General features: G+C 40.8%; 3 protein-coding genes and 1 long non-coding RNA gene across 4 annotated transcripts; 3 read left to right on the top strand and 1 right to left on the bottom strand.

The window, feature by feature from the left end:
• Window positions 1-9,394: 9,394 nt before the first annotated feature.
• LOC122001469 lies at window positions 9,395-10,265 on the bottom strand. Its single transcript, XR_006117381.1, has 3 exons — window positions 10,215-10,265; window positions 9,597-9,683; window positions 9,395-9,483 (listed from the first exon to the last, which is right to left on the bottom strand). It is a non-coding gene; the product is annotated as an uncharacterized LOC122001469 (long non-coding RNA).
• A 16,947-nt stretch (window positions 10,266-27,212) lies between these two features.
• Window positions 27,213-28,000, top strand: LOC122021500 (ethylene-responsive transcription factor ERF011-like). The gene has a single exon (XM_042579625.1). The coding sequence runs from the start codon at window positions 27,407-27,409 to the stop codon at window positions 27,836-27,838; it is 432 nt and encodes a 143-aa protein (XP_042435559.1). The 5' UTR covers window positions 27,213-27,406; the 3' UTR covers window positions 27,839-28,000.
• Window positions 28,001-28,908: 908 nt separating this feature from the next.
• Window positions 28,909-44,846, top strand: LOC122021491 (polyadenylate-binding protein 2-like). Its single transcript, XM_042579615.1, has 9 exons — window positions 28,909-29,384; window positions 30,409-30,527; window positions 30,627-31,283; window positions 31,364-31,441; window positions 31,517-31,606; window positions 33,812-33,946; window positions 43,701-43,883; window positions 44,010-44,210; window positions 44,305-44,846. The coding sequence occupies exons 1-9, from the start codon at window positions 29,132-29,134 to the stop codon at window positions 44,548-44,550; spliced, it is 1,962 nt and encodes a 653-aa protein (XP_042435549.1). The 5' UTR covers window positions 28,909-29,131; the 3' UTR covers window positions 44,551-44,846.
• Window positions 44,847-60,087: 15,241 nt separating this feature from the next.
• On the top strand, window positions 60,088-63,101 carry LOC121997057. The gene is made up of 2 exons (XM_042551279.1): window positions 60,088-60,261; window positions 62,427-63,101. Exons 1-2 carry the CDS (start codon window positions 60,088-60,090, stop codon window positions 63,099-63,101), a joined length of 849 nt encoding a protein of 282 aa, XP_042407213.1.
• Window positions 63,102-72,089: the final 8,988 nt, after the last annotated feature.

Raw genomic sequence — 72,089 nt, 5'->3', positions numbered from 1 at the left:
CTTGCCTTTCTTGTCAAAGATATCACAGCTTCTCCCATCGGCCGACGAAGGAGATGAAGGTCTCTACAGTAGCCTGTCCGTTCGACCAGTGGGGCATGGATATTATAGGACCCTTCCCCATGGCGACCGGACAGCGGAAGTTTTTACTAGTAGTGGTAGACTATTTCTCAAAGTGGGTGGAAGCCGAGCCGCTCGCGAAAATAACTGAGCAGATGGTCAAGAAGTTCATCTGGCAGCACATAATATGCCGGTTCGACATTCCACGATGGCTCGTGTCCGACAATGGGCGGCAATTCGTTGGACAACAGCTCCGAGAATGGTGTGAGGGGTATGTCATTCAGCAACACTTCACCTCTGTGGCTTATTCGCAGAGCAACGGGTAGACTGAGGTCGCCAATCGAGAGATCCTGCGGATTCTTCGAGTTCGGCTCGACCATATTGGTGGCAGCTGGGTGGATGAGCTCCCGGGCGTGTTATGGGCGATTCGCACTACCCCTAAGGAGGGAACGGGGGGTCACGCATTTTCACTTGGTGTACGGAAGGGGAGGCTGTCGTTCCCATGGAGGTTGGAGTAGAATCCGATCGGGTACAACAGTACGACGTGAGTAACGCCAAGCGGAGGCAGCTGGAGCTGGACATGGTAGACGAGGCGCGAGCCAAAGCAGTCGTTCGGCTAATGGCGTACCGACAAAGAATGAAGCAGAATTACAACAGGCGAGTGATTCCTAAGGTATTCCAAGTCGGCGACTTTGTATGGAAAAAGGTGAAGCCGGTTGGAGATGTGAGCAAGCTGGAGGCACCCTGGGCTGGGCCCTTCAAGGTCATCGAGAAGCTCCGATCGAGCGCCTATTACCTCGAAGATGAAGATGGACGGCAGCTAGAACGACCATGGAACGCTAAACATCTCCAGCCGTACCGAGTCGGATGAAAGGTGTGCCCCTATAATTCGTTATATGTACTTTTCATTCCTCGGCTCCCTTTGAATGCAGGAATGATATCAAAAAGAAAAGAGTACGCCGAACGGCTAGGCTCCATGAAGACCATCGAGCGGCGACGTTAAACTCTAGAGTCGAACCGGCGACTATAAACCCCCCGAGTGGGGGCAGCTGGAGCTGGACATGGTAGACGAGGCGCGAGCCAAAGCAGCCGTTCGGCTAATGGCGTACCGGCAAAGAATGAAGCAGAACTACAACAGGCGAGTGATTCCCAAGGCATTCCAAGTCGGCGACTTTGTATGGAAAAAGGTGAAGCCGGTTGGAGATGTGAGCAAGCTAGAGGCACCTTGGGCTGGGCCCTTCAAGGTCATCGAGAAGCTCCGATCGGGCGCCTATTACCTCGAAGATGAAGATGGACGGCAGCTAGAACAACCATGGAATGCTAAACATCTCCAGCCGTACCGAGTCGGATGAAAGGTGTGCCCCTATAATTCGTTATATGTACTTTTCATTCCTCGGCTCCCTTTGAATGCAGGAATGATATCAAAAAGAAAAGAGTACGCCGAACAGCTAGGCTCCATGAAAACCATCGAGTGGCGACATTAAACTCTAGAGTCGAACCGGCGACTATAAACCCCCCGGCCTGAAGACCGTCGAGCGGCGACGTTAAACACTAGAGTCAAACCGACGACTATAAACCCCCCGGCCTGAAGACAACCGTCGAGCGGCAACGTTAAACTCTAGAGTCGAACCGGCAACTATAAACCCCCCGGTCCGAAGACCGTCGAGCAGCGACGTTAAACTCTAGAGTCGAACCGGCGACTATAAACCCCCCGGCTTGAAGACCGTCGAGCGGCGACGTTAAACTCTAGAGTCGAACCGGTGACTATAAACCCCCCGGCCTGAAGACCGTCGAGTGGCGACATTAAACTCTAGAGTCGAACCGGCGACTATAAACCCCCCGGCCTAAAGACCGTCGAACGACGACGTTAAACTCTAGAGTCGAACCGGCGACTATACACCCCCCGCCCTGAAGACAGTCGAGCGGCGACGTTAAACTCTAGAGTCGAACCAGCGACTATAAACCCCCCGGCCTGAAGACCGTCGAGCGGCGACGTTAAACCGGCAACTATAAACCCCCCGGCCCGAAGACCATCCACCGGTCATAAAGTTCAGCCTTGTCACCGCGTAAACCTAATGAGAACTACGAAAGAGTGATGGTCTGGTATTCGATTGTCGAGTGGTAGCTCAAAGGGTAGGGGGTAAAGGCCTGCACGAATCAGATAACTCGCTCGAACATACACAACACGTAAAGCAAACAGTGAAAGGCCAATGATTCATTAAGCAAAATAAGCCGAACGACGGATACATAAAATGAAAAAGACCGAACGACCAGTACACAGCCACGACTTCACTCTAGATAATTGAAAAGCTCGTCCAGAATCGTCGTTAGAAGATCAGCATGATCACGGATAGGAATAGTGAAATCCTTTGGAAGATGACCCTTTGTCTTCAGATAATCAGCCGTGGCGGTGATGGCAAGCTCGAACGCATGGACGAGCCGAGCGCAGGCTTTCTCAACAAATTTCTCCGAGCGGATGTAGTTCTGCTGCATGACAGCAAACCGGCTCGGCTTGGCTTCTTGATATTGTTGGAGGGCGGCTCGGGAGGCCTCCAGTGCGTCTTGAAAGGTCTTCAGATCACTCTGAAGAGCGGCCACCTCCGCCGAACGTCCATTCTTCTCGGCAGTGAGCAGGTCGGTCAACTTGTTGACTTTCAGCTCGAGCGCCCGGGCCTCAGCATTCTTCGTTTCCAGGTCGGTGATGGCCTGGTTCTTCCTGTTGATGGCCAAAGTGATCTTCTTGTCGTATGTCTTGACCTGGGTCTCGAGCCGGTCCATCATAGTTTGCAAGCTCGAAGATTTGTGTCGCTCGCCCTCTAGCAGTTTACTAGTCTTATCCAGGTTGACCTTCAGCTCGGCGTAAGAAGGGCCTTGAAGGGGAGCCCCACCGGAAACCTTGAGCTTTTTGAACTCCTCTTCAAGGAAAGCTAAGCGGTGGCATACCGCTATACTTTCCACCCAATGCTGCAACCCGAACAAAAGAAAAACAGTCAGTACCGAACGGAGGAGAAGAAATGAAGGCTTGCAATAAAAGTTACTCCGGTGGTTTGTTGCAAATAGTTGTTGCCGAGCAGCCCAGGGGGCATCACACCCACGCGCGCTCGGCCATCCTCCCAGACTTTCGCAAGGGGTCCCCGGACGGTTATTAAGTGTTCGGGGCTCATCGGCTGTTCGGCCGCCTGCATATATTCCTCTGTCGGTAGGTGGAGCAAGGATTTCAGTAGATTGAGCGGACGCGGAAGGGGCAGAAGATTGTCCGACCGACTCAGAGCGAATAAGAGATCGCTTGATTACCCTTGGAGCCGGAGGGAGCGAGCTGAGAGGCCGAGCAACGACGGGGTCGTAAGGTCAATCTCCTTGAGATAGGGTCCGGTCAGAAGATAGCGCTTCCACAGTCGCTGGAGCCAATGGAGGAGGATCGTCCATCTGCTCAGACACATGAACAGCTGAGGTGGCCGAGCGGGTTGGTGTGACCGTTCAGTGGCGTTTGCGCCCAACCAATGGGAGTTTGTCATCAGTAGACTCGGCTTCCTCGAGCCGAGTGGTCGGTTGCGTAGTCGATGGAGCGGTCTCCTCGGCTGCATCAGTAGCGACCGTACGAGCGGCAGACGCATCGCCCGCCGTCTGCGCCTCTTCACTCTCGCCTTCATGCAAGCCGATCAGGGTGATGCCAAGTCTCTCCGCCTCCTGCGCTACAGTCGCCTCTATCTCGGTGGCCTTGCGTTTCAGCATGCCGAACACCACCGATTTCATTATGGTCTCGACTGCAAGAAAGAGAAAAGAAATCAGTTAGACCCAAAAAAAAAGGAGAGAAAGTTATTTCTTACTAGGACCGTTCGGAAGCCACGTTCGGATCGGGCTTAAACCGAATAGATACATCATCCCTTCAAGTAGCAGCTTATGGATGTCCAGCTTCAGCCCAGCCAATAGGTTAGCCGCGTGTAGAAAAGCGGGCTCGGTCCTGTACCTTTTCAGGTTGGGGGGAGTCGGCAGCGAAGTTTGCCATTGGGTTCGGAAGGGTGGTGGCTCGGGAAAACTCAAAGAGAAGAAATGATCCTTCCAATGCTGGTTGGAGGTAGACATTTTATCAAAGAAAACTAAGCTGATCCGAGCTTGAAACAAGAAGGTGCCCAGCTCGGACTGCTTGGGATAGTAAAAATAATGAAAAATTTGAGGCTTAAGGGGAATGTTGTGCACTCGAAAGAGCACAACTACGCCGCATAGCAGCCTAAAGGAGTTGGGCACGAGCTGGCCGAGCGGAATACGAAAGTAGTTGCAAACTTCTATGATGAATGGGTGGATTGAAAACCTAAGGTCACCTACGAATTGGTCGCGGAAGAAGGTAACAGTGTCGGTCGACGGGTCATGAGGCCGGTCGGATGACTCGGCCAGAGTGAGTTTGTGGTCAGCAGGGATGTCATATGCATTGATCAGTTTAAAGGCATCCCCTGAATCAAACCGACTCTCCATGGTTTGATATCAAAGGTCGGGAGAAGGGGCAGATGAACTGGCTATAATCGGAGAATGAAAACACAAAAGGTTCGTCGAGAAGGTTGGCAGAAAGAGCAATGATAGAGGAGACGCCGAGGAAAACAAAGGGAAGTAAACACGAACACAAGAGAGGGTCAGAAAACTTACAAAAGAACCTAGAGGGAGGTAAAAGATCGCCGGAGCACTGAGGCCAAGGAAGTCGAAGAAGCACGTGAAGGCAGGGACGATGGAATAGGAGTCGGCGCCGGTGCTTTATAAACCTAGGGCTTGGTCAACTTTAGCCGTCCGATCCAAGTCATCAAAAGCGAAGTTGGCATCTGACCGTCGAATTTAAACCATCGCCTGTCCCATCGGAGATGACGCCCTCGCCGTACGATGATGGCGGCGGCACCACGTGGCGGCAAGTTAGGGGGCGACATTTAATGAACGTCATTACTCGGCCGTGGGCGCGTGCTCAACATTAATGGCAAGGATTGACACGAATTCCGAAGAGATCCGGTAGACGTCAGCATTAATCGTCCTCGGATCGGTAAGGCAATCAGTGACAAGCAAAACTGCCGAAGGCCTAGCAGGTAGGCCGCCGGATGGCTGCATAGTAGCCGAACGGCCAGTACACCACTAAACTAGCAGTCCAGTCAGTCGGACTTTCAACCTCCTTCGACTAGACTTGAGGGGAAGGCACGTGATCCGGTAGTAAGAGTGGAGTCCCGTGCGGGATAGAGGTCAATGACACGTGGAGGTCAAAGCCAAGATAGTTAACCTAAAGGTGTGGCCGATCGGAAGACCACCTGGCTGATCGGCCATGACCGTGCTCGATGCGGTGCAGAAACAGCTCGGTCGCGAGCCGGGTTTCCGACGCTCATGAGTCCGCCTAGGAAAGTTGAGGCGCCGGGCGGCCTGTTCGCTCGGACGAGTTACGAATCAACGAACACTCCCGTCCGAGTATGTGGCTGAGCGGCCTTCCCGCTCGGACCAATACACGTCCCCTCCTGGACGGCAATGAGTCCCGACATCTCTCCCGTTCAGGCTAGTAATAGACAAAGGAAGCAGAAGAGGACAAAGGGGACAACCGGTGATATCCTTCTCGAGACATGTGTCGCCGACAAATAGCATGGTTGGCGACTGGACCGGACAGAGAATCGTACGGTGGAAGTTTCCACTGTCATGTCAGAAATATGTTCGGACGGTTGAGGTATGGCGTCAGACGCACTTTTCTGACACGACCATTTCTAAGTATGCTTTGAGGAGCATGCACGCTTCGAAGAGCGTGCACGCGCCTCCGAGGAGCCCTATATAAGGGCCCCCAACGTTCGACGGAGGTATGCATTTTGATCTACTGTAGCTCTTGGCCTCGTTACGCTGTTTCGATTTCTTCTCACCGGAGCTGACTTGAGCGTCGGAGGGTCGTCGTTGGGAACCTCTTCCCGGCTCGGTTTTGTGTTTGCAAGTTCTCACCGGAGGCTCACACCAGTCGGAGGTTCATACGTCGTCAACAAGAGCGCCACATCCCCAGCGTCTGTCGACTCAGCGCCCGGACAGGATCATCTAGCCTTCATATTTATCGGACCATAAATATCTAAATGAATTAATTGCAATGGTGATTTAGCTCTAATAGTCTTACCAAATGATTTTCTAATTATTTTTCTAGTAAGACAATGCTCACACATAGACAAGTTAATCTTAGTATGAGTGTCTAATAGACCCTCTTTAACTAATCTATTCATGCGTTATCATCTAATATGTCCTAGTTTAGCATGTCAAATTTTATCATTAATATCAATATCACTAGTAAGAGTAATATTTGAAAAATAATCATTAATATTATAATTAATATTTGGTTCTATATCAAAATTCATAAAATCATTCGTTACATAACCACATCCAATTAGCACTGAACATTAATAGTTTAGTACTTTATCAGGAGATTATATAAATGGGCTGAAGAAATGGCTGCTCCCGTTTTGGTTCCGGCCGGCTTGTTGAGATTTAATTACTAGTTCGGCCCATCCAATTGAGTTTGACACTGATGAGTTTAGTGGGTTGAGGATGGTTTGACACACAGTAGCACAGTAGAGAAGCAGACGAATTACTCGCAGTCCAATCTAAGAAACATAAACCATCATTAGAGGGCCAATATTGCAAGACTCACTGTATCCATAACACGACCAATTAACTGCCGTCACTGACTTGTGTTTCAACTTGGTTAGCCATCTGGACAAAATCCCCCCTGTCAAGGATTTGATCTCCACGTAGATAAAAGAAAAGACAAAAATGACAATCTTCTCTCAGTGGATGACTGCGACAAAAGGTTACTGTAGGGGCTGCAGTGGTGACAACTGTTGTAGAGAGAAAGACCATCGTATGGCGTCTGTTCTCACGTTGCTGCAGATACACATTCGCAACTATTCCTAGATCATCTACAGCTCCAGCACTTGCGCAGATCGTTCTTATTTTTATTAAATCCAGGTGTCTGATTCGTCAGATTAATTATTCCAATTTTGATCCTTTGCTTTGCCACGGCACTTCGTAAATTGGGAAGCACGATGAATCTGACTGATGGTGCCCTGGGTGAATGAGATTTGAATCCTAGCTAGAAGTCGGAGGAGAGATAGAATACAGCAATAGTGTGATTTTATGCGAAAGCTGAGCAGTCTTCCTGTAAGAGTCTTGGTCTTCTAACTCGAGTAACTTCTCTTTTGAACTCCTTTGAGCGAATCAACCACGCCGATGTCAATCCAGTATGGTTAGTACATGAGATATTATCAATTTAAAATCTAAGGTTTAAATTTTAACATAGTTGAGATAAATACCTTATACGTCAATCACTATTCCAAACACTATAAAAAAATTTATTTTGGGATGAATTTCTAAAAAATTTTCGTTGCAAAAATTTTCGGAACGAATTCTGCGACGAAAAAATTTTCGTCCCAAAATTCTCGTTGCTAACTTGGCGACGAATTTGGGAGTTTTGTTGTTTATCGGCAAATTCATTACAAATTCTACAACAAAAACAAATTTTCATTCCAAATTTACAACAAATTTGGTGATGAAAATAATAAAAAAAATTTATGATCTACGATAAAAAAAATTCGTCCCAGATTTTGTTCCAGAATCTGGGAGGAATCTGTGAATTTGTTGCAAATTCTGCAACAAAAACGATATTTGTTGCAAAATTGTCTGCAACGAAAACCATTGATTTGAGACGAATAATATTTTTTGTTGCAGAATTTGCATCGAATTTAACAACAAAAATAATAATATAAAAAATTATGATATACGACAAATTAATTTTCATCCCAAATTTACGACAAATTTGGCGACGGAAATAAACAAAAAAATTGTGTTATGCGAACCTGGGACAAATTCATAGATTTGTCCCAGATTCTGAGACGAATCTATGAATTCATCCCAGATTCTGGGATGAATCTATGGATTTGTCCCAGAATCTGTGACGAATTTTGGGATGAAAAATAATTTATCGCAAAATATCGATACAATTATGATAATTTGGCGACAAAAAAAATTCGTCGCCAAATTCATCCCTAAATCCAAAAAAATTCCAGCAGAACTAATTTATTTCTACAATTTCCATTCAAATATATATCACAACAAAATTAAATGTCACATCATAAACATTCAACACATTCTAATTAACATTATCACATTCTATTTAACATATATACACATCTATTAATATTTGAAATCAATTTTACAGTAATACAAATCCAAACCTTCTCAAAAGTTATAAAAAACTTTTTTCTTCAAGACTCCAAAATTTGATACAAGTCAAATAGTAAAAAAGTAATACAAATCTAACACCTCCTAAAAGTTATATAAGTTTTTTCAAAATAAACAATACATACATGAACTCATCCCCATATAATCTTCTTTTCCTGCATAAAAACATACAAACAAACCAGATCATTTCTAACAAGAAAGATAATTACTTAAATTATCATTCTACTTTGCCTTGCCAAGAACCACAATGCTTGCAAGTCCTACAATTCAACACCTTCCTCTCCACCTTCCTTTCCACTATCTATAAATATCCTAAATATGTTACAACATATTTCACCAAGTTCAATTGTAACTACAAGTATCCTCAATATGATACAACATATTTCACCTCATCAAATTGTAACTACAAGTATCCTAAATATGATACAACCTATTTTACTACATCAAATTGTAACTACAAGTATCCTAAATATAATATAACCTATTTCACTACATCAAACTATAGTTATAAAAATCCTATTAGCTTTCAGTCTGACTTGGAGAGAATGGGGTGTCTTCTTAAAATTTTTATCATATGAAAATGTCTCAAATGATGAAAACACAAAATCGTCAAGATGAATTAGTTGATACTAGACTTGCATTTAATGCTCATGGTTACTTTGTTGTTAGTAAAACTCTAATCATAATTCATAATTCTAGCTCATAATGTAGTAATTGCAAATTTCAACAAGTTTGTAAAAGGAATGATGTTCTTATTTAACTCTTCTATAAACTCATCAAAAGAAAATGATAAAAAAAATTACAAATACAACATGTTAAGTGTGTTACTAAATACTTACTTGTTTGCTGACATAGATTTTTGGTTCACCAACCCTGCTAAAAACAAAATAATAATAATTAAAATAAAAAAAATTGAAAGGTTCACAATCCATGAATTAATAGTTAAAAAACTAAATATAAGATGCAAAATTTAAAAATTACCTTAAGTCAGTGATAAACTCATCAGTTAAACCCCGACGACCAGGCAAAAAAACTTATGTGATCAACACATTAAGCAAAAAAGAATTTACCTATATTTTTATTAGAAATAAGAAGCTTCATGTAGTCTTGCTCATAAGGTGTTCCTCAAGCTCCAAGTCCAGAGATTCTCCTAGCAAAGCAATTGAGTGCATGATCCAGTAACAAAGCCAAGGTCGACTGCACTTATCAATCATAAAATGATCCAAAACAATGAGACAAATAATTAAAACAGAGAGAGAGAGAGAGCATTTTGAAAAACATTACCAACAAATTGAAATTTCTAATCTTACTTGGCATCTAGAACATTGTAGCTTGGCCCAAGTTTCCCGAGTCCTTTTGTTAAAAACTCAATGTGCTTATCACGCCAAAGCTCTAACCTGCACATCCTCCAATTTAGTTTAAATGGTTTAATTTACCCAAATGGCTTACAGACCAAGAAGACAGCTTGGACATCAAAATGAAAGAGATGAACTTTAAAGCATCAAAACAGTTAATTGTTTCAATCCACCTCCTTTCTCTCTGTTGCATCTCTGAGTTAGTCCACTTTGATCATTATTATTTTCAGTTACAGTTGCAAGTTAAAATATCACTAAACTAGAGAAATTTTAAACATTTTCTATATGCTCACTAAGCCTACCTAACTTTTTTTTCTGAACATGAAGATCAACTTTTTGGTCGAACATGAAAACCAACTTGTGGCGATCTCTTACCGTCAAAAAGAGTGCAAAGTTAGATCCCGAATTAATTCAGGCATGTCATCAATGAGAAATTCAGCATAGCTAAGTAACTAAGGGTTCATTATTTATACGAGTATAAAGAGTAAAGTGGTATCCGGAAACAGCATAGTTAACTATTATTTCACTGAAACAAGGAGTTAGAGAAACTTTATATACTTCAAAAGTAGGTACATCAAAGACATGGGGGGCAGGTCGACTCCATTGAGGACGCGGTAGATCTCGAATACTTTGGCCTCCACTCTGAGTTGCTCGATCTGCGCGGCCAGGCCGGCCATGCGTGGCGACGCGAGGCCATGCGCCGCGACGTGAGGCCACACATCCCAGTTTAAAAAAAAAAAAAAAAAAAAAATCAATCGGAAGTCCTAAATATCGATCTAGAAATGTTGAAATTTCACGAAACAAGTTTCTATGGGTTTTTAATTTTCTCGTGATCTTAAAAATATCTTCATTCATAATTTTAACATAATATATTAAGTGTGATGATTTTTTACCACAAATTAGGTCACCTTCGTGTTAAAAAAATCACCACACTCAATATACTATGTTAAAATTCTGGATTAGGATATTTTTATGATCAGAAGAAAAATATAAATGCATAGAAATTTGTTTCATAAAATTCTGAGATCTCTAGGTCCATATTTAGAGCTTCTGGATAATTTTTCTTATTTTTTTTTTAAATCTGGGACGAATCTTGGATTCATCTCAGATTTAGGGACGAATCCAAGATTCATCCTAGATTTAGGGATGAATCCAAGATTCATCCCAGATTTAAAAAATAAAAAAAAAAAATTAATCGGAGGTCCTAAAAATTGACCTAGAGATGTCGTAATTTCATGAAATAAGTTTCTATGGATTTCTAATTTTGTACCGATCATAAATATATCTTCATCCAAAATTTTAACCTAATATATTGAGTGTGATGATTTTTTAACCCAAATTTAACCTAATTCAAGTTTAAAAAAAATATGGCACTCAATATATTAGTTTAAAATTAAGGATGAGGATATATTTATGATCAAGAGAAAATTAGAAACTCATAGATTCTTATTTCATGAAATTCTAACATCTGTAGGTCTATATTTTAAGTTTTATACACATATCCAAACATGCATTGAACGTTAACATAATTAATAGTAAACTATCTATGTTTCACTAAATATGGAAATAGAGATATCGGAATTTCATAAACAAATTTCTATGGGTTTCTAATTTTCTCTTGATCATTAAAATATCTTCATCCATAATTTTGACCTAATATGTTGAGTGTGGTGATTTTTTAAAATGCATTACGTTAAATTCGGGTTAAAAAATCACCACACTCAATATATTATGTTAAAATTCTGGATTATAATATTTTTATGATCAAGAGAAAAATACGAACGCATAGTAACTTGTTTCATGAAATTCTAAGATCTCTAGGTCTATATTTAGAGCCTCCGATTCATTTTTTTTCTTATTTATTTTTTTGATTTTGGGACGAATATGGATTCGTCCCAGACTTTGGGACGAATTCCTGGATTCATCCCAGATTTTGGAACGAATTCCTGTATTCGTCCCAAATTTCAAAAAAAAATAAAAATAATCAATCGGAAGCCCTAAATATAAACCTAGAGATGTTGGAATTTCATGAAACAAGTTACTATGGATTTCTAATTTTCTCATGATCTTAAAAATATCTTCATCCATAATTTTAACATAATATATTGAGTGTGGTGATTTTCTATCATGAATTAGGTCATGTTCATGTTAAAAAAATCACCACACTCAATATATTAGGTTAAAATTCTAGATTAGGATATTTTTATGATTAGGAGAAAAATATGAATGCATAGAAACATGTTTCATAAAATTCTGAGATCTCTATGTCCATATTTAAGGCTTCTGAATGATTTTTTTTTAAATCTGGGATGAATTATGGATTCGTCCCAAATTTTGGGACGAATCTTGGATTCGTCCCAGATTTAGGGAGGAATCCAAGATTCACCCCAAATTTAAAAAAATAAAAACATAATAAAAGAAAAATTAATCGGAGCCCCTAAAAATTGACTTAGAGATGTCAAAATTTCATGAAATAAGTTTCTATGGGTTCCTAATTTTGTATTTATTGTAAATATATCCTCATCCAGAATTTTAATCTAATATATTGAGTGTGGTAATTTTTTAACCCAAATTAAACCTAATTCAGGTTAAAAAAATCATGACACTCAATATATTAGTTTAAAATTAAGGATGAGGATATATTTATGATTAGGAGAAAATTAGAAACTCATAGACTCTTGTTTCATAAAATCCTGACATCTGTAGGTCTATATTTTAAGTTTTATACACATATCCAAATATGTGTTGAACGTTAATATACTTAATTAATAGTAAACTATCTATATTTCACTAAATATGGAAATAGAGATATCAGAATTTTATGAAACAAGTTTCTATGGATTTTTAATTTTATCTTGATCATTAAAATATCCTCATCCATAATTTTGACTTAATATGTTGAGTGTGGTGATTTTTTAAAATGCATTAGGTCAAATTTGGGTTTAAAAATCACCACACTCAATTTATTAAGTTAAAATTATGGATTATGATATTTTTATGATTAGGAGAAAAATATGAACGCATAGCAACTTGTTTCATGAAATTCCAAGATCTCTAGGTCCATATTTAGAGCCTCCGATTTATTTTTATTTTCTTATTTATTTATTTTATTCTGAGATGAATCCTGAATTCATCCCAGATTTTGGGACGAATTCTTGGATTCGTCCCAGATTTTGGGATGAATTCCTGTATTCGTCCCAGATTAAAAAAAAATAAAAAAGAATAATTAATCGAAAGCCCTAAATATCTACCTAGAGATGTTGGAATTTCATGAAATAAGTTTCTATGGATTTCTAATTTTCTCGTGATCTTAAAAATATCTTCACCCATAATTTTAACATAATATATTGAGTGTCGTAATTTTTTACCATGAATTAGGTCATATTCATGTTAAAAAAATCACCACACTCAATATATTAGGTTAAAATTCTGGATTAGGATATTTTTTTTTATCAGGAGAAAATTAAGAATGCATAGAAAATTGTTTCATAACATTTTGAAATATCTAGGTCCATATTTAGGGTTTCCAAATGTTTTTTTTTAATCTGGGATGAATCTTGGATTCATCCTAGATTTTGGGATGAATCTTGGATTCGTCCCAGATTTAGAAAAAAATAAAAGAAAATAAAAGAAAAAAGTAATCGGAGACCTTAAAAATTGACCTAGAGATGTCAGAATTTCATAAAATAAGTTTCTATGTGTTTCAAATTTTGTACCGATCATAAATATGTCCTTATCCAGAATTTTAACCTAATATATTGTGTGTGATAATTTTTTAACCTGAATTTAACCTAATTTAGGTTAAAAAATCACGACACTCAATATATTAGTTTAAAATTAAGGATGAGGATATATTTATGATCAGAAGAAAAATAGAAACTCATAGACTCTTGTTTCATAAAATTCTAACATATGTAGGTCTATATTTTAAGTTTTAGACATATATCCAAACATGCGTTGAACGTTAACATACTTAATTAATAGTAAACTATCTATGTTTCGTTAAATATGGAAATAGAGATATCAAAATTTCATGAAACAAGTTTCTATAGATTTGTAATTTTCTCTTGATCATTAAAATATCTCCATCCAAAATTTTGACCTAATATGTTGAGTGTGGTGATTTTTTTAAAATGCATTAGGTCAAATTTGGGTTAAAAAATCACCACACTTATATATCAGGTTAAAATTATGGATTATGATATTTTTATGATCAACAGAAAAATACGAACGCATAGCAAGTTGTTTCATGAAATTCTGAGATCTCTAGGTTTATATTTAGAGCCTCCGATTTATTTTTATTTTTTTATTTATTTTTTTGATTCTAGGACAAATTCTGGATTCGTCCCAGATTTTGGGACAAATTCTTTGATTTGTCCCAGATTTTAGGGCAAATTCCTATATTCATCCCAGATTTGGGGATGAAAACAAGATTCATCTCAAAACCTGGGACGAATCTAAGATTCATCCCAGATTTAAAAAAAATAAAAAATAAAAAGAAAAATCATTTGGAAGCCCTAAATATAGACCTAGAGATCTTAGAATTTTATGAAACAAATTTTTATGCATTCGTATTTTTCTCTTGATCATAAAAATATCTTAATCCAGAATTTTAACCTAATATATTGAGTGTGGTAATTTTTTTATCATGAATTAGGTCACCACACTCAATATATTAAGTTAAAATTATAAATGAGGGCATTTTTATGATAAGGAGAATGATACGAACACATAGAAAGTTGTTTCATAAAATCTTAATGTCTCTAGGTCTATATTTGAGACTTTCGATTGTTATTTTTCTTTTTTTTTAACTTTTTATTTTTGGGACGAATCTATAGATTCGTCCCCAAATCTGGGACGAATCCTGGATTCGTCCTAGAATATAAAAAATTTAAAAAAAAACTAAAATTGGAAAGCTCAAATATGGATCTAGAGACATCGAAATTCTTTGAAACAAGTTTTTATGTATTTTTATCGTTCTTCTGATCGTAAAAATGTCCTCATTTATAATTTTGACCTAATTTATTGAGTGTGGCGATTTTTTTTACCTGAATTACATCAAATTCGAGTTAAAAATCATCACACTCAAAATAGAAGGTCAAAATTATGGATGAGGATATTTTTACGATAAGGAAAATGATACAAACACATAGCAACTTGTTTCATAAAATTTCGATATCTCGAGGTCCATATTTAAGACTTTCGATTATTTTTTTAAAAAAAAAAATCAATTCTGGGACGAATTCAGGATTCATCCCAGAATTGGGGACGAATCCATGGATTTGTCCTAAAAATCTGGGATGAATCTTAGATTCGTCCCAGAATATAAAAAATTAAAAAAAAAAAGATAAATATAATTGAAAGGCTTAAATATGGATCTAGAGATATCGGAATTCTATGAAATAAGTTTCTATGTGTTCATATCATTCTCCTAATCGTAAAAATATCCTTATTTATAATTTTGACCTAATTTATTGAATGTGGCAATTTTTTAACTTGAATTACATCAAATTCGGGTTAAAAAATCATCACGCTCAAAATATTAGGTCAAAATTATGGATGAGGATATTTTTATGATAAGGAGAATGATACGAACACATAGAAACTTGTTTCATGAAATTCTGATATCTTTAAGTCCATATTTAAGGCTTTCGATTATTTTTCCTTTTAAAAAAAAAAATAGAATTGGGGACGAATCCAGGATTTGTCTTAGAATTGGGGACGAATCCATGGATTCGTCCATTATAAAATTTTTAAAAAAATTTCAATCTGGGATGAATTTTGCGACGAAAATAGTTTTCGTTGGAAATTTGTGATGAAAATGTTTTGTTGCAGATTTCGTTACTAATTTGGGTCGAATTTTATTTTTGTCACCAAACTTGTTGCGATTTTGGGATGAAAAATATTCGTTCCAAATTTTCATCCTTAAATCATTGTTTTTTTGTAGTGAAAGACTACTAGCCACTTGTGATTTATCTTCCCATGTTAATCCTGGGATGAATTGAGAGGGATACTGCACAAGTATATTTTTTCCAATAGCAAATATACTATAAAGACAACTTCAAACTATTGATTGAAATTACATTTGAATTAAAGCTTTTATACAATTAAATTAACTAAAAGGTGATAACGCTCATCCCAAATGTTCCTCCACTTCATCTCAAAATCTAAAAAAGATAAATTATGATACTGAACGATCTCCTAAATAAAGGAACTTATTCCCTAACTGATTCAAACCTTACTCTTGTGATATAAAATTATCATCCGAATACCAACTATTAGCAACTCAGCTAATAGGGGCATTAATAAATGTTAATGGTTAAAATACAATATATTAAGCTGATCGTACAAAATATTGACGTTACTGACAATTCACTTTAGTTAATTTTTTAGTCCAAGAGTAGTACCACTCAACCTTATCGTCATGTCGGATTAAGTTCACCTGTAGGGTTTAACATGACAATCCTTATGAGTTCCTCTTGGGGACATTATCAACCTAGATTACTAGGACGCAGTTTCCTTCTATAATCAACAACACATGCACATTATAAGTAATATCATTTCCCAACTTATCGGGCTTATTAATTTATCGAGCTAAATCTCACCCTTTGATAAGTCAAAGAAATAAATACTAAATATATGTGCTTGTTATTATATTAGGATTAAGAGCACACACTTCCATAATAACTAAAGTCTTGTTCTTTTATTAAGTCAGTATAAAAAGAACTTACCTTAAATGGTCCTGCTGTATCTCCCCTGTACCGGTGACAATATGAGCATCACTACAAACAAAATATACATCAGCCACATGCGATCGGAATATTTATATACACAACCATGCGGTTATAATACAGCCCACTTGTTGGAATGAAACAATCACAACCATGCAGAACCAACACAGCGGAAAAACGAAAGCGGAAAGCCCAATACAACGCAATCAACACACTAGTTAGGCTTTATACAACAACCACACAACACAAATAAATACAATGCAGCACAGCTTAAACACAAATACAACACGAAACATAAGATAGCCACATGACCATACATAAATACAATGCCAAAATAAGAAAAGAATATACCAAACGAAAACGACCTTCGGATGTGACGTAGGACCCAGACAGGATACTCCGAGCGACACGAACCATCTAGCATAAATGTATACATGCGGTGGTGAGTATAGGTAACTCAGTAATAGAAAAGATAGTGCATGGTCCATAAACAACATGGAGATCACAAGTATACAGTGTAGGGAATAAGAACAGGATCATACTATCATAATCAATGCATCCGAACATACCATAAACTGTACAAACCACAACTAGCATAATGACACCAATCTGGAATCGACACATGGTACAATGATCAATAAACTCACCGGATCTGCAATAGATATACCTGTGCAATATAAGTATGACTGATATACATGTAAAATAAATGACATGTATGCATGACAACCAAATGCAACAATCATATCTCAAACAAATGCAACATACCACAAACACATGCAACTAGTATCTAGTAGGCATGTATGCAAATATAACCCCCAGATGCACCGTGCATGCATGCTCCATGGTCACCCCGCCACCTCTCCGAAGACAGTCCGCTAATAGCTATCTAGCTAAATAGCATCGGGGTCCCTGACTGCTCACAACGCCAGATCTCACTAAACCTCGTGGCACGACAGGACTAGCAGCAACTGCTCCAACTACCACTACCCATGAGTGGCCGAGTGTGCGGTGCTAAACCAAACCAACTGATGACTCTCTCAACCACAAGGGAGACAACGGTCATCAGATGCAATGAATGATGAACATGATATATATATATAATCATCATCCATGCAATAACCCCAAACCTCAAAAAATACCTCCAACAAGAGTATAATCGTCATGATACCTCCACGTATCCCACCAAACATATGTACACACTACACATGTATAATCAACCAAAAATCTCCAATAATCCCACTAGACACATGTACACAAAATATAAATACAATCAACATGTATCCTCCAGTAAAAACACAACAGACATGTGTATACATCTCAAACATACAATCAACACAACTCCTCCAAAAGTACATGACAAATACGTATGTACACACCTCATGTAAATGCACGGTCAACAAGATGACTCCTATAACACATACCCACCTATGTATAGTCCACATCATATACCCAATCAGCATGGTAATACCAACAACCCGACAAACCCTACAAGACATACTCTACACGTGTAATTACAACAGAGTAGATATCAAGAGGGGAGACTGTATATGAATTAAATAGATCATCACAAGGGTCAAGCATAAGTATCATGCAGGAAAAACAGCAACCGATCATGATATAAGATAAAGCAACCTAATTCATCCAATAATAACCATGCACTAAGTATAAGAAAATCTACATAGAGGTCAAGGAAGAAATACCCGTCTTTATCTGTCGACCGTATCAAATAAACCAATCCACGTCGAGACGCTCGCCTCGAATCAAAGTCCTGCGATCACATAATATTTTTAGCTAACTACATACGAAGTAAATAACTAAGCAACTTCCCCCACCTAATTAGAATAACCCTAATCAAACATGATTAAGGATTAATCCTCCAACTAACCTTAATCATAATACAACCTAATTAAATTAGGTTATACATGATACATCTCCAAAACTCCCCCAAAACAACACATTTAATCCAATAATAAATCTATTCTCTTAATTACCAACCCACCACATAATGATATCAACCATAAAACCTATCATAAGCTCAAATCTTCATCATAAATCCACATCAACCAAACAACCAAATCATCAACCTACCTCATCTAATAATCCAATCAACAACCAATCCAATGATCCTAAAAATGATCACATAATAATCTATATCAACCAAAACAATACTTACCACTAGAGGCAAAACCCTAATCCTTAATCCACAATAATTCATCCAATCCGCATCCCACCACTCATAAATCTAAGCAATACAAAACCCCACACAATCCATAGAAAACCTAATTATGTAACACACTACTAATACCAATACTGAAACACCATACTGGAAGAACATCTCTTACCTTAATATATGGCAGCCAATCCAAACTCACAGCTCCGCAAGAGCCCCTGCCAACAGCCACCAAGAGCCCCCCTACACCCATTCTTTCCAAGATTAACCCAGAACCTAAATGTAGAGTATCTATTTTGCTACAACTCCAACAAATATAGACCTTACTCACCTCCATTGATCCCTAATCCTCCCACCGAGACCTCAACAGCTACCAAAAGTGAAGGGGCAGTGATATGCTCATGAAGAATCCACCAAGAAGCTGATCTAATGCCTCCTACAAGTCCAGCATCATGAAGAACATCACAAACAAACCCAATTACATAAGAATCCTTGAATTCACAGCACTTCCCGGCACTTCCTTACCTTAACCAATCGCCTCTAGTTGGCGTCGTGTGATCCACTTCCACTGATGACGATCCAGTTCACCCCCAGCAAGTAGATCGAAGAGGAGAGGCAAAAGAAGCTCGATCGGCTGGAAAAGACACGAATCAACCTCTCCCCGCCATGCCCTAGCTCCGCCGAGTCATTGCCTCGTGTGCCAGCACAGCCAAAGAGGAGATCGTTGCGTCGGAGATGATCGGAGCCATCAAGATCGGGTGACGCTTTCCCCCTGGTGACGCGACGAAGCCGAGATCGCAGGGGAAGCCGTCGGCGTCGAGTCGTCCGCGGGCGAGAGAGGAAGAGGAGAAACACTCCACGCATCGAGAGGGAGAAGGAGGGAGACTCTGCCGAGGCACGCTGGAGGAGAAGGAAGATCGTTTCCGGCGGTGAACTCACAGTGGTCGGCGATCGAGCGAGGAGGAATCGCCGGAGAAGGCAGTGCGTGAGGGAGAAGGGAGAAGAATCGGGAATAGGGGAGAGGAAATCGGGAATTTAGGGGTTAGGTTTTTAATTAAATACTTAGGTTAGATTTAATTAAGCCCTAAGTTAGTTTCTCAATCAACTCCCTACTTTATTGGGTACCCAAAATAGGCTTCCTCTGTACTCTGAATCCATCCCCTCAAAACGGGTCATACGGACTCCGTTTAAATCCCGAAAAATTTCTAAAAAATCCGGAAAAATCCAATAAGATTTTTCTTCCAATAATATATTTTTTTTTTGCGGTATCTTACACCTACTCAATACACTTAGAGTGTACTAGTGTAATTTATTAGTCAAAATAAACTAATACCTAATTACACTACGACTATTTCAACGGTTTGTTCCTTTCCATCTTAGTCGTAAGTTACTGTTTATAATTCATAAAGAACCGATAACATAATCTTCTGTGTGTGACTCCACACACCATGTTATCTACAATATAAATTAATTGAACAACTACATTTAGCATATAAATGTAGATATTGATCAATATGATTCTTATTTCTAAGTAAATGTTTATACAAAAGCTAAACTTTTAGTATACATTCCAACATAATCAAGTTGGACTTGGTTAATGTTGAATTCCCAAGGATCAAATCCACTACCTTGATAGACCTTATCAAGGTTATGATCCAAGGGAAGCCAATATAAAGACCATTTTTATCATTAGATAGACTTGTTTGATGCTTGATTTATTGCTATTATTATACATGCTTAGACTAGGGTAGATAAGGATCAAATCAACTCAAGTCCAACAACTTGAGGAAGAAAATCTCAACCTGAAAAGTTAAGTCAAGGAATTGAAGGACACATTGGAACGGTTCACCTTGGGTTACAAGAATCTTAATCTAATTCTTGGAAAACGAAGAACCATACACAATTGATTCGGGCTTGAATATAATGCTAACATAAATTTAAATTGTATTTATCTCTTGTTAATCGAACAAATAGAAGAATAGTTCAAGCATGGGTCTCCAAGTCTAACTTGATTAATCAAGTTACACTTGATCAATATTAGATTCCCAAGGATCAAATCCACTTCTTTGATAAACCTTATCAAGGTTAAGATCCAGGGGGAGCCAATAGAAAGGACATTTTTATCATTAGATAGACTTGTTTGATGCTTACTTTATTGCTATTATTATACATGCTTAGATTAGGGTAGATAAGGACTTAGGCTTAATTCATACTTGACTAGTTAGACCTAGGATTCTCAGAAAGAAAATTAAATATTCAATTTCTTTAAAGACTTTGTCTAAAAATGGTTGATAATCCAATATTCAAGAAGGTCTAGTGTCTCACCACAGCCTAGAAGCCAATTATTGAAATGAATATTTAATTGACTAACTGTTAAACCTTAATCTAACTCAAATGTAAATCAATGCTTAGATTTTGAATTTAAATTTAAGATAAAATTAATAATCTCACAAAACTCATAAGGTTTTCCTGATTGAAAATCTAAAAAGGGTGAGATGGATTTAGATTTAAATTGAGAATTAGTCTAATCTAATTCAAACCAATCAAATTCAAAATTAATTAATTTCAAAATGTTAATTAATTTCAAAACCTTAATTAATTTGAAAACTTTAATTAATTTTAAAAATTCAATTAATCTTCAAACTCATTTTTTTAAAAAAAGTTAATTATTCAAACTTAATTATTTTTATTAATTTTTAAATCAAAAATTAATTTCAAATTAATTTCAAATTAATTTCACATTAATCTTATTGACTTTCAAATGTTAATTAACCTTAATTATTTTCAAATATTAATTTAAATATTTTAAAATTTAAAATTAAATATTTTTGAAATTCAAACTTAAAATTCAAAATCTAAAACTTAAATATCTTTCAAACAAAATCTAAAACTTAATATTTTTCAAAATTCAATCTTAAATTCAAATCAAAATTCAAAAGTTAAACTTAAATATTTTTAATTTTTAAACTTAAAATCAACATCAAAATTAAGAGTAACTCCATCTCACACAAACTCATAAGCTTAACATATTTGATAATTTAGAAAGGGTGAGATGGAAAATCAGAAAAATAAATAATTATCTTCTTTCTAATACTTGGACTCTAAGACTCTCAAACTTAGATAATTTACTTAATTTTTTTTAAGACATTAATTAAGGAGGAGTGAAAAGAGTTAAGTTAAACATTTTTTAAAAAAAAATCTCAAAGTTAAAGTATTTTTTCTATTTTTTAAAATATCAAAATTAAATATTTTTTAAGTTAAAATATTTTTTCAAAATTTTAAAGTTAATTTTTTTAAAGTAATTTTGAAAAATGAAAAAGGAAGTTAAGTTTTTTTAAGGTTTAATCATTTTAAAAAAAAACAAGTTTAAATATATATATATTTTTGGCTAAGGCTGTTTTGAATATTTTCATATAAGCACTTAACTAAGTGTTCTAAATCATTTTCAAAGCTAAGTAAATTTTTTAAGCTAAAATTGTTTAAGGTAATGAATTCAGGGGAGCTTAAATTTAAAATTTTGAAAGAGATTAAAAGTTAGATTTTTTTTTTCTATTTTTACAAATTAATTCTCTCTCTAACTTAGTATTTTGATGTATGTCAAACGGTTAAAGTTACACATATAACTTCTTATTAAGGGGGAACATAAGGGAGAATTTTTTTTAAATATGTCAAATTGTTTTACTTATGCTTATGCTTTAGTTCCTTATATTGTATTAATTTTTGTTATGCTTTACTTAACTTTAAATTAGGTTGCCATAATAAAAAAGGGGGAGATTGTTGGTGCAGAGAACACCAGACGATTGAACCTGTGTTTTGATTATGACAAAGAGTTCAAAGTTAAGGTGACTTGTTGTCTAATAAGTGTGGTTTAGCTTGCAAGAAGACCTAAGTGTTCTTAGAAAAAAAGTCCTAATGGATTCTAGGCAGGTGAAAAACCCTAGGGGGAGGTAATCCTAGGTCCTAGGGGTTGGTAACCCTATGTTATGGGAAGTCCTAACTGTGGTTAGACAATGAAGTCCTGGTCCGGGGGACTGGGTGAAGTCTTGGTGGGTCAAGCACTTTGGATGAAATCCTAGAGTCGGGGACTCTAAGTGAAAATCTTAGTAGTCGCGGACCAGGTGAAAGTCTGGGCGGGTCGTGGAGTGGACGTTCAGCATAAAGTCCTGAAGTCTCGGATGTTAAGCAAAAGTCCAGTCGGTCTGGATGACCGGTCTGCAAAAGGTAATTTCTCCTGAGAGGAGTAGGTGAGGACGCGTTCCCCGTTGAGGGAACAGTAGGTGTCGGTTCGACCTAAGATTTTTGAGAAATCCAAAAGTCGGAACCGGATAGTCTGGAGGTTGTCGAATAATTTATTATTCATATTTTATTGTGCTAACTTTGTCTTGTAGGATATACTTTGTATTTGGACTAATATACCTTGCAAAAAGGGAGATGCACAAGGAAATGCTCGGATAAACAGTGGCTGAGGTGCCTCGGGCGCCTTAGCCAAAGCTTCTCACGGGAGGGAGCTGGAGGAGCCTTCCACGTGCCTGAAGGTGCCTTGGATTAGGGATGGAAGGTGCCTTCCAAGAGTTTGAAGGCGCCTTTGAAGGGATAAAGTTTGCAGGATGCGGGACTTTATCGACTCCGCGGATTTGGGGATAAGAATCTGAGCTGGAGGCACCTTCAATGGGGTTGAAGACGCCTTCAACAGCCCATAAAAGGACTTCACGAGCAGAGCATGATATACAACATTCTGAATGACTTCTGCTCTTGCGCGCTGCTCCGATAAAGCCTCTACGACGTCCAAAAGCTTCGACGATGACTCTGCTGAAGATTTCATCCTATAAAGTCATTGGTATTATTTACTTTTCTAATTACTTGTAATCATTTCAAATTGTACTTGTTTTTTTTATGATTGATTAGTGATTGCCCATTGAAAGCACTTTCACGTGTGGGCCTTGGAGTAGGAGTCGTCATAGGCTCCGAACCAAGTAAAAGAAACATGTTAGCGATTGCTTTGCTTTGCTTTCTTTCTTTCCTATCTCTATTCTGCTGCATTTTACTCGAACATTTTTAAACGAATGTGAAAGCCATGAGTGCTATTCCCCCCCCCCCCCCCCCCCCCCCCCTCTAGTATGTATCGATCCTACATAAACATGCTGCATATTGTTACTATATAACAAACTGATATGAACTAAATAGACTAATACTGTTCATACATAATGACAGTAACAATAACATAACTTTAACAAACTAAATAAGTTAATACCACTCCCACTAGAATAGACACTAGTACAATGCCCAACATAATCCTCTTCAACTTGGACTCATTTGAGACAATCTCAGATAGACCAATTCAAGATTTTCAATTTGATCTATTTTCAAAATTTCTTCAGAATCCTCCTTAGATTCTTCAGGTTTCTCCTTTGGATCATTCTCAAATTCTTCAGGATCTTCCTCTAGGAATTCATGGTGAAGTAGTTCTACACACAACTATACATATAAGATTCTCCCTTCGAAGAGCCTTTATATCTGGTGTGCTACCACCTTTGGATTCTCTGGCAGTGAACGAATCAACGCTGAGATCCTGTAATTATCCAAGATTGGAAACTTTTCTTGTTCGAGTTTCCAAGACCGATAATCATCCGTGCCATCTATAAATTAAAATTAAAAAAGTCAGTACAAAACAACTAACCAGTATAAAATTAGCTTAATTCAATTTATACATACATAGAACCAATATTATTAATTAAGAAAAGCAAATCTTCTTGATTTTCAAGAGTCTAAATCGGCTGACCCATTTGATTGATCGATTAGGAATCCAGATTCTGAGCTTTGTCCAATGTCCTCGTTAGAACTAATCTAATCGAATAGAGATTTTTTGTACCTATGTTATGTTATTATTTAATCTAAGTCCATTTCAGCCAATCTCAGACTTATTGATCAAACACAAGTCTATTTTATCAACCTAATGTCCATTGGATTAAGTCTGACCCATTATACAAATCTAATCTATTTGATCAAATTTGACCCATAGAATAAATCTGGTCATTTGATTATATCTGGTCCAAGCCCTATTAAATCAACCCAAATTGATTCCAGTTTGGATCAGACTGGTTCGATTAAACCAACTAATAGTCTGAATAAGACCGGGGTCTAATTGAACCATCATGGTCTGATTAAATCAATCAATGATTTAAATCAAATTGAGTTTGATTAGATCAATCCGGTATGGTTAAACCAACTAATAGTTTGAATAAGATCGGGGTCTAATTGAACCATCCTGGTCTGATTAAATCAATCAATGATTTAAATCAAATTGAGTCTGATTAGATCAATCCGATATGGTTAAACCAACTAATAGTTTAAACTAGACATGAGTTCGATTTGAATTAAAGTGGTTCAAACCAATTTAGTTTGATTCAGTGAACCAGATTCATTTTAAGTCAAACCCAACCAATTAATTAAATCTAGGCTCAATTAATTAATTGATATGTCATGCAATGCAATAAAAATAATTTCCGTTTTATTAATATGCATTAATAACAAACGTTATTTTGTTTTTCATGAAACCACGTCTTCTACCCAACGTCGAAAATGTCCGCTTCTTCCGCCAAAGCCACGCCCATGAGCACGCCAATGTCGTTTCTGCCGCCCCATGTAGTGGTGAGGTTGCCAACTATTACAATCAATTGCCGATCTTCTAGCGTCATTTCTAGTGCTAGCTGACCAAGTACACCTATGGCTATCCTCTCGACTTGGTCGTTGGTGTTTTACGATCTTTTATATGTGACAAACATGTGGTCGGCGATAGTCGCCGGTTCTTTTTCTATGAGGTGACTTGTATTTCCCAGCACCAAGCGATGGTGGTAGATCGCGACACTGTCACGATTTCGCTTTCGATGATAGCTCCGTCAACGATGAACATGTGCATATCATTCCAATAAATCTAAAGGTATATTTGCATAGATCTCTTGCTTATCATTTTAGGTATTTCAATATAACAGATCTACGTGTATACTGCCGATATGCATAGATCTATATTTATGGTCTTGGCTTATCACGATAACAAATCATGCAAGTAAAAAGATCCATCATTCATTCTTAGAACTAAGACAATGCTCTGATATAGTTCTAAAGTATAAAAAAATACATAAATACAAAAATTATAAAACTCACAGTGATCTTTCGTAGTAGATCTTGATCTTCGCTTTTCGTATAAAATGAAAAACTCATAGTGATGCTCAGAGAAGATCGGAGAAGATATTAAAAAATAATTTATCGTCGAAAGAATGATCACGAACAAATCGAAAAGCTCTTCAAAATTTTACGAGCTAAATCCTTCTCTAATGGATATTCTCCTCTTATAATCTTATGCACACGGATAAAATTTGCACATAGACCTTTCACATATAGGATGGATCCGACTTTGTACAAACCTCGTACATAACAATCTCTCATAAAACTTTCATTTTTTTTTTTACTTAAAAGAAGATGTTACTTCCTCTTTCTCTATTAATAGAAAAATTAAATAAGCTAAAAGAGAAAAGGGAAGGATACGCTTTAAGCTTCTTAACGCTAATATCTTCAGCCATCATCTCTCTGCTACGACACAGTCCCCGGTTACAGGAGCACAGGGACGGCGCCAGATCGTGACTGCGCCCAGTAACACTGACAGTAACAGATCATGATGAAGCATTATTTTTCGTCAGAACAGGGAACATGTATGTTTAGGCATATAATTCTCCCAGAGATTTCAACACATCCATTTTTTTCTTATAGTAAATCTGTAATGGGAAGCTATAATCTGTGTTCAACAATCATCATTCTCATGACATCCTATTGCAATATGTTCTAACGGTTCAACATGCATCAATTTTGCAAAGCATGATTGCAGAGAAAAAAGTATCGGTTGTATTTGTTGATGGGCTGATATTATGATGGACCTAATATGAAAAATATCAGATCCATAATAAATTTGATGTGAGAAATATTAAACCCAGGTTGAATCTAATATGAGAAATATCAAATTCATATTAAATTTAATATGAAAAATATTAAATCCACGGAGTCTGATATAAAAAAATATTAAATCCATCCTGAACCTAATACGAGATCAGATCAGTTTTATACTTTTAAAATTAAGATGCTCTTTGGATGACCACTTCATCCGGTAAATATACACGAGCGATTTCACTCCCACGGTAACGTGTGTACGACACACGTCACTTTCCAACCTAATGAAAATATTAAGATAAAAACAAAAAATAGTTTTTTCGGATTAGATAGATTATCCGGATTTAAATTTAAATTTATAATTTTTTTGAATTAAGTTGAAATCCGAATTGAATTTTTTTAATAATCGATCATCAATCCCATCCGAACCTACCTATTGGAATTGACACTCCTAGTATTAGATAAGTATCTCCCCGTGGTTGCATCCTCACCGATGCTTTCCATGGTCGGCCGTGTCACGTGGCGGCTGCTGTAGTCGACACAAGCCTCCCAGGTTTCTCGCGCGCCGCCTTCGTTTCCCCTTGTTTTATTATCCTTGCTCTTCCCACGACGCCACGTTACGCTGACGGGTTTCCCTCCTTTGACTCGCCGTTTCGTCTGGTCAATCGTCAGGCCGACAGGGGAAACGGGAGAATGATTCAACGGCGTTAAAAGTTTGTTTCGTCGATTTCTCCTCTCTCCTTCCTGGTCGCTGACCGTCCTTTACTGACCACAGGATGAGTTTAGCGCCGCCCTCACCGCGTTTACCGCCGGCTTCCGCCCTATATATATTAATTAACGACGGCCACACGCACGCAACACAAAGCCACAGCTCAGTTTTATTTTAATTTTTCTCGATCGATGAAATAGGAGGAGGTCGAAGGGCGATGGAGGGACAGGATGCGGCGGCGGCGAGGCATGTCAAGGAGCGGCAGTACCGGGGGATTCGGATGAGGAAGTGGGGGAAGTGGGTTGCGGAGATCCGTGAGCCGAACAAGCGGTCGAGGATATGGCTGGGGAGCTACTGCACTCCGGTGGCAGCCGCGAAGGCCTACGACACCGCGCTGTTCTACCTCCGAGGCCGAGCCGCCCGCCTCAACTTCCCCGAGGACATCTCCGACGACGCCGTCGGCGTGGCCGACATGTCGGCTACGTCGATCCGTAAGAGGGCGGCGGAGGTGGGCGCGAAGGTGGACGCGATGCAGCTGGGCGCCTCCGTGGAGGAGGGGCGGAGGATTAGGAAAGGGGAAAAGCGGCGGTGTAAGGGTACTCCGGATCTGAATCAGGAGCCGGAGCCGGAGGGCGGCGACGACGACTAGGGCGACGGCGGCGGCGGTTCGCAATAGGATGACGCATGGATCAACAAACAGAGGTGTCTAAACACTGTGCGATAGCTTTGTGAAATCTCTGCTTGTAGTTTGTTAGATTTTGGTGGCGAAAGGATCCAAATTAATGATCAAAATCAAAGGGAGTTTATATTACCGTGATCTACCAATACATCAACTTTCCTTAATTTTCAATTGAATTCTTCGATTTTGGTTGCATCTTCTTGTTGATCGATGCCGACGAACACTCATCTCTCCATGGCCATCGTCATCTGCTCCTACTGATTATCACTCAGCCAAACCCAAAGTCAGGCGATCTTCTGCTCTAAACCGGCGTATTCTCGACCACAGCCAAAAGCCTTTTGCTATGAGACTCGCATACAATTCTTCTCTCTTTCAACAATTTTTATATATATATTTTTTAATTCCCTCGATTATACTTGCAACCAGACGTTTGGCCATGTAGTGGTACCCGGCAGACCCGCAAGACTTACCGATTAAGGTAGTTCGTGTGTAACATTCATGAGTCGCACAAATCCAGTATATCTGATCACTTGTGACGTTCGTCACAACCTTCAAACCACAATCAATCAAATTTACCTCTTCTCGTTCGATTAATCTAAATGTATTAAAATTAAAATTAACAGCTATAATTTATGTTATAACAGCTATAATTTATAATTATTATATACACTAATTAAAATTGTTCAACTTAGATCATTCATAACGTATTATGGTTAAGGATGACCCATTATTTTTATAATTAATAAAACATGAGATGTACTATGAACTAATGGACGGTTCAAATAAAAGTGACCTTCAGATATTTGTCCTGAAAAACCCCGAACGCTGTCTGTCCCATCACGGGCAATCCTCCTCATCCTCGTCGTAGTGAGCTGGGACGCGTAGGTCGTAGCTTCTACAAAGACCTCGTTACGACACGTATCCGGACTGCTAAATTGTGCGGCCGATGTGGCTCGACCATTTAAATCGAGCGGTTGAGATCGAGGAAAATCGTCTCCATTAGGGTTTGTGAAAATCGACCTATTTAAACCGCTACGAAAAGCCGCCAAAGGGCGTACCGCTGTGCAGTTTCTAGCGGCCACCGTTCCATCACCTATCGGTTTCATCCAAAAATAGGAGGAAAAAAAAAAATTTATCGCCTGATCTCCGATCCATCAATCGGAATCCTCTCATTTACAGTCTTCGTCTTGCGTTACATCGTTAAGGGTTCGTGTAGGAGCCGTGGAGGAGCAGCATTTGTGCTTGTCTAGGTTGGAGGGCGAGATGGCGCAAGTACAGATTCAGCCCCACGCCGTGGTTTCCAGCCCGTTGGCGGCAGTCGTATCAGGCGGTACCGCGTTCCAGATCGCCTCGACGTCGTTGTACGTCGGCGACCTCGATTTGGGCGTCACGGACGCGCATCTGTACGATGTCTTTAGCCAGATCGGGCAGGTTGTGTCTGTCCGCGTGTGTCGCGATATCAACACTCGCCGCTCACTTGGTTACGCCTACGTGAACTTCAGCGATCCCGCGGATGGTATTTTGCTCACTGACTTCGTTTCCGTCATGTTGTTAATTCTTTCTCCATTCTTCGCCTTCGGTCGTTACGTTTGCGTTGGCATGTTACATTTGTTTATCCTTCATTAGGAGTAAATTGCAAATGCTTAAGTTGGTTCATTATGGTTTCTAATACGAAGTCCTATAACCCATTCACGATGTTTGCTATTATCAATGTTTTCCAATCCTTTGTTGGACCAATGTTGATTATCCTCGACCTAGATAGCTGTGCGCAATACGATTGATTAGATAGGTTGCTCGTGTTACTCGGTTAACGAACATATTTGGATCTCTAGCAACTTCTGCTTTTTATCCGTGTGCGTATTTTGTTTTGTGATGAAAAAATTAATGTCATATATTTTTTTTATGAAGACGTATATAATTAGAGGGCTGCTTAGTAGTAGAGCTTCACTCGGATCAGTAAACATTTTTTTTTTTACATTCTCTAGTGTAGTGTATGTCTGTAATCCTCCAAGCTACCAATAGAAGATTGAATACCCTTTTTCAAAATAAATAGTCAAATGCAACCTACTCTTTTCAAATAGCAATTTAAATAGATATTTTTTCCTTTTGTATTTCCTTTAGGCTTTTTGGAGACTTATCACAATGAGCTGCGCAGTACTGGTAGTGTTCTATAGATACATCAAATTCAATTATATTATATGGGGACTCATTTTTCTTCATTGCAAAAAAAATAATATTTCTCATTTACTCTTCTGTTCCTTTGTATTACCTCTATCAGAATATCAGACTACTGGATATTGATGCCTGATATATGCTGTTGAAAAATTGGAATATGCATCTGCAAACTCATGTCCATATGCATTCATCCTATTAAGGTTTGACATATCAAAATTCACACCCAATCATGCTTGTTCCCTTCATTGCAACTTGATCCAATTTTCATTATGGTTTTTTCTTGTACCACATATCATTTGGTTCACTCGAAGTGTGAAAAGGCTATGTGTGAATTGTCCTTCACTTTTTTGTGTTTCCATTGGCAGCGGCAAAGGCAATTGAAGTTCTTAACTTTACACTTCTTAATGGAAAGACTATTCGTATAATGTATTCAAATCGTGACCCTAGTGTGCGCAAAAGTGGGTCCGCAAACATTTTTATCAAGGTATGAAAATATAATAAAGAATAATCAGGAATCTGAGCACTAAGTGTCAATGTCGAACCTTCATTATATATGGTCATTAACTTTGTTCTTTTCTGGCAGAATCTGGACAAGTCTATAGACAACAAAGCACTACAAGATACATTTTCAGTCTTTGGTAACATTCTGTCATGCAAGATTGCTACAGATCCATCTGGTCACTCAAAAGGGTATGGATTTGTCCAATTTGAACAAGAGGAGGCAGCACAAAATGCAATCCAGAAGCTAAATGGCATGCTCATGAATGATAAGAAAGTATTCGTTGGGCCATTTGTTCGTAAACAGGAGAGGGAGGGGGCTGCTAACAGTGCTAAATTTAATAATGTATTTGTAAAAAATCTCTCAGAATCTGTCACAGAGGATACTCTACTGGAAGTTTTTGGTGAATTTGGGAAGATCACCAGTTGTGTTGTGATGAAGGAGGGAGATGGAAAATCCAAATGTTTCGGCTTTGTCAATTTTGAGAATCCTGAAGCTGCTGCTCAGGCTGTTCAGGAACTTGATGGTAAGAAATTTGATGATAAGGAATGGTATGTTGGTAAAGCCCAAAAGAAGTCTGAAAGAGAGCAAGAACTTAAAGAGAAATTTGCAAAAAGTAAGCAGGAGTCTACTGAAAAATTCCAAGGAGTAAACTTATACTTAAAGAATTTGGATGATAGCATTGGCGATGATAGCTTAAGAGAACTGTTTTCTGGATTTGGGACAATCACCTCTTGCAAGGTCCTTTTCTGTCAACCTTTAGTTGATTGCCTATTCCACTATATTTTGTTGTTTGGCTAATGCATTTTGGTGATTTACAGGTCATGCGTGACAATAATGGTAAGAGCAAGGGATCTGGATTTGTCGCATTCCAGTCTCCTGAAGATGCATCTCGGGCTGTATGTCAAATCTGTTGTTAGTTTGTTTTTTAGTTGTCTTATTGTTTGTTGATTTCTTGAGTGAATCTATAATAGCTATCAGAGATGAATGGAAAAATGGTCGGCAGTAAACCACTTTATGTTGCAGTTGCACAACGCAAGGAAGATAGAAGAGCAATATTGCAGGTAATTTCTCAAATGTTACTATTTGATCAACTTTTTTTTATTGTTTGAGCATATTAACAATTAAGTTGCTGCCAGTAAGCTTGTTTTTCAATCTAACTTTTTAGGAGCAGATTTCAAAAACCTATAAATTCCCACAAACAGTGTCATTTAATCCTTCGTGGTAGTAAAGAACTATTTTGTTAGTGATAGATAAAAATATTAAGTGTAACCTAATCAAAGGCATACCTACTCTTATTCCTAAATTTTATAATTATGTCTAAAAGCTATAGATACATTTGTTGCAATGCTATACAATATTTCATTCCAAACAACTTGGTATTAGACTAGGCTCTCCAAGTTTCTGGGTTTCCTTCTTCAATCCTCGAGTGGGAATCTGCAAGGTCAAAAAGATGACACAGACTCCCTTTTCTTGATCATCAATGCAATCTGAATTTTGGTTTCTCTTGTGCAGTTTCTCTCCTATGGCTACTGTCATCTTGTTCCTCTATCCCCTCAGTGCCCTATGGCTACTGTCATCTTGTTCCTCTATCCCCTCAGTGCCCTGCCATATCTTGTGATGCTATTTTATTTTCATCACTGTAGGCAAAGAGATGATGCCCTTTCCTTTTCAGACCACTTCGTCCTTATCAAAATAGTCCTTCATCGTTGTCAACCCATAATTTAATTTTTGAGAAATACTCAAATTTGCCCCTAATGTTGGGAGATGCCCAAATTAGGCCCCTCATCCAAAAGTTAAAATGCCCTACCAATTTTTATGGACCAAAATAACCTTTATTGTTTCACCATACAATTTTGATTTTGTATTAAGTTGTATGGTGAAATAGCTGTGTGGGTAAGAAATATTTAAATAGGACCCAAATCTCCATTTAGTTTAATTGGTAAATCTATTTTGATATTTTCTAAACTTCTAAAAAAGGGATGGTTAATGCAAGTAAGTTGCTTTTGAAAAAACTTGGTCGTCAAAATAAAATTAATGAATTCAATTATTTTCCCTTTCTACAACTAAAGAGGAGCAAGTAAATTAAATAAGCAGTATTTTTTTCTTTCTAATTTTTCTGAAGTTGAATTATTTGAAAATCAGAACAATTTGATGAATAGGTATTTTGGTTGGTCCATTAATAATGACGGGCTTAATTTGGACATTTTGGAACAAAGGGGCCCAATTTGCACATCCTCTAATGTTGGGGTACTATTTGAGTAATTGCAACTTTCTTTTTCTTTTCACCCTTATCCTCCCAGTATGTCTTGCTGGAAAAACCTGATTTGCTATCGTCTCTTCATTACACCATCATTAATGCCAGATCCAAATGCAAGTGTACCCCTTTCTATGCAACCATAACGAATCCTTTGCAGTTCTCTTCCTTGTTCTGCTTTGTCGTTGCTTGCTTTGTTACCAATGCTTTTCTTCACCATAATGCTTGATCTTTGTAGGTTCTGTTTCTTGCTTTGTTCTCGGCCTTAACCCTTCTATCTTCTTCAATCTCATGCTCCTCATCTGCTGCAAGTTATGCTAATTCGCATACATTTGTCTATGTAGTGAAACTTGTGAGTGGTTGCAGGAAAAAAGTAGCGCAGTCCACTTGATTTCTACTTCCCCTTCCTATTTCAATTGAGCGAATCAACAATAGTTGTTCTGTATTTTATACGTTAAACTCAGAAATCTCAGCCACTTAATTAAACCCCCAAAATACACAAAAAGGCATACAAAAAAATAGAGGCTAAAGGAGAGTGAAGAAGCTGAAGAGAGGTCTAAAAAAAGGAAAGGAAGATGGTGAGGACTTGCAAAAAGTGAGATTTGTATACAAATTTTAAGTGTTTCCTTTCTTTATCTCATGCATTGCCAATATTAAAATTCCACTTATCATCGTTTTTTTTTAAATTTTACTCATTTGTGTACTTGATTTAAGATGAAATTGATTATAATATATCGTTTCTAACATTTACTCCCCCTCTCTTAGTAAAATGACCGACAATTCAGTCTTCTGTTAGCATTTCCTTCTTTCTTAACTCTAGCAATATTTTATTGTTCTCAACTGTTAGAATTCCTCGAGAGTTGATAATACAATTTTTACTGTAGCAAGGTGTTGTAAAAATGAAACTTTCAGTATTATTCTGGTTTCTAGAATTTTTGTTTGTCTATTGTCTCTCTATGTACTCCTAGATTAACTATATCTTTGCTGATCAAGGATTTACTGTTGGTTACAGGCTCAGTTTTCGCAAATGCGTCCAGTGGCCATGCAAGCTTCAATTGCACCTCGTGTTCCATTATATCCTCCTGGCGCTCCTGGGTTAGGGCAGCCACTTTTCTATGGTCAACCACCACCTGGACTAGTTCCTCAGGTAAGGAGATATATAATTGTTATTTCTACCACTGTAAATCGTATGTTAGATTAATTTTGTTTTTAACTATTGACTTAAAAAAAAATATTATTCTTAATCAAAATTTTCTATCAATATGAAAATTCTAATTTGAAATTTTGGAAATTTTTTATTTGCCTAATGGTGATTAAGAATTTGGAAGACATTCCTGCCGTGATTATTATTCTAAACATATTCTTTCTTTCACTTTTCTAAATCTTGAAACGGGTGACATAATAAAACTTCTTTACTTTTTTGGTCATTGTATGTATAGCTTTACTTTACTATGAATTTCTGCCTTTTGTAATTTTTTTTGCCATCTTAATCTAACTTTCCATCTTAAGATTAGATGGTTTCATTTAGCATATGTTTATTTGGATTCGGGATTAAAAGGACATGAAAGAAAGATGGTTATCTCTCAATTATTTCTGCCAGAATGAACTTTCTCCTATTTTTCTCCTCATTCTGGCCTTCAGTCACCTTTTTCTGCCTCGGTGCTTATTTGTGCTGCTTGCTTTAGGGCTAGTGGAGCCATTAGTAGGATTGCATATTTAGGAGTAGCGGAGCGCTGGTTTGGGTTTCTAGGTTGTGGTGGAGATAATGTTAGTCGATTGGCAGGTGTGATTGTGGGATAAAATGCAAAGCAAGTGCTCTTTTCCCTCCTAAGAAAGCAATTCAAGTTTTTTCCTCCAATCACCCTCTTTCCCCAATATAAACCATGCCAAATCTTAATCAATGTTGTGAGATGGATGATTGATGCCTATAAATATTCCACTGGCTGCCAGAGGTGTAACCCTCTTCTAAGTTTGCCAACTTTCTGCCATAGAACGAGGCTGATTTTGGCTGGATTAGTCCTAGGCGACATTCTGAATCTTATGTTGGGAACCAAAAGGAAGCTGATTTTAGCTTGATTAGTCCTAGGCGAGAAGTCTAGATCAAACTGTCATTATGTAAGTGTCATGTGAAATACTTAGTGGCACATCGTCCAAAAGGGTTTATGTTAAAATCATGCCCAAACTGATGATGCCACTAGTATTTATATATACATTATTTTTAGGCAAGTACTGCAATTTCTTCTCTTTTTTTTTTTTTCTATTATGCATAGTTCCATCTATGTCATATTCTAAGTGTGTTGTGTGTGTGTTTTCATAAAAAATATAACTTCTTTCTCATGCTGACTTATGGTTGATTAATTATATCAATTGTTTGATCATACTCGGTTATTAATAGTAACATTCATTAGTAGCATCAAATAATTCTAGTATTTCTTTTCTCAAGGAGCAAACAAGTTCTTGTCTTGATGTTCAGAGAGAGTGTCAAGTATTGTCTATTCAGTCCATTCTATTTCTCTGTTAATTTTGTTGGGATCTGAAACACTGTATTACAATCATCATTGGTTATTTATAAGAATATATGGGCTTTTGGAGTTTGTGTTTTATATTACATTATTGATCAAAGTATTAGGCAATTAAAATGAGTATAAAAAGTCATTGTAGTACACATGAGGTGCCATGAAGAAATCCTATAGCAATTGAGTACAATTCCAATATGTGATAAAAATGTGAGAAATTAGATTATAATATTAACATATTTAAAGACGATTACTAAATTCCAACTTAGACAAATTGAATAAAAAAGAGACAAAGATATGAGAGGTGGAGATACCAAAGTATTTTTACTAATTGATTTAGAGATTTAAATAATATTGGTGCTATATTTTTGTATATAGTTCAGTGAAGGGAGTACTATCCATTTATCAAATCAGTTGAATCTTACATGAATTGATGACAGTGAGATGCTACTTCGTGCCTTCATCTGATATAATTTCTTTGTGATTCCAGAGTTTCTAGTTTCTATAGGAAATTTACAAGTCTTGTTTTTTTACTTGCTTAGATCTTCATCCTTGTTACTCGAGATTTCTGTGTCCTAGATAATGACAAAATTACAAACATGATTATTTTATATGTTTAATAGTATTTAGAGGATCTAAAAAGTGCATGTTCGTGATATGCAATGGAACACATAGAACACATCCAATATCTGGATACATTTTATCTATATTTAAAAAATTAACATAAATTTCTGGACACCTACCAAAAATGTAGGTTTAATAATTAAAATTTACATTGTATTTTAGAAAAAAAGTATATCTCCATTATCTTTTCTATCAAATACACTGCTATTTATATACATAAGACTCCCTATAATTATGTCTATCAATTGCTAATCACAATTAATCACAATCAAGCTAATCAATCACAATTCCTGTAATTAAGCTACCACATTCAACACCTCCCTTAAGCTGGAGCATATATGTCAATCATATCAGGCTTGTCACAAAGTTTGAAGAATCGTTTTTCTCCTAATGCTTTAGTGAAGACATCAGCAACTTGGTTGGACGACGATGTGAATGGAATAGAAATTTTCTGGCTCATTACACACTAACGAATAAAGTGACTGTCAACCTCAATATATTTAGTCCTCTAATGAAAAACTGGGTTACTTGCGATATGAATATCTGCTTGATTATCACAGTGCAGGTGGATTCTAATTCTTCAAGCAAATTCTTTAGCCATAACATCTAGTTATAGTGTGAGCTATGGTTCTGTATTTAGTTTCGACAGTTGATCTAGCAATGGTAGTTTGTTTCTTACTTTGCCATATTACTAGATTTCTCCCTACATAAGTGTAATATCCAGAAGTGAACCGTTTGTTGGTCTTTGATTCAGCATAGTCGGCATCAGAATAGACTTCGATCTTTTGGTGTCCATTTCTCTTAAATGACAACCCTTTCCCTGGAGATTTCTTGATGTACTTAAGAATTATGATTGCAACATCCCAATGAACTTGCTTAGGCTTATCCATAAAATGACTGACCATTCCCAGTGTAAAGGAGATGTTAGGTTTCGTTACTATTAAGTAAATGAGTTTCCTAACAAGCTGTCTATATTTTACCTTTTGCTTAAAGAATTCCCATTATCATCCCAAACACTTGGATTGATATCCATAGGATTATCAATCGACTTCATTTCATGCAATCCAGTTTCTATGAGTACATCTGTAGCATACTTCCATTGGCACTCAGACTTTGAGAAATTTTAATTCCCAAGAAATATTTGGGACGCCCCATATCCTCAGGAACAAAGTGTTGCTCTAAATATTTCTTAGTTTTGTCAATCCCACGTATATCATAGCCAGATATTAGGATGTCATTAACATAAATGATAAAAACGATAATCATAGAATGATCTAATTTACACTTCCTGAAGCCAACAACTCTAATTATATTATTGAATTTATCAAACCAAACTTTGAGCTTTGTTTAAGACTATAAATAGTCTTTTTAAGTTTGCAAACCAAAGAAGCATTCTCCCCTTGAGCAACATACCTTGGAGGTTGTTCTATAAAAATGGTCTCATGCAGATCGTCATAAAGGAATGCATTTTTCACATCTAGCTGAAACATTGGCCATGATTGATTGACAGCCAAGGAGAACAGAACTCTAATAGAATTCAGATTCGCAATAGGAGAGAACATCTCAAAATAGTTAATACCATAAGTTTGTGTAAATCCTTTAGCTACCATACGAGCTTTGTATCGATCAATAGTACCGTCAACTCTATACTTTAGAGTAAACACCCAACGACAAGCAACAATAATAGCGGATGATGGTGCAGTTCGCCAAGCAGAGTATTGATAAGTCTCAGAGTAGGAAATCGAGACTTCTGTGTTGGGACCTTGATGTCCGCTAGAGGGGAGGGGTGAATAGTGTCTCGTCGTGTGCTCATCGGTTGCGTCTTGATGATATACAATGGAATACAAAGACAAAAACAACCAATGCTAACACCTAGGGTTTACTTGGTATCTACCTCAAGATGAGGTGACTAATCCAAGGATCCACACGACACGCTCACTCCACTATGAAACCTCCTTCTCGGTCACAGTCGGAGGCGGAGAAGCCTCGTACAACACTCACACACAACACAACACAAATACAACAAGAGGAAACAAAAATACAACGCAACACACTCCTCTTTTTGCTTACTTGTGCTTGTCGTCGCCTCTTGAACCTTGGAAAAACTCCCCAAGTGCCTTCAAGAACTGGTGTAAGTAGATCGGAGAAGCTCGCTGTGAATCGCTGAAGAAGGGCGCAAAAGATCGCAAGAGTTCTGTTGAGAAAAAGCTCCGCCTGGGCTTTATACAGTAGCTCCAATCGATTGAATTCATCTCCAATCGATTGGCAGCTCCCCAATCGATCGCCCGATCGATTGGGAAGGGCTTTGTGCTCACGAAATATGGTCCCAATCGATTGGGTCATTTCTTCCTTCGCAGCACACTCCAATCGATCCACTGATCGATTGGTCCCTAGTTCAATCGATCGCCCGATCGATTGACCAGCTTGGACTTGACTCAAACTCAAGTCCAAACTCCCAAACCCAACTCCCGGTTAACCGTGACTTGTTGGGTCTCCATGCCTAGCATTTGGTCACTCCTGACCAACCTCGAACTAGCCTTCTAGTCTCCTCCATCAGTCTTGCGTCCCTCGGATATCTCCCCATCCTTCACGCCTTGCCTTCTGGAGCTTCCATCGGCCTCATCCTAGTTGTCGGGTTCTCCTCGCCAAGTCACACTAGGACTTACCTTGCCAAGACCACATGCTTGGACTTACAACCTTTGCCAAGATCATACTTGGATTTTCCAATTGCCTGGCTCCTCACCAGGACTTTCCTTTTGCCAAGATCACACTTGGACTTTCCAATTGCCTGGCTCCTTACCAGGACTTTCCTTTTGCCAAGATCACACTTGGACTTTCCAGTTGCCTGGCTTTTCACCAGGACTTTCCCTTTGCCTAGCTATACTAGGCCTTTCCAATTGTCTGATCTCACTTATCAGGACTTTCACTACCAAGTCTGATCAACACTAACCTACATGGATTTTCACTCTTGCAAACCTTCTTGTTGGACTTACCTTTGCCTAATCTCCAATTAGAACTTTCCCAGTCAAGTCTCCTGTCAATCTTGACCTACTTGACTTCTCTCTTGCCTAACCTCCAATTAGGACTTTCCCAGATACCTAAACTCCAGTTAGGACTTTCCCATTTCCTAAACTCCAATTAGGACTTACCCGATCAAGTCTCTGGTCAACACTGACCACTTAACTTGTCTTTTCATCAACTTGGTCAATCCCTTGACCATCTCCACAATCAGACGATTGCTCCAGCAATCTCCATCCATTATCAAACATCAAAACTCAATTCCCGACTCAAGCTTGGCTCAACTCAAGCTTAGTCAAATTGGTCAAACATGACCTAGGGAAATTGTCCCAACATTCTGTAGATGAGAGAGAAACAACAAAGCGCAGAATGTAGGACTAGTTAATCAAACAAGATATGGTTAGACAAAGGATGAGTAGTACAAGAACAAATACCTTTACGAAGAGCAATGGACAGATCAATATCGAAGGGGCAACGAGCACTAGGAGTTGTAGGGCGAGGAGGCGTGGGACATGAGATAGATTCTAGCCAAGAATGCCTCGCATACACCTATAATGGTTTGGGAGACTGAGTATTTGTAGTGGAAGACATAGATGGTGGGATTGGTAATAGAGAAGCTGATGTATCCGGTGATTGAGCAAGATGGGGGGAAACGTATAGTTGTGACTCAAAAAACATATCATCACAGGTGCAACTGTGTTACGTGAGTGAATCAAGACAACGATATCCTTTTTTTTTTGTGTATGAGAGTACCCAAGCAAGATGCATTTAATGGAGCGAGGAGATAATTTATCCAAGCCAGGAGTAAAATCATGAACAAAATAAACACAACCAAATATGCGAGGCACATAGAAAATATGATGAAGACATGAGCATGGGATACCCTCATGTAACATACTAGAGATCGACGTTAAACTCCTCCGGCTTGTAGACCATGGTGGGTCGGCTCGAGACCCAAGTCAAGTCGTATGACTAGAAGATCAATCTGACCACCACCAGGAAGAACAGGGCCGTCGCTGACCTGGAGGAGAAGAATGTGGAGGTCGATCTGGCCCTAGCTGATGTTGACCGCCCTGTTCTTCCTGGTGGTGGAGAAGAGCAGTCAACAGAAGCTCCTCAGTCGGGAGATGCAAGGTCGCCTTTATCGACCAACGATCACTCTGGGTGGACGGAGCAGATACCACCGGGCTGAAGGAGGGGTCGGTCGGAATGGAATGGATTCTTGACCGAAGAATCCTCTTGCGAGTGGGGGGCAAGATGTTGAGCGACTGAGTGGCGATTGGATCAGACGGGAGGTCGCACTGCGAGGGTGTCCTATCGGAGGAGACAGCTTCCACGGTCTCCGTGGCCGGGAGGGGGACACTCGTCCCCTCGAACGCTCTCACCGTCGAGGAAGTCGAACGGGTTGGCATGCCCGTTCGGCGTCGTTTGCGTCTGTTCAGTGGCTCTTCATCGCCAGCAGACTCGATTTCTTCGGGTCGAGCGCCCGGTTGCACGTCGAAGGGGGCAACCTCCCCAGCAACCTCAATATGTGATGTCCGGGCGGCGGACCACCACCAGTAGTAGTAGCTTCCTCACTCTCACTCTTATTAGAGCCGACCGGCGCAAGGCCATGTCGCTCAATCTCCTTAGCAGCGGCTGCCTCGGCCTCGGCAGCCTTAGCCTTCAGCATGCCAAGCACTATCGATTTCATCATTGTGTTAGCTGTAAGAGAAAAAAGGAAAATGAGTTAGACCCAAAGGAAAAAGTCGAATGGAATTCCTTACCTATGCCGCCCGGGAGAGGCGTTCGGATCAGGCTTAGTCCGAACATATATAGGACGCCCTCTGGTAACAGCTTGTGGATGTCGAGTTTCAGGCCGACAAGTATGTTGGCTGCATGAAGGTAGTCCGGCCGGGTCTTATACCTCTTCAGCTCGAGGGGAGGGGGAGTCCAACCTGCCACTTGGTTCGGAAAGGAGGCAGCTCGGGGAGCCTTATATAAAAGAAGTAGTCCTTCCAATGTTTATTGGAAGTGGGCATTTTATCAAAAAAGACTAAGCCGATCCGAGACTGGAAGAGATAAGTGCCCAGCTCGGACTGCTTAGGGTAGTAGAAGTAGTGGAATATTTGAGTCTTGAGGGGAATGTTGTGGACCTTGAACAGTACCACAACCCCGCACAGGAGGCGAAAGGAGTTAGGGACAAGCTGGGCGAGCGGGAGACTAAAATAGTTACAGACTTCAATAATAAAGGGATGGACAGGGAATCGCAGGCCGACCATAAATTGATCACAGAAAAAGCAAATCGCGCCACGTAGCGGGTCATGTGGTCGGTCGAAAGGTGAGGCCGGAACTACTTCATGGTTGGCCAGGAGGTCAAAGGCGTTTATCAGGCTCGCCACGTCGCCCTCGTTGAATCAGGTTTCCATGGTGGTGTACAATGGACCAGGAGCAGGGTCGAGCGGCTGGGAGGAAGAACTGGCCATGGTGGGTAAACGGAGAGGCTGAAGGGTCGCTAAAAAAGATCGTCGGGAGAGCAAGAAAGCAAGAGGAACAGGAAAAAGCTCACCAAATGAAACGGTGAAAAGAAACAGAGGACAAGAACCCACAACGAATGCGAAGATAATAGTCAAGAAGCTTACTGGTCGGAGAAGCGTTGAGGGAGAAGAGAAGCTGGAGATTAAGCACTAGACGAAGGATCGTCGAAGCGCTAAACGCAAAGTCGTCGGAGCACGCGAACACAAAAGCAGCAACAATGAAACAAAAGGCGGTGTGGTGACTTTATAAAGACCTGGCTCGATCGAGCAGAGCCGTCCGATCTAGGTCACGAGAGCCGACGATCGCATCCAACTGTTGATTTTGAACCGCCGCCCGTCACATCACCCCTGGCCCTTCGATAGTAGGGTGACGGCAGCGATGCCACATGGCCACCATAGGCGGGCATTTAAGGTCGGGCATGGCCACGCGCTCGGTTTAATGAGGACGATCTGCACGAAGTCCGAGGAGATCCGAGTGACATCAGCTTTGACCGCTTGCGGACAGGGACATGGGAAAATGAAATTTTTTGTGAAGTGCCGGTATGTGCTTCGTCGAGCGGCTTCTACGGGCCGGTCGGATCCTCTTCAGCAGCACGACTGAACGGCTGACGGAGCCATAGACTGAGTTTGTCCAATCAGTCAGACTTTTAGCCTCCTTCGACTAGACTTGAGGGGGAGGCACGTGATTCGGCTATGGGAGGGGGCTCTCCGCCCGAGGAGGGTCAATGACATGTGGAAGGTCAAAAGGTCAATGCGGTCAATGCCAAAGGAGCTCGGTCGAACGGGCCATTCACTTCCCCGATCGGACAGAGGGAGTACCTGGCACAGCACTACTACAGCTTGGATTAATCTCGAGTTTCCGACGCTCAAAAGCTCAGGCATGTAGGGAGGATATTTGCCGAGCGGACATGTCCCCGGCTATGCAGTCGAGGCATACAGGCGGCCCGGTGTGCATCATGGCCGAGCGGACATCACACTCGGCCCGGTCAGGCTGCCAGCTAGGACAGCAAGCGGCTTCCCCGCTCAGCCCGGAAAGGGCCAAGGGGAGCAGTTTTGGCGATATCTTCTTAGGAAGCAACGTCGCCAACAGGCGGCATGGTCGGTAGCAGAGTCAGATAGAGAATCGTATGGTGGAAGCTTCCACTGTCGCGTCAAGGATATGCTCGTACTATTGAGGTATGGTGTCAGACACGCTTTTCCGACACACTCATTCCAGGTATGCTTTGAGGGACGTGCATGCCTCGGGGGACGTGCATGCCTCGGGGGACGTGCACGCGCCTTTGGGGAGCCCTGTATAAGGACCCCCAGGCTTCGACGGAGGTATGCTCACTTCATTACTGTAGCTACAGTTCTCGCTTCGTTGCTCTACATCTTTCTGTCGGAGATTTGACTTGAGCGTCAGAGGGCCATCGTCGGGGAACCCCTCCTCGACTCGTCATTGTGTTTGCAGGTCTACGGCGGCAAGGGATCTACGTCTTTGGAGTCTTCGACTAATCAACAGGAGCGCCACGTCCCCAGCGTCCATCGACTCAGCACTCGAACAGAATCAACAATCAATCACAATCAAGCTAATCAATCACGATCCCTATAATTAAGTTACCATATTCAACATACACCTTTCACTTAACTATTAAATTAAAATTTATAATTTTCTATAAAATAGTTTGCATCTGAATCTAAACAATAAATATAAGACAGCAAATATCATAATAATGCATGTTAAACAACCAATGCAAATTGTAGAAAAGAAAATTTACACGTCCTGATCAATATATAGATTGTGCATTACATATTCTTTGTGAACTCTTTTAACAATGATTTCATCATCATAATCAATATCAAATTGTGTATATTTCAATTATTTTTTAACGAGGTGGTCCCTACACCATAATATATTAGATGTGAGACAATCTTCGTTTGAGAAGCTAAACCCGTCCTAATAATGCCATTATATGGATTTGAGTTTTGGACCTTCAGTTGAAAGTCCTTTAGATATAGTTTGTTTATTAATATACTGCACAACTGCTGGTTGCATTTGTCTCAACTATTTTTGAAATAATGATTTATATTATTTCCATGCCTTCAGTTGTAGTAATGACTAGTAATCTTCTATCATATGTCCGAATGATTTTCAACGATACCAATATAAGATTGAATGTGAAGCAACGGTTTTTATTGCATTCTGACTCTGAATTGTAAGTGATATAACGATAAAACTTTATCACAGCCTGGATTCGGCTTCCAGCAGCCACTTGTTCCGGGGATGAGACATGGAGCTGCGCCCTTCCCCAATTTCTTTATGCCGATGGTCCAACAAAGTCAGCAAGTTCAGCGCCCTGGTGGTAGGCGTGTACCATTAGGTCCAGTGCACCAGATTCAACAGCAGCCTATGCCAATGATTCAACAGCAGGTTGTTAATTCCTTTTTTGGTATTTTGCATTTATTTTTTTGGTTTCTTTTCAAATGATAGATGCTATGCTTAACAATCAATAATGCAAAAAGCCTCTTGTATCGCTTATACTAATATATTGAACAGGTGCTTTCAAGGGGTGGACGTCCCTATCGATATCCAGCAGGGCGTAACATGCAAGAACTTCCTGGCATGGCCGGAGGGATGTTCTCTGTCCCATATGACATGGGTGCTATGCCCGTGAGGGACGCAGGAATTTCACAGGCTATTCCTATTGGAGAATTAACATCAGCTCTTGCAAAAGCTACACCACAGCAGCAGAGAACGGCATGCCATGATAATTTGTTTTGTTCCTATTCCAATTCAAACCGGATTCTTAGATTTTCATCGAACATTACAATTTTTTTATTTTTATGCGCAGTTGCTGGGTGAGAGCTTGTACCCACTTGTGGATCAGCTGGAACATGACCATGCTGCCAAAGTGACCGGGATGCTCTTGGAAATGGATCAAACTGAAGTGCTCCATTTGCTGGAGTCTCCCGAAGCTTTAAGTGCAAAAGTAGCAGAGGCTATGGAAGTCTTGAGAAGTGTGGCTCAGCAGCAGCAGCAAGATTTCCCACCAGTTGACCGGTTGGCAACATTGTCATTGAATAATGTTGTCTCCTGATCTAACTGCCGATGCTAAGTGAGTTTGTGGCCGTGACTTTGGCTGGCGTTAATCTTCGAGAAGACTTTGGTACTTATTTGGCTATTTATTTAGTTATCGTTTAGTAAGAAGAGCTTTTAGAAACCTTTTTCTTTTTTTGGGTGATAACAGCTTCTGATATCTTTCCCGAAGAACTTTCAAGTTCATGTCAACTTGAAAGATTGCAGCTTAATAACAACCCAAACAGGGTACAGAACATCTCTCTGTTAACTTTATGCGCCAATCAAATGACTAGTGGTGCCTCTTCACTTTTTCCATGTTGATGCTCGTGCATGAAACTCATTCTTCGATGTGGATGCCTACGCCTCCAGTCTCATGGCGTCGGAGGCCAGGCTCTCGCCTGAAGAGATTAGTATCCGGCTGCTGGAGCTCTTTGCCGGGTCAGAGTAGGGACCCAGTCCGGTCTCTTATTCGAGTTATCGGATTGGATGTGCTCAAACTTCTCGATGGTTCAGGCTCGTTCCAAAAACCAAACGGATTCGGGTGCGAAAGAATCTGACTATTAAATGAAAGGCACGAAACCTAAAGCAAATATTATGGTAATTTACCAAAACGCATAGATAGAATTATGTATTTATCAAAATATGTATCATAGTTTTGTTTATACCAAATGACGCACGTCAAAAATGAAGTTCTCCTTTTACCCCTCCCGTCAATTTCCTTTTGTCAATCACCATTTTCTAAGTATTCAAACCACATTTTTAACTGAAAATTAATTTTTGATTTGGATGCATGCCCTTTCACCCTCTCTCTCACTCCATCCCTCTTACTGGTCTTATAAACACGAAGTGATTATGAACTTCCTCCGCTTGTTATACTTTCTCGAGATGTTTGGCGGCATTGCAAAACAAGAATTTCAAGAGAAGAGTTCATAGGACAACAACAATTAAGAACCGCAATGTTAAAGAATAAATTTGTAGCAAGAGGAAAATTAGTAGAAAAAGACAGTTAAAGATTTAGCGATGTATGTATAAATTTACTACTGTAAGGTTGTTATGTAAAAAAAAATATTATAGTTTGGTAGCAAAGAGTGATGAAAAAAATCGTTTTTATGATTTCATTCGATGTCTGGAGAACAAATATTCAACAAGACATGCAAGGTGCTTCACTGTGATACTAGATTTTAGCTAGACCTTGCTCATGCATGTTAAGTTGATATGGTAGGTATTAGGACATTATGTCTAATATGCAATCATATCAGGTCCACTGTATTCGTTGATCAAAAATTTGATTTGATATCATATGTACATTCTCCTCGTTTAACCCTTCGTAGGATTGGGAGTTTGAAAAATCCAATTATCCTAGGTCCATAAATATGTTTAGACCAAAACCCACTTAAGGACCTCAACTTGTTTGATTACACCCAATGAATGTGTTGTTACTTTCTGGTGTTGTAAGGAGGTAAATTGTGTCATCCATTGCTTATTTAGGTCTCTGAGTGGTGGTCCAATGTTACCAGAATTTATGCTTTAATGAGGGCCTGATATGGGATGATATCAGGTCCACATTAGGTCTAATATTATCTCATATCAGGCCTAACATGGACCTGATATTATTCCATATCAGACCCAACATGGGCATGATGTGAGATCAAATAAGGTCTTGTGTGATTTTTCTTAAAACTTTCTTTTACGCCATATATACCATTTCCTTGCTCAACCCTTTCTAGTGTTTGAAATTATGAAAAATTATAAACCCTAGGTCCATATCAATTGAATTGTGTCACAACTGCTGATAAATTATGAAAATCTAATATGTACACCATATACATTGTTGATTGGTTTTTGCTAAATTAGTATGTACAACATCACTTCATTATGTATTTATAACTTTGCTAAATTAGTTTATAATTTTTTTTATCAGGGACGATTATATTACTAATAAATTCTCTCTAAGATATGGAATACACTTGACATAAATTTTTGCATGGGACATGGAGCTAGTGTAGGAGAATTATCCAGAACAAATGTTCCATCAATGTTTTCTATACGATATGAAGATGGACTTCAAACAAGGAGACATGAAAAAAAAAATTAGAATTGATGTAATTGTATCAATTTTTAGGGGCAGGTTTTGTAAAACTTTGGATTAATTATCCATAGTGTTGTAAGCAAAAAAGTTGAGTAGGGAATGTAAATGTACAATTATGTAGTGTTGTTAGTTTTATATCTATTCATGTAGTATTTATTGTTGAATACAATGGTATGTATGATATATGATGTTTAAACTAAATTGTCACAAGAATAACAATACTATTGCTTAGTGAAATAAACATCACAATATTCAAATTGCCATGATGGTGTAGATAAGTGAAAAGAAACATAACCTCACACCATATCTCTCTTATGAAAACTAAAAACTTGGTAACCATTGGGATTTTTCAGAAATCCAAATAGGCTAGGTTCGACACTGGTTTCAAGTCTGCTTGGAAATATAAAGCAGGCATGTAATTTGGGAACTCCAAAGTAACTAAGTTATGAGTTAAAACAAATGGTTATTATTATCCCCAGATATTAAAATTCCTTGTTCATTAAATGGAAATCCATAAGATTTACATGTTCCGTGCCAACTGGAACAGAGCAATAGCTTCATTTGTGGTGGTCAGAACCAAGATTTAGCACCATATCTTACTTCTCCCTTTTAAATCTTCCTAGGGAACGTGAAATTAAAGAAATCCAAGTGGCGTACGTCCATCAGTGGGTTTCAGTCAAAACCCATTGATGGTCCTAGACTTCTCAGATTGAACCCATTTCAAGTGGTATGAGTTTCTAGTCTTGTAAGGAGACAAGGACTCTAACAGTGTTATGCATTACTTATTTAAAGCTCTCTATAGGTGATCGACCGTTATAAAAATTTTCAACCCGATTGTGGGCCTGATATGGGATAATATCAGGTCCAACATGGGCCTGATATTATCTGATATCAGACTCACGTTGGGCCTGATATTCTCTTATATCAAGCCCACGTTGGGCCTGATTCGGTATCATATGAGGCCCAACGTGGGCCTAATTAGTTGGCACCTTGCTCGCTTTGTTCAACTGATCACAATCTAATTTTTTGATCCTAATATCTAAAACCTAAGACTATATTTCCATTCTATAAACTAAAAACTTGCTACAGATTGTGATTTGTGAATTAGTTTAGAATTTCAAATAGGCTAGGTTGAACACTTGATTTGAAGTCTACAACAAGAACATTGGAAATATCTAATTGTATTGTAATTTAGCTTAAATATCTAACTAATTTTTGAGTTAAAAATAAATTGATGGTAGGTGCTATCCCCGGATATTAAAATTCGACAGGGTGTGTGTTGTTCATTGAATGGAAATCCATAAGATTGAAATGTTCCGTGCCAACTGACATGGAGCAAGAACTTCATTCGTGGTGGTTAGAACTAAGATTTAGCACCATATCTTGCTTCTCCCTTCTCAAATCTTCCTAGGGAATGTGAAATTAAAGAAATCCAAGTGTCGTAGATCCATCAGTGGGTTTCGGTTAAAATCCACTGATGAACTTAGACTTCTCCGATTGAACCCATTTTAAGTGGTCTGAGTTTCTAGTCTTACAAGGACTCCAACGGTGCTATGCATTACTTATTTAAAGCTCTCTATAGGTGATCGACTGTTATGAAAATTTTTAGCCTGATTATGAGCATGATATGGGATAATATCAAGCCCAATGCGGGCCTGATATTATCTGATATAAGACCCAATCTATACACTATATTTTATTTTCTTTAAATTTATTTATAATATTAATATATATATTAGTAATTTATTTTATATTTATTTTTTATATTTTGTATAACATTTAAATTTTTTATTTGTTATTTAATTTGTAACTTTTATTCTATATATTACTCTTTTTATAGATCGAATTTTATTTTAGAATAATAACACGAACCAACTGTTGGTATTAGGCTATTTAAATTTTTAAAAATAATCTCAACTCCTAGCAATTTTTTTGTTTTGAGATGTAAAATATGGTGTGAAATTTTAGATCTCAGGATCAAAATCTTGGTTATGATTAATGAACAAAGTGGCTAAGGATGGATCTTACAAGGCCCACGTTGGGCCTGATATGCTAGAATATCAGGCTCACGTTGGGCATGATATGCTAGCATATCGGGCCCATAATAAGGCTGAGATGTTTCGTAACGTTCGATCACCTCTAGGGATCTTTAAATTAGTAATAGATAACACCATTGGAATCCTTGGAATACTAGAAACTCACAAGACTTAAAATGGGCACGATTAGAGATGTGTAGGTCTATCAGTGGGTTTTGGTCAAAACCCACTGATGGCCCTACGGTACTTGGATTTCTCTAAAATCATCTTCCCTATCAAGGTTTAAGTTTGTAGAATCTATATATAATGTCAAAACTTAGTTTTAACCGATAAAAATGAAGCTCTTACTGATAGATCGTTTGAAGCGATAGAGGAGGGGGGTGAATATCGCACTTTTTAAAACTAATCTTTTCTTTTATATCAAAGTCGTGCACAGCGGAAAGTAAAAAGAGACAGATTGTTTACTTCGTTCGGAGCCTAGCTTGACTCCTACTCGAAGGCTCGCGATCCTTGACCGCACCGGTGAGCAAACCACTATAACTCTTCTTTCTGAAATTCTTCGGAAAGAAGCAGAACGTACAATGGAGCAAGATAGTAACACCCTACTATCTTGCTTAAATGAATTACAAATGCAAGCTTTAAAATAAATTTTACCGACAAATAAAATGGAGATTTAGCTTAGGTCGGCACTTCCGGATGATGTAGCTTGCTGCACAGATGAAGACGAGACGATTGCAGAGCAGGAATTTTGATCAGAAGGTTGTTCAGTCGACTGATCCCTCTATTCGGTCGACCGAACCAGCTCCGATTCCTTCCAGCTGGAGTCTAACGCTGGCTCGATATTCTGCATTAACTAGACTTCAAAGGTTCGGTCAACCGATCCCTCTGTTCGGTCGACCGAACAGGCTCCTTCCCTATTCATCGAGATTTGCCATGATCTGCATTTACTGTGCCTTCAATATTGATGGTTCGGTCGATCGATCCTCGAGTTCGGTCGACCGATCCTCGGGTTCGGTCGATCGATCAGTGTAGTTTCCTTCTGCATCTGATCGTTGCTGATTAAACTGATCTGTGCTAAGTCACCTTGGTTCGGTCGACCGATCCGGCCAAACCTGCAACACAGTATTAAGCAAAGTATCCCTGCAACACAAAGGTTAGCACAGTAATATATAATGCATGAGTATGACAGTTAGGACTGTCTTGATCTCAACTTAGAAACCTTCCCGATTTCTTTAGTTGGATCAGCGACCTTAGGTTGTTCCCTTTCCCTTTAGGAACCCGACCTCACTGTAGCTCTTCCAGTTGCATACCTCAACTTACCTGCCAAACATGATCATCCAGACATGTTTAGTCTTTTGTCTGCTCAGTGTCTGATCGCCTGATCCACTAAGACTTTTCCTGCAATACCATATTAGCCAACAACAATAATAGTAATACAGGAAATAATAGTAAACCTAAACCTAGATTTACCAAGATCCGCTGGCCGGTCGACCGCACGCGGTCGACCGAAAACCATCCAATCAACCTTGTTTGGAGTTCATTCCTCCAAGACTTCTCGTTACCTAAGGTTACCACACCCTAGGGTTTTCTCAACCTGGCTTCACTCACCAGGACCTAAGGTTACCACCACAAGGATTTTTTCCACTTGGCTTCACTCACCAAGACTCAGTATTCGGCTACCTAGGGATCAAGTCCTCCAGACCTATCCACCTGGCTTCCACGACATATCGAGATTTCCCTTACCTAGCCTACAACTAGGACTCAGTATTCGACTACCCAGGGATCAAGTCCTCCAGACCTATCCACCTGGCTTCCACGATATACTGAGATTTCTCTCCTTGCCTAGCCTCCAACTAGGACTTCCCTTGCCTAGCCTACAACTAGGACTTCCCTAGATCAAATTCCATACTTAAACATACTTAAGCATACTTAAACATATTTGTCTGACATTAAAACCTTGGAGGTCGATTGCACCAACACTTACTCCGTGCCAGTTGGCACAGAACATGTACACCTATTGAATTTTTTTAAATGAACATCATTAAATTTACAGCAACACCAAGCACCACCATTTTATTTTTTAGTGACAACTTAGTTAGAGGTTAAAGCGATATTGCACTACTATTAGCAATTTCCAATCGTCGCCTTAAAACCCACTGTTGGACCTGGCCTACTGGAATTTCTATACTTTTTCGCAATCCATAGTGAGCTTATAGTTAATAGAAGGGAGAGATGGTGTCAAGTTTTGGAAGTGATTGACTGAACAAAGCGGCCAAGGTCCCCAACCTATCAGGCCCAACGTTGGGCCTGATATATTAGCATATCAGGTCCAACGTGGATCTGATATGTTAGCATATCATGTAACAACCCAAATTTCCTCATTTCGAGTCCTAATACTACTTAAAAATATTTAGAAATGCTTTAGAAAAATTCTAGAGATTTTTAGAAATTTTTATGCAATTTTTGGAGTTCGTTTGGTATTTTTACCAAAAGAAACAAGTTGCAAAAAATAAAGAAAATTAGCCAAAATTCAAACCTGCAACCTTTGGCCAAACCAAGCCTTAAGCAAATCCGGCTGACCAAGTGGTCAAGCAGGCGGTTCTATTTAAAAAAGGTAGCAAAATTTATTTAAAATAGTTAACAGAATATTGGATTATAAAAGGATAAGTTGATGTTGGATTTGTCTGTTTAGAAAAGGTAACGAATTTATTTAAGATAGTTAACAGAATATTGGATTATAAAAGGGATAAGTTGATGTTGGATTTGTCTGTTTAGAAAAGGTAGTGAATTTATTTAAGATAGTTAACAGAATATTGGATTATAAAAGGGATAAGTTGATGTTGGATTTGTCTGTTTAGAAAAGGTAGCGAAATTATTTAAGGAGTTAACAGAAATATTAAGTTATAAAAAGGGATAAGTTGATGCTCTGTTTTCCCGTGACTTAAACCATTCTCTCCTCTTCTGCGTACGATGGCGGAGCTCGGGCAGAAAACGAAAGGGAGTTAGGGCATCATCTCCAGCGGCCGACTAAGGTCCTAGAAGCCCTTTTTGTTCGGTTGTGAGTCTAAGAAGCAAGGTAAGTGCTTCTCACCTGCAGTAGGAGTAGTTTCGGACCTTTGTTTTTCTTGAATTCAAGAGCATGAGAAGCGCTTATAGTGCAGATTTTTTTAAGCCTATAGTACAGATTTTATTTATATAGCAGATTTTGATTTTTGTAGGCTTAATTAGTGCAGATTTTAATTAAACTTGCTATTGATTTTATATTGCATCATATAGTGCATTTTAATTAAGCTTATAGATGGATTTTGATAATATACAGATTTTAATTGCTATAGTGTAGATTTTAATTAAGCTTATAGTGCAGATTTTTATGTGCAATTTTAATTGCTTATAGTGCAGATTTTTATTTAAACTTATAAGTGCAAATTTTAATTGCCTATAGTGCGATTTTGATTTATAGTGCAGATTTTATGTGACTTATAGTGCATATTTTAATTATGAGTGCGGATTTCTTAGAGCTTAAAATGCATTCTTTAGAGCATATTTCTTTAGAGCTTGTAGTGCCGATTGTGCTGATTTCTTTAAAGTTTATAGTGCAGATTTTTGGTGTAGTGCAGATTTTGGTGGAATTTATAGTGCGGATTTTTGGTGAGTTTTTTGGTGGAACTTATAGTGTAATTTTTAAAGAAAAAGATTATAGTGCAGTTTGGTTAAGTATAATAGTGCAGAATTTATGTTTGCATAGTATACAGAAATAGTGTAGCATAGAATGCAGAATCTTGATTAGTATAGTATGCAAAATTTTCATTAGCACAGTATGCAGATTTTTGTTTATGCATTTCAAAGTTAGAATTTGTTTAAACATTTCAGTTTTTAAAGAAGCATTCTTTTATTAGAGGTATTAACAAGTATAAGAAAGATAAAGAAAAGAAAGAAAAAGGTCAAGGCCTTAAGTAGATCCCAAAGTCAAGACTTTAGGGATTTTGGCACACAAGGTGCTCGTTAAAATGCCAAGACATTTAAAGAAGAAGTAATTAAGATAAATCAACTTATAAATCAGTATTTTACTTTTATCAATGGCACTGTGCTGGACTCTTAGTTGTCCTTGGGTTGGGCTCCCATAGTCGTCCCTAGGTTTAGATAACTTAGTAAACCCTACTAGATTCGGGACCAACTATCTCGGGTCTAGTTAGGGATGCGCGCATAGCAAGTACAGTTGCCGGACTCATCAGCAGTTTAATTATTATTATTTTTATCTATTATGAAAATAATTTTCAAAACTTCACAAATCAGTTTTAGATTTATTTTATTCACATACATATCCGAGTTTTGTGAGTTAGATAGCGCTTACTAAGCAATTTTTGCTTATAGTTGCATTTCCTCTTACTGCATATAAAGGAAAGGAAAAGTTATAACAAAGGAATGCGACAAAGAGGTGCGGATGGATGTGTGATGCCTAGACTATAGAAGCCTTGGGACCTAGCATAAAAATTTATTAAGATTGCCATTTATTAAGAATGTATTAGATGAGCCATTTAGTCTTCCGATGCTAGTTAATTGTATGTTTTGAGTTCTCCGGGAGTTTTAGGAATTACTATCAACATGTGAACAAGGATAGTTAAGTAAAATTAGTAGCTCAGTAGCGCTCCGCCCTCATAGACCAGTAGTGAGGAGGGTGGGGTGTTACATATCAGGTCCAAAATAAGGCTGAGATGTTTCGTAATGTTCGATCACCTCTAAGGATCTTTAAATTAGTAATGGATAACATCATTGAAGTCCTTGGAATACTAGAAACTCATAAGACTTGAAATGGGCACGATCAGAGACGTGCATGTCCATCAGTGGGGTTTGGTCAAAATCCATGGATGACCCTACGATATTTGGATTTCTCTAAAATCACCTTCCTTATCAAGGTTTGAGTTTATAAAATCTATATATGGTGTCAAAACTTAGTTTTAACCAATAAAAATGAAGCTCTTGCTCCATGCCAGTTGGCATGGAACATGTGCACCTATTGGATTTCTTTAAATGAACATCATTAAATTTACAACAACACAAAGCACCACCATTTTATTTTTTAGTGACAACTTAGTTAGAGGTTAAAGGGATATTGCACTACTATTAGCAATTTCCAATCACACGCCGTAGCTTTAAAACCCACTGTTAGACCTAGCCTACTAGAATTTTTATACTTTTTCGTAATCCGTAGTGAGTTTATAGTTTATAGAAGGAAAGATGGTGTCAAGTTTTAAATTTGTGGAGTAAGAATTTGGAAGTGATCGGCTGAACAAAATGGCAAAGGTCCCAACCTATTAGGCCCAACGTTGGGCTTGATATGTTAGCATATCAGGCCCAACATGGGCATGATATTCTGGCATATCTGGTCCAAAATAAGGCTGAGATGTTTGGCAACGTTTGATCACCTCTAAGGATCTTTAAATTAGTAATGGATATCATCGTTGAAGTTCTTGGAATACTAGAAACTCATAATACTTGAAATGGGCATGATCAGAGATGTGTAGGTCCATTAGTGGATTTTGGTCAAAATCCACTGATGGCCCTACGGTATTTGAATTTCTCTAAAATCACCTTCCATATCAAGGTTTGAGTTTGTAGAATCTATATATGGTGTCAAAACTTAGTTTTAACCTTTACAAATGAAGCTCATGCTCTGTGCCAGTTGGCACAAAACATGTTCACCTGAATTGTATTCTATTAGAAGCAACCGTTGTCCTATTATATTTTTTAAACACAACACCTATTTTGTTTAGGTCATAACTTAGTTAGAGTTGAAAATAAATTTAAAAGACTTTAAAATTTCCAACCCCAACCTATTGATTTTAAATGCACAGTTGGACTGAGCCTATTATATTTCTGAATATTCACAACTGCTAGCGAGTTTTTATTTTACAAAATTGATATATGGTGTGAAGTATTAATTCTGCCTTCTTGATATTGGTTTACACTTCTCATATAATAAATATTACTGTATTAAAAAATGAATACTACAAACAACGATATAACAGTAACATTTTTTGCATAACTATTTTTTTACGACACTATGGATGCACTATATACAAAATATAAGGATCCACTCCTCTTGCTTACAAAATATTTAAATCAAGCATAATATTCCTGTATACATATATAGGTAAGTTAAGAACCAGAGGTTGGCGGCATTCTACAAGTCCTTCGATTATGGCCCAGTTGTTTGCACCAGCTGCATTTGATTTTTACCTCCCCATTATGTTTCGACTCGATCCTTGCCTTCTTTTGCCTACCCGGCTACACAAGGATACGGAGACATAGAACTATAATATTGTTTATGCCTCTAGGCCAAAATTTCTTGCTTCGACATGGGTAAATACGATCCATGTATGTCGCATTCCAATTCTGTGAATGAAAAAAATGCTCACAATATGGAAGTGTATCCATGTTTCGATGAATGATGACAGCAATAGCATGTGAGCAAGACAGTCCTGAAATTTGAAACTCTCCGCAGTTATAATATTTATTTCCAAATCAACAATGAATGAAGCACCTATGTCTCTACTTCCATTTCAAATTGAGAGTAGGGGTGGACTTCAATGTTGCGGTTCTTAACCGCTGTTGTCCTATGAACTCTTCTCTTGAAACTTTTGTTTTGCAATGCCGCCAAACATCATGAGAAGGTATAACAAGCGGAGAAGGTTCATGATCGCTTTGTGTTTATAAGACCAGTAAGAGGGATGGAGGGAGAAAGAGAGGGTGAAAGGACGTGCATCCGAACCACAAAATAATTTTCAGTTAAACATGTGACTTGGATGTTTGGAAAATGGTGATTGACAAGAAGAGATTAGCGGGAGGGAGGGGTAAAATGGGAACTTTATTTTTTGTTGTGCATCATTTGGTATAAATAAAACTATGATACGTCTTTTGATAAATACATAATTCTACCTACGCCTTTTGGTAAATTGTCGCAAATACAAAGATAACTAGCATTACCCAACTTTTTAGATGAATTTCTTGTTACGATTCTATGGAATATTTACCTATCAATAAAAAAATTTAACATTCTGTTGGGACGGAAGGAGAAGAGAGGGGAAGTAAAGTATTTAACTTCCTCTTATTTTATTTGGAAAGGAACGGTTTATTAGCATAAAATGTGTTAATTTATTTTTGGAGAAAAAGAAGGGAAATGAAGGTTAAATAAATCAAGTTATAAAAATATTTCATTTTTTAAATTAAATATTTTTATAATATTAATATTTATTTTATGAATATAAATTAGATATTTTTAATAACAAAATTATTTAAATAATTAATTATCAATAACAAAATTATTAAAATAATAAATTATCAATAACAAAGTAATTAGATGAGAAATAATAAAAATAATAATTTTGAAATTCCTAAATAAAAAAATAAAAGATAATATTTGATGCGGATGTGTTATGGGGCTTGGGAGGGAGGAGGGCATTTTCGTCTTTTGACACCTTAAGTGTTTGGTTATAAAAGCGGCACTATTCATCTCTCGAAAGGAGGGGGAATGCCTTTTCCGCCGCCAGGCAGGGAGGAGCTTTCTACTTCCGCCGCCGCCAGCCAGGGAGGAGCTTTCTACTTCCGCCGTCGCCAGCCAAGAAGTAGCCAGCGTTGCCCTCCTCCTCTCCTCTACCTCCTTTTCATTCCAGCGCCGCCACCGGAAAAAGGGGAGCGGTTCATGCCTGGGGTTTCCGCTGCCGACACCAAGGCGTTCATGGGGATTCTGCTGTCGACTCCAGGGCACGCATGAGGAGGATGTCCTCTTCTCCTTCTCCAGGCCAACGCCGCCTTCTAGACCTCTCCTCCTCATCCTCTCCAGCGCCGATTACCTCCGGCCAACAGGGGTCGTCCCTGCCCTTCTCCTCGTCCTCAAGCCGGGCCATAGTCGGCTGAGGCTTGTCGCCGCCGCGAGGGAGGCATGCCACCTCCTCCTTCCTCACTAGATGTACGACACAGCCGCCTTCTCCTACTTCATCTGGCTCTGACACCGTCGGGGAATATCGTCATCACCTCCAGCAGTTGTCACAGCCGCCCTAGCAGCAGTCGCTTCCGGTCGCTAGCGTTGCCGCCTCTGGTGGCCATCACTACAGCCGCTTCCGGCGTCCAGCGCCGCCGCCGCCTCCAGCGTCCAGCTTTTGCTGTAGCTGTTGATACCTCCTGGCAACCGTCGTCACCCTCCGAGTAGCCACCGTCCGAGGCATCAGGTATCGTACTAGGCCTATATTCCGACCTGTGAGCCGAGAGTGTGTTCGGCCTTCGTGCCGCTATTGTATCTCGGCATGTGAGCCGATGGAGTGTTCGACCTTCGTGCCATTGTTGCATATCGGCTTGTGAGCCGAGGCTGTAGTCATACCGTACGTCGCCTTGTGGATCCATATCACGCCTGGCTTCGAGCCACCGGAGCCAGCTACTCACCTGGTGGACATTTATCTACTATTCAAGGTCACGACGACTCGATCAGCTCACCCACCTATCCGAGGGAGCCCCCCGGGGCCAGGGTACGTTCTCGCACTCCTTATTCGTGCATTTATTTTTCTATTATTATATGGTTGTTCATATATTCGTGGGACCCACATCGAGCATCGAGGTACCAGGGATCGGGGTAACTCGGTCGCTGGCTGCAGGTGTTGTTGACCAGAGGACTTCGGACGACTTGGCCAACATAGAGGATTGCTCACCATCCGGGTCATGGAGATGCGGTCAACATCCCAGTCACGTCATCCCGACGACTCCGTCTTCCCAGCTTCCCGACAGGATCAAATTAACGTCGTCTATGGGAAAGCACCTGATCTGGAACGTGAAGATGGGCGACGCTGGAAAATTCTACCATCCTCATGACCTCGGTCAGTTTTTGTGTTATCTTTTCTTTTTCAGTTATATGATCTGCTCTAGTTCCTCGATCGAGGAACCCTGTGTCGATCGGTCGGGCGTATATTATCCGAGCAACGGGCTCGATGTCGAAGACCCCGCACCGATCGACCGGGCGTATATTATCCAAGCCACGGGCTCGATGTCAAAGGCCCCGCGTCGATCGGCCGGGCGTATATTATCCGAGTCATGGGCTCGATGTTGAAGGCCCCACACCGATCGACCGGGCATATATTATCTGAGCCACGGGCTCGATGTCGAAGACCCCACGCCGATCGACCGGGCGTATATTATCCGAGCCATGGGCTCGATGTCGAAGACCCCGCGTCGATCGGCCGGGCGTATAATATCCGAGACACGAGCTCGATGTCAAAGACCCCGCGCCGATCGGCCGGGTGTATATTATCCGAGCCACGTGCTCGATGTCGAAGACCCCGTGCCGATCGGCGGGGTTTGAGTTATGTTAGAAGATCGTCGAGCGGCGATGTTAAACGCCAGAGCCGAATTGGCGGCTATAAATACCCGGCTTGAAGACCGTCGAGCGGTGACGTTAAACGCCAGAGTCAAACCGGCGACTATAAAAATCCTGGCTTGAAGACCGTCGAGCGGTGACGTTAAACGCTAGAGTCGAACCGGCGACTATAAAAACCCTGGCTTGAAAATCGTCGAGCGGCGATGTTAAACGCCAGAGTCGAACCGCCGACTATAAAAACCCCGGCTTGAAGACCGTCGAGTGGCGACGTTAAATGCCAGAGTCAAACTGGCGACTATAAACCACCCGACCTGAAGACCGTCGGGCGGCGACGTTAAACCCTAGAGTCGAACCGACGACTATAAACACCCGGAAGACCGTGTTCACGGACCAACTTGTCAGATCTTCTATCTCCCCCGTTCGGGGTCAAGTGTCTTCACTGGTCTCGGACCAGCTTATTGGATCTTCTATCTCCCCCCGCTCGGGGTCGAGTGTCTTCACTGGTCTCGGACCAGCTTATCGGATCTTCTATCTCCCTCGTTCGGGGTCGAGTGTCTTCACTGGTCTCGGACCAGCTTATCGGATCTTCTATCTCCCCCGTTCGGGGTCGAGTGTCTTCACTGAGCTCGGACTAGCTTATCGGATCTTTCATCTCCCTTGTTAGGGGTTGAGCAATCTCCACTGGTCACGAATCAGTTTATCAAGCTATTGCCAATGGTCTCGGACTAGGGTATCTCCATTATTCGTTGACCGGGGCATCTCTCGGGCTCCAGGCCTTTCGGTTGCATGAGCCTCGCACCCACTCAGGATGCCAACTCCGTACTTTTTGTTCTCCCGTGATCATCTCCTGGGCAACACTATCTCGCTCGGTATTATTCGATTGACGGACCAACATTTTGCGATCGCCCGTTCGGCATTCTCTAGGCTGCTCAGTCAGCACTCTCGTAGTCGTCCGACCGGTATCACTTGGTCGTTCGTACGGCCACACATTTGAACTGGGTCGCACGCGCGACATTGCCCGCTCATTCGCCTGATCAGGTATCTTACGGACACCTGGTCATCTTTTTCAGGCCGCCCAATCACATTTTATGGCCCTCCGACCAACATTTTTTGGTTGCTCGGTTGGCGCTTACTGCTCATTCGTCATTTCACCTTGCACTCATCGTTCGCAACTCGCTTACTTGTCGCTCTGCCCCGCACTCATCATTAGCGTTTTACCCGGCGTTGTTGCTCGGTCAACACTCATCCCACACATCGCATTGCTTGACACTCGCATCTTACTCGCTGCTCGGCTCAAAGGTTCTGCTCCTGTTCACCTTCGGTTCTCACGAACTACATGCCCACTCCGTCTACAGGACTCACTCCCACTCAACATTATTTCTATTACCCGATCGTCCACTTAGCCACATGCTTGTTTCACTCGGCATCCCAGTGATCATCAGGTCGACATTTTACGGTCATCAGGTCGACATTTTCTCAGTCACCCGATCGGCATTGCCCGCTCGGTCATTAGGTCGACATCTTCGCGGTTATGCGCTCGACATCCCATGTGGCACTCGGTCGACTATTATTTTACTTGCTTAACGTTGTGCCACCCGCTCGGCATCTGGTCGGCTATTGACTTGGTAGTCTGCTCGGCTAACGACTGTCATTGCCGAACACATTTATTTCGCTGGCTATGCTCTCGTGCGATTTTCAGGCTCCACTTCCTCCCGGCGCCTCATAGCTCATTCGGTATACGCTCGGGTGCTCACTCAGAGCCTGCCCGATCCCCTGTTTGGCATCCGCTCGGCATCGTTGCCAGCTCATGTGACGCCATTACTATAGCTACCACTCGCATGACATTATACGATGGGTTCAGCGATTTGATATGGTTACCGAGAGTGAGTTAGCCTTTGTGACAGATTGTCTAGTCAGTCGGACTCGCGCCTCCTTCGACTAGACTTGAAGGGGAGGCTTGTGATGCGGATGTGTTATGGGGCTTGGGAGGGAGGAGGGCATTTTCATCTTTTGGCACCTTAAGGGCTTGGGGATAAAAGCGACACTGTTCATCTCTCGAAAGGAGGGGGGATGCCTTTTCAGCCGCCAACCAGGGAGGAGCTTTCTCCCTCTGATACCTTCGCCGACGACCGACGAAGCAGCCGGCGTTGCCCTCCTCCTCTCCTCTACCTCCTTTTCATTCCAACGCCGCCACCGGAAAAAGGGGAGCGGTTCATGCCTGGGGTTTCCGCCGCCGACACCAAGGCATTCATGGGGATTCTGCCGTCGACTCTAGGGCACGCACGAGGAGGCTGTCCTCTTCTCCTTCTCCAGGCCGACGTCGCCTTCTAGACCTCTCCTCCTCATCCTCTCCGGCGCCGATTACCTCCGGCCAACAGGGGTTGTCCCTGCCCTTCTCGCCCTTCTCCTCGTCCTCAAGCCGGGCCATAGTCGGCTGAGGCTTGTCGTCGCCGCGAGGGAGGCACGCCACCTCCTCCTTCCTCACTAGATGTATGGCACAGCTGCCTTCTCCTACTTCATCCGGAACTGACGTCGTCAGGGAGTATCGTCATCACCTCCAAAAGTTGTCGCAGCCGCCCTAGCAGCAGTCGCCACCGCCTCCGGCGTCCAGCTTTTGCTGTAGTCGCTGATACCACCTGGCAGCCGTCGTCACTCTCCGAGCAGCCACTGTCCGAGGGCTCAGGTATCGTACTAGGTCTATATTCTGGCCTGCGAGCCGAGAGTGTGTTCGACCTTCGTGCCGCTATTGTATCTCGGCCTGTGAGCCGATAGAGTGTTCGGCCTTCGTGTCATTGTTGCATATCGGCTTGCAAGCTGAGGCTGTAGTCGTACCGTGCGTCGCATTGCAGATCCATATCGCGCCTGGCTTCGAGCCACCGGAGCTAGCTACTCACCTGGTGGACATTTATCTACTATTCAGGGTCACGACGACTCGATCAGCTCACCCACCTATCCGAGGGAGCCTTCCCCGGGGCCAGGGTACGTTCTCGCACTCCTTATTCGTGTATTTATTTCTCTATTATTATCTGGCTGCTCATATATTTGTGGGACTCACCTCGAGCATCGAGGTACCAGGGATCGAGGTAACCCGGTCGCTGGCTGTAGGTGTTATTGACCAGAGGACTTCGGACGACTTGGTCAACATAGAGGACAGCTCACCATCCGGGTCATGGAGATGCGGTCAACATCCCAGCCACGTCATCCCGACGGCTCCGTCTTCCCAGTTTCTCGACAGGATCAATATTGATAATGAGAATTCTTATTCTTTCATAACTTATTAAATTTTGATGGTAAAATTTAAAAAAATCTAGATCTTCTATTAAATTTTGACAACAAAAATAGTTTTCCCTTCAATTCAGTTAGAAGACGTATCATATTCTCTCCTCTAATGATCTAACAACAATCGAGTTATGAAGAAGATGAGGGAATTTGACTCCAACGGCATGACAACATTAGAAATTAGAAAATCTCTTAAACTATTAAGAATATAGATAAAATTAGAATAATTTTTTTTTTATTTTCCCTTCCCCTTCCTTACACCCTAATTCTAGGTATAAGAGCAACTGCATTGGAATGTTATTCAAATGTTATAACGTTATATGAACGTTAAAACCAATGTAAGAACTGTTATAATATAGATGGGGCCCACGTAAACATTGAACGCGTTCAATGTATATTTTATTATTTTTTAATCGTTGTGTGGCCCACCATAAACATTCAAGTTTGTGACCTACCATCCATAAACATTCAAGTTTGTGACCTACCATAAACTTTATATATATTCTATTAAAAAATTAAAAAATTAAAAAAAATCATTTAAACAGATAGTAATCAACGGATAGTTTTTCAATATTTTTTTTAACGGATAGTTTTAAAAAAATTCTTAGTTTTTAATTTTTCACACAATGGATATTAATCAACACAACGGATCCTTTCAACGTCTATTTCAAGTTTCAACAGATAGTTTTTTAAAAAAATGTAAAATTTCATCTATAAATACTCATCACCTTATTTCAATCTTTCAACACCTAAATACCTCTAAAATTCTTCTCTTATTTTCCTCCGAAATGTCTCAATATTCAAGTAGCATCAACTCTGACTCGACAAGTGAAAATGAAGTCCAAGTTGGAGTTGATGATGAAGGTTATGATCTGGGGAATGAGCTAATGTCGTTGATACTTCAACAAAGTCGACAAATAGTTGAAGCATACCAAAGTAATAACGAGATGCGGTGAAGAAGAAGGTTCATCCAAAGAAATCGTGAAGCCGGACATGTGAGACTCTTCAATGATTATTTCTCCACAACCCCAGTGTATCCAGATCAAATATTTCGAAGACGATTTTGCATGCGAAGAGATTTATTTTACCGCATAGTTAATTCACTTGAAAGTCGTTCTTCATATTTTCAGCAGAGGGATGATGCTGCAAGAAAAAAAGGCTTGTCACCACTACAAAAATGCATGGTTGTGATTCGCCAATTGTCTTATGGAGCCCCAGCCGACCATCTTGATGAGTACCTACGCATGGGTGAATCAATCGCCATCAAGTGTCTGTTCAAGTTCTGCGGTTATGTGGTTGAACTATTTGGTGATCGATACTTGAGAAGGGCAAATGCTGATGATGTTCAACGTCTTCTTCAAATGCATAATGAGAGGCACGACTTCCTTGGAATGTTGGGCAGCCTTGATTGCATGCATTGGAAATGGAAAAACTATCCAGTTGCTTGGAAAGGCCAGTTTACAAGAGGTCATGGATCACCAACAATCATACTTGAAGCGGTCGCGTCTCAAGACTTGTGGATATGGCATGCATTCTTTGGTGTCGCAGGTTCACATAATGATATTAATGTGTTGTACGAATCTCACATATTCAATAATGTCTTGCAAGGAAATGCCCCGGAGATTAATTTCACGGTCAATGGGACTCAATATACAATGGGGTATTATCTAACAGATGGAATATATCCAGAATGGACTACTTTCGTGAAGGCTTTTCGTTGCCCGGAAGATCCCAAGAGGAGGTTGTTTAAGGAAAGACAAGAGGCTGCAAGAAAAGATGTTGAACGAGCATTTGGGGTGCTCTAAGCTCGATGGGCAATTGTCAGAGGTCCAACACGTTATTGGTACAAAAAAAGTTAAAACATATTATGTTAGTATGCATTATTTTGCACAACATGATTGTTAAAGATGAGGGGGAGCAGGTGACAAATTGGTACAACAACGATGAAGGTGATGAACTTGTACAACATATCCAAGGTTCAAATCGAGGATTTCATGATTATCTCCGAATAAATTCTGAATTACATGATAGTCATGTGCATCACCAACTTCGTGCAGATTTAGTTGAACATATTTAGTCACAATACAACAACAATTCTTGAAAGTATTGTATTTTAAGTTTATGCAAGTGTAATTTTTTTTATACGTTGTACTCCTTCATTTCAAATTTATAATAATATTTAAATTTTAAATAAAATTATTAATATTATTATTTATTTTAATTTTAAATAAATATATTTTAATTTTATGTAAATAATATATTTAAAAATAATATTATTAATTATTTTAAATAATAATTATTTAAATTGTATAAATACAATTAAAATTGTAATGAAATTAAAGATTAATGGACAACAGGCCCCACAAATAATGAAAATTAGTGTTAAAATGATGCGAGAGAATGAATGTGTTAATATAATGTGTACACGACATGTGGGTCCCATAGATAAGAAAAGTTAAAATTTATCCTTTCCTTCTCTTCTTTCACTTTTTCTCTTACAAGATTCAAAGTTCCCCTTTCCATTATTTCTCTTTCCTTTTCCTTTTCCTTTCCCCGCCTCCTCCCAAATAGACGGTAAAGCATATGGTAATTGTTCTACCATGCATATGGTAATTGTTCTAAATTCAAACATTCAAGAGTTCGACTTGACTCGATTACACCCCTATCAAGGACTCCAACGGTACTATGCATTACTTGTTTAAAGCTCTCTATAGGTGATTGACCGTTACGAAAATTTTCAGCCTGATTGTGGGCCTGATATAGGATAATATTAGGCCCAATGTGGGTCTGATATTATCTGATATCAGGCCCAATGTGGGTCTGATATTATCTGATATCAGGCCCAAGTTGGGCCTGATATTCTCTTATATGAGGTCCACGTTGGGCCTGATATGGTATCATATCAGACCCAACGTGGGCCTACTTGGTTGGCACGTCACCTGCTTTGTTCAATCGATCACAATCTAATTTTTTGATCATGATTTCTAAAACCTAAGACTATATCTCCGTTCTATAAACTAAAAACATGCTGTAGATTATGATTTGTGAATTTGTTTAGAATTTCAAATAGACTAGGTTGAACACTTGATTTGAAGTCTATAACAAGAACATTGGAAATATCTAATTGTATTGTAATTTAGCTTAAATATCTAAGTAATTTTTTACTTAAAAATAAATTGGTGGTAGGTGTTATCCCCGAATATTAAAATTCAATAGGGTGTGTGTTGTTCATTGAATGGAAATCCATAAGATTGAAATGTTCCGTGCCAACTGGCACGGAGCAAGAACTTCATTTGTGGTGGTTAGAAACAAGATTTAGTACCATATCTTGCTTCTCCCCTCTCAAACCTTTCTAGGGAACATGAAATTAAAGAAATCCAAGTGTTGTAGGTCCATCAATGAGTTTTGGTCAAAATCCACAGATGGACTTAGACTTCTCCGATTGAACCCATTTTAAGTGGTCTAAGTTTCTAGTCTTGCAAGGACTCTAATGGTGCTATGCATTACTTATTTAAAGCTCTCTATAAGTGATCAACTGTTACAAAATTTTTCAGCTTGATTATGGGCATGATATGGGATAATATCAGGCCTAACATGAGTATGATATTATCTGATATAAGGCCTAAGTTAGGCCTGATATTCTCTTATATCTGGCCCATGTTGATCCTAATATGGTATCTAATCCGGCGGTAAGGAGCGGGGGTCCACAGAGGAAAGGGTCAATGGTACGAAAGAGTCAAAGGTCCGACCGAGCAGGGAGGAAGTCAAAGGTTCGGCCGAGCAGGGAGGAATCTCTTGGCCAACCGGCTTGGGTAAACCCCGGACTGGCATGAAGACAGCTCGACCTTGGGTCGAGCTTCCGACGCTTACAAGCTCCTTTATAGAGGAACCACTATGACGAGTAGCTGGGATGCTAGGCCGAACGACAGAACTACTAGTCGGGGCCCCCCATCCGAGTATATGACCGATCGGCCGGCTCACCCGGTCCGAGGCATGTGTTTACCCGGGCGCCCAGGAGGCCAAGCGATCAGACCGATCGGCCCGGTTAAAGACACAGGGCTTAGAAGAGGACAAAAGGGGCAGCTAGTGATATCATTCTCGAGACGTCTGCCACCGACAAGCAGCATGGTCGACGGCCGGGCCGTACCAAGGATCGTACGAAGGAAGTTTCCACTGCCATGACAGAGATATACTCGGACAATTGAGGTATAGTGTCAGACATGCTTTTCTGACACAGCCATTCCAAGGTATGCTTTGGAGAACATGCATGCTTTGGAAAGCATGCACGCACCTCTCCGGGGTCCTATATAAAGACCCCCGGACTTCGACGGAGGTAGGATTTTCTCTCCTATTCTACTGTAGCCATAGTGTTTATTCTGCCTCTTCTTGTCATCGCCTGACTTGAGCGTCGGAGGGTCATCGCCGAGAACCCCATCGGTTGTTGTGGGTCATTGGAGGCTTACGTCGTAGATACCTGCTCGAGTCACGTCCCTAGTTTCCATTGACTCAGTGTGCGGACAGGATCAAATTGGCGCCGTCTGTGGGAATGCACCTGAATCCGAGTCGAGAAGATGGAAGAAGCTGGACACCAACTTATGGTAACGCTCTCTCCTGAGGAGCTCGAAGCACTTATCCAAGCGCGGGCCATAAAGATGGTGGAGCAACAGCAGAAGGCCCAAGCAGAAAGGATAGCGCAACAGGCCGCCTCGGTCTCTGGAGGCCGAGCAGCCATGGAGGACCGGCCGGAACAATATTCTACGTGGACTCAGAACAAAGGGCAGACCGGCACACCAGGAGACACGCTGGCCGCCCCATTCCATATCATCGGGCACTGTTCCAGACCCCGTCGGAGCTGGCCCTAGCCAGCCAGGGATCGTCCGACGAAGCGCCCATGCGGGACGCCAGAAAGGGGAAAGGACCGCGTACAGAGTCATCTCCCGAGCGGGTCAATCGCCAATTCTCTGAGGTGATTTTACAAGACCTGCTCCCGAAGCATTACGCTCCAATATCGATTGGGGAGTATAATGGCATAATTGATCCGGACGACCATCTCGGTACGTTCGATAACACTGCTACTCTTCATCAATACACTGACGGAGTTAAATGCCGAGTCTTCCTCACTACATTATCCGGCTCGGCTCAACACTGGTTCCGGAGATTGCCGGACGGATCGATTAAGAGCTTCAGATATTTCCGAACGGCATTCCTCCATCACTTTGCCAGCAGCCGACGCTATCAGAAGACTAGCGTCAACCTCGTTTCCATGAAGTAAGGCCCAAAAGAAACTCTCCGAGCCTACATCCAGCGCTTCAACCAAGCGGTTATGGACATTCCCATGGTCTCATCTGAGACAATGATGCATGCTTTTACACAAGGCTTAGTCGATGGAGACTTCTTCCTCTTGCTCATCAAGAAGCCGCCTCGCGACTACGACCACATGCTGAAAAAAGTGAGTGAATACATTAACGTGGAGGAAGCACAAGCGGCTCGAAAGAAGGAAGCGCCAGGCGAACCCCCATCTCAAACTGAACGGAGAACACATATCAACCAGCAACTGCCAAAAGGGCCACAAGCCGAGGGGATGAGGCCATCTCAAGATTTCAGATCGCCCGCTGTTCAGCATATTGCGGCCGAACGACCCCGGTAAAAGGGCAAGGTATGGACGCCCATGTTTTGCAAAATCCATCAATCAGCAACCCATAATACTTGAGACTGCCGAAGTCTCCCCTTGGTCAGCCAGCCTGAGCCAAGGAGCTATCGCCGTTGGTCTCCTTCACCGGACAGGCGAACTTAGCATCAACACGCCGAGCGACAAATAGTTCGACGTTCACCGGAGCGGCACCATCATCAACAGCAACCTCACCAGCCAAGGGCCAACCATCGAGTCTCCCACGAGCAAGCCAGACCATCTGCTCGGGAGGAAGAAAATAGAAGTAATTCCACTCGGGGGGAAATCAATATCATCGCCGGTGGGCCAACAAGTGGGGACTCCAACCGAGCCCGCAAGTCGTACGCCCGATGATTGGAAATACATGATGTGGGATGCAGCCAAGAGAAGGCGAGCGGGCCAGCAATCAGCTTTGGGCCTGGCAACCTCGAGGGAGTCAAAGTGTCGGACGATGACGCCCTCATCATCCGAGTGGTAATAGCAAACTATACTATTCATCGCATCTTTATTGACATAGGGAGTTCGGTCAACATAATTTTCAAGAAGGCGTTCGACCAGCTCCAAATCGACAGGGCGGAGCTACTACCGATGACCACACCCTTGTTCAGATTCACGGGGAACGAAGTTTAGCTAGTCGGTCAAATTAAGTTGGCCATTTCGCTCGGGGAAGAGCCACTCAGGAGGACGCGGACTGTTAACTTCATCGTTGTGGATGCTCCCTCTGTGTACAACGTCATTTTGGGGCGACCGGCCCTCAACGAGTTTCAGGCAGTCGTCTCAACTTTCCACCAGAAGATCAAATTCCCCATGGAAGACCGAGTGGGAGAAGTTAAAGGCGATCGATTGGCAGTGCGGCGTTGCTATGTGGAGATGGTGCGGGCAGAGGCGAGATCCGCTCGGAAAGCCCCCCGTATCGAGGTAAACACTATAACCGAGAAGCCGCCTACTTTTGTTTACAAAGAAAAGGAGGAGGTACAGATTCATCCAGATCGACCGGAGGCCACGACATTCATAGCTTCCGACCTAGAGGCAAGCAAGAAGGAGGAGCTGATCAGATGTCTCCAACAAAACCTAGATGTCTTCGCGTGGTCGACGTACGAGCTGCCAGGAATCTCGCCGAGCGTCGTGCAGCACGAGCTACATGCCCGGCCGGATGCTCAGACCGTCAAACAGAGGAAGCGGGATTATAATGCCGAGCAGAACGTCATAATACGGGCAGAAGTCGAGAAGCTTCTGGAGGCCGGCCACATACGCGAGGTGCAGTTCCCAAGCTGGCTCGTGAATGTGGTGCTAGTCTCCAAGTCCGGCAACAAATGGAGAGTCTGCATCGACTTCCATGACCTGAACAAAGCGTGTCCGAAAGATTTTTACCCATTGCCCCGGATTGACCAAATGGTGGATTCGACCGCGGGGTGCGAACTGATATGCATGTTGGATGCATATCAAGGTTACCACCAAGTGCCGCTCGCCCGGGAGGATCAAGAGAAGGTCAGTTTCATCACAGCGGACGACACTTATTGCTACAACGTCATGTTGTTCGGACTGAAGAACGCGGGGGCTACGTACCAACGGCTCATGAACAGGGTGTTCCGGAAGCAGATCGGGTGAAACCTAGAGGTATATGTTGATGATATACTCATTAAATCATTCTGGGTAGCCGACCTCTATGCAGATATGGAGGAAACTTTCCAGATACTACGGGCGTACGAGATCAAGTTGAACCCGTAGAAATGTTTGTTCGGAGCAAAAAGTGGTCGTTTCCTAGGCTACATAGTCACCGAGCGAGGCATTGAGGCCAACCCTAGCAAAGTCAAAGCGCTACAGGATATGCCGCTGCCCCGAAACTTAAAGGAAGTCCAGCGTCTCACCGGCTGCATAATAGCGCTATCCCGGTTCATCTCCCGGACGGCCGATCGGAGCATGCCCTTCTTCAAAATCCTACGTTGAGCGACCAAATTCCAGTGGGATGAGGAATGTGACCGAGCATTCCAAGAATTGAAGGCCTACCAAAACTCATTACCTGTATTAGCTAAGCCATCTGTCGGCGAGCCCCTCCGCATTTATCTGTCTTCAACCGAGCATGCGGTCGGTTCGGCGCTAGTCAGGCAGAACGGCGAAGAACAGCCAGTGCATTTCCTTAGCCACATCTTAAAGGATGCTGAGTCTCGCTACACTGGTCTTGAGAAGCTTGCCTTCGCACTTGTTTTGGTCGCTCGAAGGCTCCGGCCATATTTCCTGGGGTATACGATTATCATCATGACGAATAACCCCTTAAGCCGAGTTCTACAGAACCCTGAGGCGTCCGGGCGGCTGATCAAATGGACAACAGATCTTAGCGAGTTTGACATACAATATCAGCCCCGGATGGAAACCAAGGCGCAGGCGTTAGCAGATTTCATCATCGAGGTACAAAATCCCAAGCCCGAAGCTACCTGGAAGGTGTATGTAGATGGATCGTCCACTCGGCAAGGAAGTGGAGTAGGTGTGCTGCTGGTCTCCCCCCATGGAGAACGGATGCACCTATCCATACAGCTGGACTACAGAGCAACCAACAATGAAGCTGAGTATGAGGCGCTTATAGCAGGTTTGCAGGCTGCTCGGCATGTGGGAGCTAGCAATGTGTTAATTCATTCAGACTCACAGTTGGCCGCTCAACAACTTGCGGGGGCATTTGAGATAAGCAACGCTAGGCTAAAGCTTTATGCGGAAGCCTTTGCCAAACTAAAGGTCGGTTTCCGAGAGGTGCTGGTACAGAAGATCCCCCGCTCGGCCAATCAAGCTATAGATGAACTGGCCAAGATGGCCAGTTCGATAACACCTATCGTCATTGAGCAGCCAGTCGAACAAGTGTCCCTGATAGCCCACATTGACCGAATGGAGGGACACACATTCCCAAGTGACTGGCGAACGGATATAACAGAGTTTCTGAAGTCCGGAACAACGCCGTCCGATCGATCGGAGGCACACCGGCTCAGAAGAAGAGCTGGTCGGTTCGTCCTCATTGGCGACCAGCTCTACAAAAAGGCGTTCTCTAGGCCTCTGCTTAAATGCGTCGGCCCGGAGGATGTGGACTATATTTTGCAAGAAGTACATCAAGGCTCATGCGGCAGGCATCCGGGTGGTCATTCGTTGGCAAGGAAGATTCTTTTGGCCGGCTATTTTTGGCCGACTTTACAGGAGGACGCCGCTCGGACAGTCACCACATGCTTATCCTGCCAACGGTACCACAATTTCTCACACCTTCCCACGGAAGAATTAAAAACTTCCATAGTGTCCTGCCTGTTCGATCAATGGGGCATGGACATTGTGGGACCATTTCCAATGGCGACCAGACAGCGAAAGTTCTTGCTAGTAGCAGTGGACTATTTTTCCAAGTGGATTGAAGCCGAGCGGCTAGCTAAAATAACCGAGGAAATGGTCAAGAAATTTATATGGCAACATATCATTTGTCGATTTAGCATCCCGCGGTGGCTCATCTCCGATAATGGAAGGCAGTTCGTGGGTCAACAGCTCAAGGAATGGTGCGAGGGGTACGACATTCAACAAACCTTCACCTCTGTAGCATATTCCCAAAATAACGGGCAAGCCTAAGTCACCAATCGGGAGATCTTACAAATTCTTCGGGCTCGGCTCAACCATGAGGGTGGCAGTTGGGCCGACGAGCTGCCCGGGGTATTATGGGCGCTCCGAAATGACACCCAAGGAGGGAACAGGAGCGACCCCCTTTCACCTGGTGTACGACGGGGAAGCTATCGTCCCGGTAGAAGTCGGGGTAGAATTCGACCGGATCAAAGTCTACGACGAGAATAATGTTGAGCAGAGGCATTTGGAGCTGGACTTGGTGGACGAGACGTGAGCCAAAGCCGCCGTTCGATTGATGGCGTATCGGCAGAGGATGAAGCAAAACTACAACAGAAGGGTAATTCCCAGATCTTTTCACATCAGCGATCTCGTCTAGAAGAAAGTCAAGTCGGTCGGCGACGTGACCAAGCTGGGAGCTCCTTGGGCCGGGCCGTTCAAGATTATAGAAAAGCTCCGTTCGGGCGCCTATTACCTCGAAGATGAAGATGGACGAAGCTAGAGCAACCGTGGAGCGCAAATCACCTCCAGCCGTACCGAGCTGGGTGAAAGGTGTGCCATTGTAACTCATTATGTTCAATTCTATTGTATCTTTTGACCGCAGGAGTAAAGTCAAAGGAACAATTTATGCCGAATGAAGATCGTCGAGCGGCGACGTTAAATCCCTGAGTCGGACCAGCGACTATAAACTCCCCGGCCCGAAGATCGTCGAGCGGCGACGTTAAATTCCTGAGTTGGACTGACGACTATAAACTCCCCGGTCCGAAGATCATTGAGCGACGACGTTAAATCCCTGAGTCGGACCGGCGACTATAAAAACCCCGGCTTGAAGATCGTCGAGCGACGACGTTAAATCCCTGAGTCGGACTGGCGACTATAAAAACCCCGGCTTGAAGATCGTCGAGCGGCGACGTTAAATCCCTATGTCGGACTGGCAACTATAAAAACCCCGGCGCAAAGATCGTCGAGCGGCGACGTTAAATCCCTGAGTCGGACTGGCAACTATAAAAACCCCGACGCAAAGATCGTCGAGCGGCGACGTTAAATCCCTGAGTCGGAGCGGCGACTATAAACTCCCCGGGCCGAAGATCGTCGAGCGGTGACGTTAAACGACGACTATAAAAACCCCGACGCAAAGATCGTCGAGCGGCGACGTTAAATCCCTGAGTCGGACCGGCGACTATAAAAATCGCGGCTTGAAGATCGTCGAGCGGCGACGTTAAATCCCTGAGTCAGACCAGCGACTATAAAAACCCCGGCGCAAAGATTGTTGAGCGGCGATGTTAAATCCCTGAGTTGGACCGGCGACTATAAACTCCCCGATCCGAAGATCGTCGAGCGGCGACGTTAAATCCCTGAGTCGGACCGACAACTATAAACTCCCCGACCCGAAGATCGTCGAGCGACAACGTTAAATCCCTGAGTCAGACCAGCGACTATAAACTCCCCGCTCCGAAGATCGTCGAGCGGCGACGTTAAATCCCTGAGTCGGACCGGCGACTATAAACTCCTCGGCCCGAAGATCGTCGAGCAGCGACGTTAAATC

Source organism: Zingiber officinale, chromosome 1A, assembly GCF_018446385.1.
Source record: "Zingiber officinale cultivar Zhangliang chromosome 1A, Zo_v1.1, whole genome shotgun sequence".
NCBI lineage: Eukaryota > Viridiplantae > Streptophyta > Magnoliopsida > Zingiberales > Zingiberaceae > Zingiber > Zingiber officinale.
The sequence above is the reverse complement of the archived record's forward strand: the minus strand, read 5'-3'. Positions and strand labels throughout refer to the sequence as shown.

Bases quoted from the DNA above. Each gene is read 5' to 3' on its own strand.
- LOC122021500 (XM_042579625.1), top strand. From the start codon at position 27,407: ATGGAGGGACAGGATGCGGCGGCGGCGAGGCATGTCAAGGAGCGGCAG.
- LOC122021491 (XM_042579615.1), top strand. From the start codon at position 29,132: ATGGCGCAAGTACAGATTCAGCCCCACGCCGTGGTTTCCAGCCCGTTG. The intron at 31,607-33,811 runs GTAATTTCTCAA...TGTTGGTTACAG, and splicing joins ATAGAAGAGCAATATTGCAG to GCTCAGTTTTCGCAAATGCG. The intron at 43,884-44,009 runs GTTGTTAATTCC...TATATTGAACAG, and splicing joins TGCCAATGATTCAACAGCAG to GTGCTTTCAAGGGGTGGACG.
- LOC121997057 (XM_042551279.1), top strand. From the start codon at position 60,088: ATGCCTTTTCAGCCGCCAACCAGGGAGGAGCTTTCTCCCTCTGATACC. The intron at 60,262-62,426 runs GCATTCATGGGG...TCATATTTTCAG, and splicing joins TTTCCGCCGCCGACACCAAG to CAGAGGGATGATGCTGCAAG.